Source organism: Ochlerotatus camptorhynchus, unplaced genomic scaffold, assembly GCF_037179485.1.
Source record: "Ochlerotatus camptorhynchus isolate MF236.1 unplaced genomic scaffold, CSIRO-AGI_Acam_v1.1 ptg000334l, whole genome shotgun sequence".
In the NCBI taxonomy this organism is placed as follows: domain Eukaryota; kingdom Metazoa; phylum Arthropoda; class Insecta; order Diptera; family Culicidae; genus Ochlerotatus; species Ochlerotatus camptorhynchus.
In genome coordinates this window covers 297,560-368,321 of record NW_027040822.1, presented here as the reverse complement: position 1 = coordinate 368,321, position 70,762 = coordinate 297,560, and the positions used below count along the sequence as shown (strand labels likewise).

At 39.4% G+C, this 70,762-nt stretch overlaps 1 protein-coding gene across 4 annotated transcripts; it reads right to left on the bottom strand.

Moving 5' to 3' along the window:
• Positions 1-10,027: 10,027 nt before the first annotated feature.
• On the bottom strand, positions 10,028-54,193 carry LOC135708745 (echinoderm microtubule-associated protein-like 2). 4 transcript variants are annotated; one of them, XM_065230877.1, is made up of 8 exons: positions 53,531-54,193; positions 29,859-30,499; positions 14,564-14,803; positions 14,171-14,495; positions 10,940-12,512; positions 10,790-10,877; positions 10,502-10,728; positions 10,028-10,442 (listed from the first exon to the last, which is right to left on the bottom strand). In XM_065230877.1, the coding sequence occupies exons 2-8, from the start codon at positions 30,112-30,114 to the stop codon at positions 10,317-10,319; spliced, it is 2,835 nt and encodes a 944-aa protein (XP_065086949.1). In that variant the 5' UTR covers positions 30,115-30,499; positions 53,531-54,193; the 3' UTR covers positions 10,028-10,316. The 4 variants fall into 4 exon arrangements, with proteins under 4 accessions (XP_065086949.1, XP_065086947.1, XP_065086948.1 ...); XM_065230875.1 differs by lacking the exon at positions 53,531-54,193 and adding an exon at positions 40,282-41,281; XM_065230876.1 differs by lacking the exon at positions 53,531-54,193 and adding an exon at positions 41,118-41,281.
• Positions 54,194-70,762: the final 16,569 nt, after the last annotated feature.

Genomic DNA, 70,762 nt, shown 5'->3' with positions numbered 1-70,762 from the left:
GTATTTGATGCTTGAACAACTTTGTAGACCAGTACTGCCGTTATACGCATAACTGTCCCATGTTCTTATGCACCGTGGGACTCTTATGCGTATAACGGCAGAGTGGAAGTTTAAAAAAAATTATAAATTAAAAACTTTCATAAAGAGGTTCCACATTTCAATGAGATGAAAAAATAGACACCCAGTATCTTCAGCAAAGTTTTTTGTACCTCACCTCTGGGTTATTAATCATTGATTTGTCAATGTCAAAAGAAGGTGCTTTTCATATCCATAAACTATCCCCAAGACACCACTGGTCTAAAATGCAAGATTCACGACATAATGACTTTTGACTGACTGTTAAGAGTTCTGGACCACTATGCATCCAAACGGCCATGTCAAGACATTTCCAGCTATTTTCAACGAATATTAAAAAAAAAAAGCTTAATCTAGCATCTAATACGACAAACACCACAAAAAACAGGTATGTTGCCAAGTTATTAACGAAAGAGAATTGATCAATGTTACTTGACCTTTAAACAAAACAAAACAACTTATTTCATTCATAGCTCACCGTTCGAGGCCGTTGATATTATAATTAAGTAGCTGATTTCACTAATTTTGAATATGATTCAATCTCGTTTGGCAAACGAATTTCAATTACTTCAAATTTCTGTTCATACCCCGTGATTTCGACAATACGCAATCAGCAGAATATTTTTATCAACCCACTTCGGTCGGATGTCTCCTACTGTGTCGCGGTTGCGATGAAATGGTGATAACAAGATAGATAAACACGTATGCAATCTGTACATACCTACAACAACGGCAAAAGACCGGCTATCGGTATGATATGAGGACTAAAAAGAGATTGATGACGACATCCGAGAGGAAGACAACGACGGCGATAGGCGGAACGGGAATTAAAAGGCGCCACTTTCGGTATGCAGTTGCATAATCAGAGTCTGACACACACTTGGTTTTTCCATTTGGAAATTTCCTGTTTTATTGAGAAGATTTTGAACTTCAATAACGATCACTATACTTACCGAAATTTGAAAAAAAAAATAAAGGTTCAACGGCTTTCAATTTCAAACGAAGGTGATACGCCTTTAGCTAGATTTGAAAATCCCGCCATTTGCCTTGACACGTGTTTCCTCTATGATGTAGTGCTATCTCTTTTCAACCACCGGCGCGGTTTTAGTTCGGGGATTTGTCTGATGTTTCTTGCTTCATTCATCGAGCGCTCCATCATCCTATGTGCGTTCTTGACATGTGTGAGTGCTTGTGCTCATTCCGTTCGTTCATCGTTTCGGCTGTGGTACTACATGCGGGAAGAATGCAAAGGGGAAAAAGAGGGAAAGCGTTATAAAACTGCTAACCTATTTTGATGCGTCGCGGCGCGGTTACTGTACTCTCTAGTCGACGGGATTTTGATGTGTTTGGTAGGGTTCAATGTGCTTTGAAGCATTTTCAGCGCACTTGAGCCGCAGCCCTAGACATCACAATCCGTCAAATAGAATTGTCAGTCAAAAGCACGGATGCGAAGGGGTTCATTTCACGCCGCACGAAGCGGTCAATGGATTGGCTCTTAATGTTTTATCATCATTAAAAGGAGAATTTTAGTGCGATAAAAATTCACCCAGAGTGATGCTTACCTCGAACAACTTCCGGAAGTGACACATCCAACCGACGATCTGTGTGGAATAGAAGAAAAATGGCTGGGTAAACATCCAATTCTAGGTTAGAATGTCTTTCGAAGGTCTTACCTGTTGTCAGGGATTTCCCCGGCTATCCAATCGATTCCCGGTAGGTTCGGTTTCCGCGATCTCTCACAGTATACTCCTGTGATTTGACATTTTTCAAATGCATCAAGCCACAAGAATATACCGCGAAACAGCACACCATTTTGGTTCTCGTACCATACGGGGCGAGACAGCTTTCGTGAAAAAAGCACGTTTTTCTCCCCTCATTTCTTCCATATACAGGCACCAGCACAGCACAGCAAAGGCAAGCGGAAGGCGTTTCTAGGCGAGCTCACTCTAATGACGACGATGAGCAATCATCCGATCGAAGCATGCTTCCATTTAATCCAAGTAACCTACGATTTTCACGATTTCAGAAACCATTTCACCCGGCTAACTAGATATGCGAACGAATTTCACCTATTTTTACACTAGCTTACTGCGACTGAATGAGCAGCGATTATTCAAGAGCGAGAGCCGAAAACCACGCCAAGCTATCCGCCGCACTCACAACTTCTGCAACTTGGCGCGCGAGAAAAGTCACTTTTTCACGTAGAATCTCAATCGATTCCCACTCGATTCCAATCACTGGGACCAGGTGCGTATGGAACCAACCAAAACAATGCAAATTTGCGACATTTTATTGCCGAAAAAAGCCACTAAACTTGAGATAAAAAAAAAACGACAAAACTCACGCACTACACCACCACACCGCGAACAACAGTCGAGAGAAGAGTGGTTTAGTTTAGACGAATCCGACGACCGAAAAACTCTATGCGAACCGAACATCTATCAAGCCGAAGTGAGAATGAAGAGAGCATTGCAGCCGAAGTAGTTGAAAAAAGAATGAAAACTTTACCGAGCGCAATGACGTCACATCCGGATGGGTGGCAAGAAATTTCAAGACAGCTCGAATCGGCTGGCGGTCACGGACTCTGGTGGTGAGCACTTGGAGCAGGCGAGTGTGCTCAAAATATGGCTGATGGGAGGCGGGGTTTTGAAATAGCTGTTGATGAAGCTTCTGTAGAGTCTGTGTTCATACTACAGAGTAATAAAATATTTATTACAATCGTGCATACACACATCACCCCAATGCATTGTTCAAATTACAGTATGATAGCAGGTCAGGGGAAAATAGTGTCAAGTCTGACAAGAACAGCCTGGTCCCAATATCCTGGCTTTTTTAGTTCGTAATCTTTACATGTTTTTCGGAGGCTAATATTTCGAAAAATGGTCTAGGAAAATTTTAAAACTTTAGACATTTTTGCAAAGTCCAAATATTTCAGGAAGCCCGGTATGTGTTCAAACATTGAGAAAAAATCATGTCGCAGAATCTTGAGTTCAGGGTGTCCATCCAACCGGGATTTCGGATTTGCCGGGAAAATACGGAAAACCCCAAATCGCACAGGGAAAGCGCATATATATTCATAACAAGTAACAAGTTTGGTTTTATCATAGTCTTGTAGGCCATAATTTGGTCCTGAATAATCCTTTAAACCTTTATAAAACTTGCAATGTTACTTGGAATGAATATTTTTTTGTGGATAATTTGGATAATTCAACATTAATGTTATTTTGAAACACAATTAATAATTTCAATTGATGATATGGGACTTCGTGAAGCACAAAATGCTCAAAAATATTTTGGTAACAATTGTATCCCTCAAAATGTTGTTTGGCTTAAAGAACTTTAGCATCTAAAATCCAGGAAGATTTGAAGAACTTTTAATACTGCTTAGGTGGTCAATATACTTTTTCCCTCGCTTTTTCCTACATATCAAAACATCATTCAGGCTAATTTTTGCAGGAGAATCTTTGATTTAATACGAATTCATGATTTCATTAGCTTTTGGAGTACTAGATCAATGCAAATCTCATTATATATATTTTTTACAAAATAGACATATTGTAGAGCATTTCTACTGAAAAAATATAATTAACCACTTCATTCGAGCAGTTAAAATGACATTTACTACCACTCGAACTTTGAAATAAAACATTATTTTGAGATTTTTTCTTCTAGAACCTCGAGAAAAGTAGCCAACATTTGTGCGTTTCATTAAAAAATAGAAATTAGTTGGTCCAGTTTTGTGAAATCGCTGGTAGAAAGTCAAGCCAAAACTGCTTGACAAAGTGGTCAATTATCTATAAACGGTTATTTTTAAACGCTTTTTTTTTTGTTAAATGCAGGGGTGATGACGATATATTTTTTTTAATAACGGGGATTGAAAAATTGGGATTGAATGGATACCCTGTGAGTTCTTTTCTAAGTCCATTTAATTGCATTGTATTTTTACTGGACTTGTAATGGATCACATTATTCGAGCAGTTTAAAATGACGTTTCCTACCACTCGAACTTTAACGTGGAACAATATTTTAATATAATGAGAGAGAGAAGGATTAGTATTTTCCATTTAATTCCACTACTTTATTTGCTTATCCTTGACAGATACGCGTATTTCGTCTACAATGTGCAGACTTCTTCAGTGTCTTGTACTAATACTCGACTATTAGTCGAGTATTAGTACAAGACACTGAAGAAGTCTGCACATTGTAGACGAAATACGCGTATCTGTCAAGGATAAGCAAATAAAGTAGTGGAATTAAATGGAAAATACTAATCCTTCTCTCTCTCATTATACAGGTATTCCACTAAGACGCCCACATTCATCAATATTTTAATACTTTTTCTTCTACAACCTCGAGAAAATAGGGTCTTATTTGTAATATGCTTGAAAAATCTGGAATTTATTGTTTCATTTGCGTAAAATCGCTGGTAGAAGGTCGTCTCAAAACTGCTCGACAATATGATTAATTCGGAATCAAAAAAATTCCATGTCTAAATTAAAAAAAAAAATTATGTCCAAGATTGTGAAATGTTTTCTATGTTTTAAAAGCATTTAAATGTGTCTAGGACTGTGAAGTTACAATCATAGCCGTCGTGTGCCGAGGGGGGCGACACATCTAAATCTCAAGTTTAGATGCTCAACAAATCTCACACTAGCGAATCAATCTTCGAAAAATCTTCTTTCATTTGGCGCATCTACTTGCATCGTGCATCATCTTTTTGCAGGAAATCTTCAGAATCGTCATCAATCTTCTTTCTGTCTACTCAGCATGCGCGCAGCTAGCCACAGTAAAACACAATCTTTTCTGCATCGTAGATAGAGTCGTCCCCCTCGTCGTGTGCCTCATTTGTTTACATGTACAGTGTACACCAAACTTTGTTCGTTATTGTTTACCACCACATATTGATTTTTGCTTTTTGTTTTTTTTTTCAATACTCGATGAATTCGAGGGACATATTCTCAATTACTAAATTAATCACTACCTTACGTAAACTTTGAAGGGCCTATCGTCTTGTGTAAACAAAACTTGTATGGTCCTTTTCGCACTAACCGAAGCAGGAGGAATTGCAACACACCGTAATCTGTGAAATTTTACCGAAATCTCAACAGCTGAACGTTCGGTAAACAGTCCGGTGATTTTTCACAGATATTCGGTGAAAAATTACAGGAAATCTGTGAAAAATTACCGAACTGTTTACCGAACGTTCGGCTGCTGAGATTTCGGTAAAATTTCACAGATTTCGGTTAAATAATCTTAGTGTGAAAACTTAACTAATTCTCGTTTTTATCACAAGGCCAAGGACTTTCGACTGAAGTGTAATAAAGAATACAAAACAGTGTCAAAATTTAGAGAAAATTCATGAAGTCCTCTGGGTAGCAAACTTGATTATTGAATTATTAATCAATTCTTTTTTCATCAGAACAATACTATCAGAATGAAACAGGGGAAACTCATAAGTTTTGACAGGCGCAACTATTGGTAATTGAGAGATTTGTCTGATCTGACAAGAGAGTGCGTGCGAGCTTTTGCGCTCTCTACATTACTCTCTTTGCCTGCAGTGCAATCAGATATCCAAGTGCATGACGAGAAATGCACGCTTTAGGCACCCATACATCACAAATGTTCTTCTAATTTAAACTCACACATTCATACCGGTCTGCAAGTATGATACACGTCCAAAGCGTACAGGACTGCTGTTTCCGTGTTGCTCCAGTTTGACGCGTGAATGCTGAAAGTTTCAATTACAACTAGTGGTGCAAACCGCCATGTATTGTGGAAAATTTGTGGTATGTTTCAAGAGCTGATAGAAGGTCTGCTTGGCTTACATCAGACATTTGACCAAATCAAACATGCCACCCACCACCCACAAAAAACTCGCTTTAGGTGCACTATTTAACGAGTTTTGTCATGGTAGTGATATCGACATGCTTAGTAATCAATGGATTGGGGATTAGGCAGATCATCCGAACTGAATTTAATCCTTTTTGAAGCAAACCAAGGTCGATTTAATTGAGCCACACTATAAAATAGTATATTTATGGTCATTTGTGGTCTGGAGTAAAGAAGTACGGCTATAATGTGGCCATAAAATCTATAAAAATCTAAAAGCATTATTTTTAAATTATTTACACCTGTGTCGTACACAGGTTGCACATGTGGACGCGACGCCACTGTTTATATTACATTATTCTATATCAGGTCTTTAAAATATCAAACATTATTCCAGGCAGCCTATTTTTTAAATTTATTTATCTTAGTTATCTCGAATTTTAATTCACCTAAAGAATTTAAAAAAAAATCTCTAAAATTAATCCCGGAATCTTTCAAGTTTTTTTTTATGGTCGAGACTATAAGTCTTAGGCGCATGTAAAATTATCTATGTACATGATCTTTCCACTTGGAAAATTCAATCCAGAAATCATCATTCATAGTGATTTGTTTTTAACGAACTGCACGCCGCAGCGCTGGCATCGGATCACTTTGACGTTTCTATATATTCGGTTTTTCTTGCATGCAACATTGTTTGTGGATCAGCGAGCAAGCTTGTTTTCCGCGAGAAGCCCGCGAGATGTCGTTACAACAGTCCTTCAAAGAATTACGTCTGTTTGTCTGTGATAATACGCATCACACTTGAAAACAGGCGGCTGCTGTTTTTCAGCAGAGCTTGCCTTCTCTTCACTATTCTTTTCGGCGTCCGGGGACGTCACATCCATCACCACAACCTCTTCTTCCAGGACCTCCACCACTTCCTCGTTTGGCGATGCACATCCAGTCACTACACCAGCGTACGTACTAGTCTCTTCCTCATTCCGTTGCTGGTTTTCTTCTTCCGTTCGTTGTTGTACTGGCTGCTTCCGATCCTTCCGCTTGGGGCAGGAATTCATCCAATGCCGCTCCGTCTTACAAAGGAAACACACATTTTTGTTCCCTTGATAGAATATGTTCCCCTTTCGATTGAGGAAATTCAGCGACTTGGGTATCTTGTTTTTGTAACTCCATCCTGTGTGCATATTGAGGCCCAAGGCAGCTGGAAATTGCTCCCGAACTATACGCTTCACATCAGCGTATTTCCCTAGCACCGATGCTAGATCGCTATCCGGGACTTCTGGTGAGAGGTCGAACACTCTCACATATTGAACGGTGCCCCCGCAGGTGACATGCGTACCTCGATTGGCTTCCCATCGCCATAATGAAAAGTTAATTGTTCATGGTTGTTCAACAAGCAATGAAGCATGGAATCTTCTGATTTGAACTTGATAAACATAGATTTTTCCTCCGCATGTGCGAAGCTGAACCCAATTGTCTGCTTTATTTCAACGGACATCTCCAGTTCTTTGCTTCCAACGGGACAACGGCAAAAGCGAACGAACTTCAAACAATGAGTTGCTATCAAAAACCGGCTACCGCAAGACACGCACTGAAAAAAAAAACATAGAGCTGCTTGTGTCGACCTAAGAGGAAATTGTGTGGCAAGTACAATCATACCATAGAGGTAACTCTAAGACTAATAGGTCCCGAAATAATGTGCTCAACTTTTTGGCTCAGCTCTGGTACTATCTTCGGTCCCAAGCTAATCGATTCACCCCTCGAAACATAGGAAAATCCACTAACCCTTCATTTTATCTGTCAAACTTTCATAGGGAATCAAAACAAACATTGTGTAGTACTAGAATTTTGACTAGAATGGTGTACGTTAATCGATTTGCTTGGGACCAAGAGGCTAGTCAAGTAGTGAGCCAATTTAAAAACGTTAGTTTCCATCCATACTCTATGCCCAGGAAGTTGAGAAATTTTCCAACCCGAAGAATTCCTAGACCGGACCGGGAATCCTAGCCATCTACAGCATGGTCTTGCTTTGTAGTTGCGCCTTTGCGACTGAGCTAAGGGAGGTCCCGCGCAACTAATAATATTTAAATTGCCCGTTAAATGTGTACGACGACTGAGGAGAAAAAGCTACGTCTGTTTGTCTGTGATTTAAAGTTCAATTTAAATACATATTATTAGTTGCGCGAATCTCCCACCACAACGCTGGAATCGGATCAATTTGACGTTTCTATACATTCTATCGAATTTGTATGCAACGTTGTTCGAGACTTGACAATCCTAATTTTTTTCGCGAATAGGTCGTGAGATGTCGTTAGTAACTTCCGTGATAATAATTTACATATAGACTTACGTCTGTTTGTCCGTGATGAACCTTAAACTTAACTTTTGCTCGAAAATCTATAACGGCCGATTCAAACGATCTGCGAAACCCATAGGACTTTTTTTTTATCTAGATAAAAATCAAATGTCCAGAATAGATCAGACACGAACCAACTGATAAGTATGATTGTGCTACATTACCCCGAATGTCACTTCCCCGAATTCCATGTGAAAAGAACGAGCTGCAATCAAAAGAAGACAGAACTTCATTCGGGGTGATGACGTTCGGGGAAATGACATTCAAGGTAATGTAGCACAACCTACAGATAGCCTTAACGGTAAAGGCACAGTATTACCAAGCCGGAGGCGGCGGGTTCGATTCCCGGTCCGGTCAAACAAATCTTTCGGGATGGAAATTTTCTTGATTTCCCTGGGCATATATGAGTATCATTGTCCTTGCCACACAATGTACAAATGCATACATTGGTTGGCATGGAAAGCACTCAATTAATAATTGTGGAAGTGCATCTAGAACACTATATTGAGAGCCGGCAACACACTCGTAAAAAAAGCGTTAAAAGTCTAGAAAAACCAGCAGTTTCGTCGTTTAAGAAGAATATTCAAACGAATAGCAGATGCCTCTACCAGTTTTCTTATCAGCGGCATCATATAGTATATCTCAACCTGTTCGTTGGCCTTCGGAATCGCGGTAGTTACTTTGATATGTCGTATGCCACGAACTTATCAGAGGCATTTGAGGTGAAAGCTGTCCCTCTATCGCATCGATTCTCAACCTGGGGTACGCGTACTCCCACTCAAAAAAAAGGACATAGAATGAAGCGATGAAGAGTGAGCTTTATCTTACGGAGGGGCATCCTTGAGAATCGATACTGTATCGAATGTCAAGACCTTTGGTGTCTAATAAGCGTGGCAATAACTCATTTCATCACTTTCAGCCGGTTTGATAGTCTTTGTGTCTTAGCTCAGTCGGTAAAGCCGCAGCTACAAAGCAAGACCATGCTGGAGGTGGCTGGGTTCGCTTCCCGGTCCGGTCTAGGAATTCTTCGGGTTGGAAAATTGTTCGCCTTTCCTGGGCATAGAGTATGATTGTACAATTAATACTTATGCAAAAATAGTACATGCATCGAAAGCTCTCAATTAATAACTGTGAAAGTGCATCTAGAACCCTATGTTGAGAGCACGCAAACGTAATATGTGATAAGCAATAAACTTGAAATGCGAAGAAAAAGAATAATGGTAATACCTAGTGCACTTCACTGCAAGTATGTGCTCATTCTTTTCTTTGCCTCGTTCAAATGGTCCAAGATGATTTACCTGCAGATCTTCGAATGGGATTGTTAGGTATCCGTCTTGAACATAGTTACTTAATCAACAATTGAAGAATTGATTTTCATGTCATGATTTTTGGAATAGCTATCCATAATTGATTCTGGCCAAATAGTCAAAGAATCGACTCAATGTTATAAACTAAAATTATATGTTACAGGGAAAAAGATACATGAATTTTAAAACTAAGTGCGTACTCTTGCCCTACTTTACTCTACAGCATTGCATAATTCTTCATTGATCCCAGCTCAACAGCTTGTTTATGTAGCCGCAAACACTTCGTATACCCATCATAGTAAACAAATTTGAAGGAGAGGTGTTAATGACTGTCCAGGGATGTAGGAATGGCTCTCCAACTGAAAAAAAAACAGTTCAAACAGGGGGCGGGGGTTCTTAAACTTACAACTTTTCTTCAATTGCAAAGGAAATGTTCTTTCCAATAAATTGTCCCAGACAACTGTTTATTACCGTCGAATAAAAAAGTTCAATAATTTATTTCCTGCTCTAAAATGCGCATTGTTAGAATAATTTGAAACAACTGTTGTTTGTATCACTTAGTAATGGGGAGGGTGTATTTTTACTTGTATTTTGTTCATTCGCTGAATCGGAAAGAGTATAGAGCTAATAAATAAAGAGGCGTGTGTAATTTAAATACTAATGTAACAATTAGTACTGCATTATTTGTGTTCGTGTTGTTGTCATCGTTTTTTGTTTTGTGGTTCACTCGAACCTGCACTACATTACATGGCTTAAACCACGCGCCACTGAAGTACACTTGTGTCCAATCCACCAGACGACAGAAGCCGGACGCCATCATGCATGAATTTTACGGCCGTTACGTGACTACTGTGACCTCGGTAGGCATGCGACAGTGACTGGGAAATTAGATCATTCAATTAGATTTATCACAAATTGAAACACTCATTCACGTTACCTTTGGTTGCGAGGCCGGATAGCTGAACAGCCGGACCTTGCCCGTATCGTCGGCTGTGACCAGAAATTGCTCTTCCCCGTCTTTGCAAACGCTGTTGATGTCTGTTCCATCAAAGTTCTCCGGCCAGATACCGACCGTTTCAAAGCACACCGTACAGGACTGGGTAGCCCATTCGAGGTTCTTGACTGTGCTGTGGGATGTTATTTGGCGGCAGAGAGTTGGATTCCCTGTAGGAACGATTGTAAATTGTATTTGTTTATGAATTTTATTCCAAGAACCTAAACTTACAGTAGAGTAGTTCGTAGTCCCCGGAATTTGTTCTCAGCACTGTACTATCCTTGGACCAATCCATGTGGGATACATAACTCGAGTGACCCTAGTAAGAAGCGAACATATGGTTAGATAACGTTGAGAAAGTTTGAAGCTGCTATTACTTACAGAACATTTTCCGATCTTGGAGAATCGATGAGGTACCTTGGTGCATTGATAGATGTAGATACCACCATCCTTCGAACCGAGAGCTAGCAGATTGCTGTCTGGAGAGAACTTCATCGTTTGGATAACGTCCTGTCCATCCTGATAAACAGCCAACAGTTCCCTGGTGACGGTATCGAAAACCATCCATCGACCACCAACACCTCCAACGATGATGGTGTCTCCCGTGTTGGAAAACTGTACCGTTTGGATCGGTTCACCAATGTCCTTACTCCAGACGACGGAATGCGAAAGAGAATCCCACAACTGAAGTAACCGATCGCGTCCACCGGTTACAAACTGTGCCACCTGAGGATGCGACGACAGTGACCACAGCAGATCCGTATGACCCATCACGATCGGCACCAATCCGAGTGTAAAGTCACCCGATAGAATGCAGTTCTTTGTCGTTCCTATGAGCAGTTGCGATCCCTTGCCCTGCGTTGCTACCCGAACCGCACCGAAATGGGCTTCGACCAGTTGTTCCGACTTCAGTCGCATTGAATCATCCATCAGAACCAGTCGACCATCTTTGCCACCGGAAACGAACCCGCCGTTCCGTAAGGCACATATTGAAAAGATCGATCCTTCGTGGACCTTCTTCAAGAATCGACTGATCACGTTTGTTCCCCGAGGCCAGATTGATATATTTCCATTCGAGTCTCCCGTGACCACATCTCCCGCCGGAGTAAACGTTATCGCTGTCACGTATTTAGGCTTCTCTCGGTTCTCAAACACTCCCATTCGCTTGTAAAGCATTCCATTTTGATCCAACGACCAAAATGCGATATGATTCTTCCCAATCGTAATGATCTGACCTTTGTCCAGTGGATGGAATTCCACTGCGACGATCGTATCCACTGAGCACTTGGTCTCGGTGATCTTCCTTCCATTTTCCTTCTTCTGCCAGTCCCAGATTGATATGATCTTGTCCGGAGAGTCGTCGATTGCTGCTAGAATCGTTCCGCTATCGGCTCGACTAAAGGACAGACAGTTGATCGCCCCCGTAAAGTCTCCCAATCCGATGACGTTCAACGTTGCCAGCGATACCGAGTTCCACACTCTCACATGTGGAAGTGTGTCCCTTCCGTCATGGCCACCGCACTGCCCCGTCGCCACCAGTAGCTTATTGGGATGCACGGCTAAACTTTTGACATCGTCTGTATGGCCAACGTAGTGCCGCTGCGATTGTTCGTCCATGTTGTACAGGATGACCACGGCAGCGACAAAATATACCATCTCCCCAGTCGGAAGTTGGTGCAGGTTCGACCGACAGTCCTTACCCCGATACCCGTAGACCCAGTCCAGACGGAGGCGTTTGTTCGGGGCCGGTTGGACCTTGGTCGTTTCGTACGTACTAATTTGAGCTTCTGGAATGTGTAGCACTATTGGACGGCCACTGATATATAGCTTAAGGTAGTCATCGTCGTCCCTCCGTTGGACGTACGCATGGGAACCGGTCTGCTTGGAACCGTTGCCGCTGAGGCCACTGTTCAGATTCAGGAGGGATTTGGTGGAGAAGCGTGACATACTGTTGCTGGAAATGGAATGAAAAATTGAGTTTTACTAGTTTGATCATGAGCTCTTATTTGCGAGTAATTTGTGCGGTCAAAGTCATTGTTTACAACAGCAGTTTCGCCCCAATGAAATGTTGGCACTGATTGTTTTGTTATCTTAGGCTTAGCAATAAAGCGATAAATCGACCTTAGTAAAACAAATGTTTGACTCCAAGAACTATAGATATAACTTCGTTTGAAACATTGCCAGTTCATTCATGATTTTGCAGTTCCCTCCTTGGTTACACATGTTTGTTACTAACATAATATGTTGCCATAGCAAATCTGTGATACCAAAGTGAAAAGTTCCATAGAAATCGAAGGGAATTGAGCTAGTTTATTTGCTTATTTGCTATAGAATTGATCGAAATTCTTGAATTAAATTAATATTTCCTAGAAATCAATTCACTAAAATGCATATATCTCGGTCCAGTAAGCAAAAAGTTAAAATCTTCCTCCGGCAAAATTAATGTATATAAAATTGCTAAATTTGCTCAAATAGTCTACTTTCAAAACAAAAAATAGCGTGTCCCCTTTTGTAGACAAGTTAAGCAATTTTAATTAAAAACATTGATTTTCGGCCAAGAAACTATTTCTTAAATAAAGAAATCAGGTTTCTCGTTATAAATCAACACCGAACTTTGTCTTTGCATCCTCAAACTACAATCCTATGATCATATGGTATTGAGTAACTTTATTTCAAATGTTGTCCTCCCATTTGAACACATTTTTTTTAGAAATTGTCCTGAATTTTTTTTTTTCAGAAAAAATGAAGCATGCAACCTTTTAACATTTATTAATTAATTGTTTTTAAAATTATGATTCCTAAGAGCCTATTCTATAATTCTAGCAGGGAGCAAGTAAAATTTTCGATTAAATTTGTTTTGGGACACCCTAATATTTACCAAATGGCTATCGACGCTCGTCGGTGATTGGCACTCGATTGCAATACAGAGACCGACGTTAAATAAAGGGAAAAGGAAACTGAACGATATGGAATGAAAATGCTTTTGGTCTATTTATGGTGGTGAGCTCAAGCCGGATTAAATTTGGATCGTGATTATTGGACTGCTTTGATGTCGTCATCTAAATTTATCAATCATATTCTTGACAATGTAATCTGTACCAAAAGTTAATCCATGTTAGAACCAATCACAAAGAATTTATGCCGTTTTTTAAAGTTTCTTAAATTTCTCCTACAATCGTTATCTTTCTGCTACACAGTCGTTATCTGACTGCGATACAATGTTGCTCGCAAATTTTTAACAAAAACGAAAATAACATCCTTGTGGTCGATGTTTAGTATATTACCATGGACATGGTCAATTTTCGATAAATTTGCCCAAGTTAATAACGTTGATTATGAATAAAATAATTTAGTTGGTAGTTCCACGAAAACTAAATCGCATGAGACGCATGATGCTGTCATGCAAAAATAATGCCTTTAAAACAGAATCTCTCCTACTGGTGAAACAGATTTTACGGGGAAGCAAATGTATATGAATAAAAATATGCAGACACAAACGTCAGCTTATTCAAACAACCTGCGAGAATTGCGCAAGAGACTGACTTCATCCCCAAGCTCATCAATTACCACCTCATTTGCACCGCCATGATTTATATTATATTCCGTACTCACCCGGTACTGCTGACCGACGGACCCGGTGATCCGCTCACAAAGTCCCCGGTTGAACTCCACCGTTTTCCCATGCCACCACTACCCACCCCGCCGATCCCGACGGCCGAGGCGGTCAAATTTTGCATATTTGGCTGTTTGGGTGATGGCGACGGGGCCGGAGATATCGAATGGCTGCTCATCGAATCGGAATGCAGAGAACCGTTGGAGTGGTGAATCGCCTTCTGCGCTAGACTGCTGGCCTTTGCGGTGGACATGTTCCGCGACGGGGAACTCGTCACCCGGGACGGAACTCGACCGAAGCGTTTCTCGTCCACGCTGGAGTTTACTGAAATGGAATGACATGGTTTAGTAGGTGAGTGGTTGAGATACTAAAACCTTCCGGTGTTGCCATACGTCTAGTTATGGTATTCCGCGAAAACCGAAAACTCTTGCTGGACATCACGGAACCGCTGTGTGAGCTTCCTTCGGTATTTTTAGCGTTATCATAGCTGTTGTCGATTGTACTCAACCGTCGCAGCACGTCGGCCAGGGTGGATTTAAGACAGACGATTTCATCCTTCTGTTCCAGCACTATCCGCTCCAGATCGTTGACGCGTTCCACCAGACTGGCTTTTTCCGTTTCCAGCATTTCCTCTGCAACGGAACAAACACAAACAAGATAACATCAGACGCAGGTTATTGATGAGTTTGCAGCTTTTCGTGTATCGATTGATGGAGTGATATCAAATAGATTTAATAGATATAGCAATTATCATTACGCCATCCTTTTTGAACACCACCAACGTCCTTGGAGGGGGAGGTTTTGGGCGCTGCAGCAGTCTCAGACGCCTTTGATTCACCTTCGGCCGCCATTCTAAATATTCTCATACGTGACTAGATTGGAATCTTTTCGCACTCACACAAATCATCGGTAACTTTGATCTACACAACACAACATGTTTACTTTGGCTAGATAATTCAACATCAGAAAGACTGAAAATAACAGATTACATATTGCTTGAAAAAAAAAAACTAGCCGATAACCAAAAAAACGGAAAACTATTATAGATAACACATCACTCCCAGAGAGGAAGGGCCGACTGGCGAATGTTGTTCGCACTGTGTAGAAGACTAAAATACGAACGACTATGTAGGCACAACTATCAGCTGCCTGCTGTTGATCGGTCGGTGGCTGGGTGACAGGAGTCTGCCGGAACAACCATTAGTATCGGTACGGTGCGCGCAAGCGTTGGAATTTGGAGGAAAAAAAAATGCCACAACGACATAGTCATAGCACAATCACATGGTTCTGGAAATTTGCGTTATGTGAGAATGTGTTGGGATTTGTATAGGTCGGTATCGGCTTTTATTCCCCGAACACGACGCTATCACTGCCGGTATCGATATCAATATTGGTTATCAGTGAGGGGGCGAACGCCCGCTCACCACCGTTATCGAGGGTTCTTCAGATTCCAAATAAAGTGAATATTGACCGCTTGTCTACTTAGATATCAAGTGAGGTTGTTGCCAATATGATTGTTTTCTGTTTTCATCGCTCTTATGAGAAATGCTAGAGCGATAAGTTGGGGTGGGTGGAGATATGTGAAGCATTGCTTTGAAATGCTTTGAATTGTGGTCAATTATGATTAAAGTAGGGACAATCATAACCCTTACATCATGACGTTTCTGTTCCTCCTGGGATAAGAGCTTCGTGGCGACGTTCCTTGTGCTTTTGAATACTACTTCTGTTTTCACATAATTTGTGAAGAATGAGAAGGAAGTCAAATTCCTAATGTTGCGATGAATTTCAGTTTATGAGCCAATGATGTTGGGGTAAGGACATTATCCGTTCTTGAGCTAAAATGCAGTGTATTAAAATAGAAATTCCGGAGAATCCCAGAAGAGTTTAGTGCTAAACTTTTCCTTTAAGTTTAGTTCCGGGCAATTTCATTTTCGTCAGCTGAAGATCCTTATTGGTGGATTCAATTCCTCATGCTACTCATGGGAATTTAGCAAAGTGAAAATGTTCCTCCCACCACTGCTTGATACACAGAAAAGCAGATACAAACGGCGCCACAAGCCACAATCTTAAAACAGTAGGTGATGGTATCCGTTGACACAGACCTGGTGGTTATCTTGAATCATCGTAACCATCCATACATTCTGTAACACCGATATCATGTATAGAATTATACAATTCAGTAAATTCCTCAACAGCACCACAAGTCCACATTTTCTTGCTGTGTAAGAAGAAATCAATCAGTTTAACTTTACTTACTATATTGGCTCATTTAGCGGCTCTTCAAAACAAAACAATTAATTAACCATTGTCGCCCATCACTATGCAACATATTCAGTTCAGCCATAAGAAAGGAATACTAATACCATGCCCAATAAGATAAAATCAATATTAATTATCGCCCAATCTCTGTGAGTAACGCATCCAAACAAACAAGACGCAGAAGCGAAAACCGCAGATCACACACCTTGAGATGATTGAAGTGGAAAACTCTAAATCTAAATGGTATAACACCAGTATAGTAAAAAATTGGCTCGAACATGTACAGGGTGTCGACTATATGGGAAAATCTGGAACATCAGGGAATTCATTTTTAGACCTGGAAAATCATGGAATCTCTGCAAATTACATTCTAATTCAGGAAAATGTTTATTAATAAGTATGACTGACTTCACTAATTCAAAACAACTTAATTACTCGGTGTAGTTTAAGGATCGTTGTTCATTTCAAATTTTAAATAGAGTTGCGAACTTGTGGTTGTTCAATGCTTGATGTTGCATTTCTGCAAGTTGACCATAAATAACTCAAATAAAAGGATATTTCAATGATTTTCGGCCCAGCATTAATTCAGCGTGTGTGGGGGCGACCCCGGCGTTGTGGATCGAATCCATACCTCTCACGCCAAAATCACGAGTTCAAATCTCACCCCAGACAAGTCACGAATAACCCAAGAGCGTTAAAATGACTATAATAAAAAAACCTCCAAATGGGTAAGTACTTCTCTTAATAGAAGTAACAGCTGATTGCGTCTGATAAAATTTAACCTTCGAGTAGATTGGGGCGTCTGCTCGATCCAGCTATGTGCAATAAAAATCATTGAAGTGCATTGAAGCTCCTTTGAGTAAATGCAAAAAAAAGGTAAAGAATTAAGAGAAGAGGATGATTTGTTCCAGAATACTTGTAGTTATTATAAAGAGCTTTGAGTGTGTTGGTTTATTTCCTTTAAATTCCGTTATAATTGCTTATCTGTTGACAGATACGCATATTTCGTCTACTACTTGCAGATTTCATCAGTGCCAAGTACTAGGAAAGGGACAAATGGTACAAAAAGTTTTGTAGATCTTATAATGACAATCATTAGACTAGGTACACAATCGCGCGTAATAAGTATTCACAATCGATAAAGAAAACTCGTTGTGAATATGTTCAAAGGAAGATTGATCAGCATCAAAACAACAGCAAAGAGTTATGGAAAATTTTGAAATCTTTATTAAAACCTAGTAATTGCAAACCGCGGTCCATAACTTTTAATGGCACATTAGAACAGTCAGAACCAGGCATGGAAAATCATTTGCATTCATTTCATACATTCATTTACATTCATTTGCCTCTAACTTTTTCATCAACAGCATTCCGCAAAATGGTGTATAGAGCTTTTGTAGGGTTTGTTATTAACTACAAGTTTTGGTCATAACTCAAATCTGTATCTCTTATGCATCACGAACTAGAGCGGGCAGAACTTGTTACTGTTTTTCAGTGAATGTAAAATACATTCACTGAAAAACAGTAGTGGCTTCTGTTCACTTTGCTTCGTCATGCATAAGAGATACGGATTTGACTTGTTAACAAAAATTGTAGCTAATGAGAAAACCTACAAAAGTTTTATTGATCATTTTGCGGAATGCCTTTGAAGAAAAGAGTTAGAGGCAAATGAATGTAAATGAATGCATGAAATGAATGCAAATGATTTTCCATGCCTGGTCAGAACAAGTAATTGCAGCTAAGTTTAATGATTATTTCGTAGACAGTGTTTCATTGATTAATCAATCTATTGAATTGGTCGATGAACCTGACGAAATAAAACAGCCAGTTAATATTAGTTGCAGATTTGAAGTTTTTCACCCAATTATATTAGATGAACTTAGAGTTATTTGTTTTTCATTAGGAAAATCGGCTGGAGTAGACAATGTTAATGCTAGAGTTATTCAAGATTGCTTTCTTGTCATTGGCCACATCTTTCTGGACCTTATTAATAAATTATTGCAGAATGGACATGTACCACAAATTTGGAAGGAATCCTTAGTTATTCCTATTCAAAAAGTTGCTGGAACGATTAAAGCCGAAGAGTTTCGTCCCATCAACTTGTTGCACACATTAGAGAAAATCTTATAACTTGTTGTTAAAGGCCAGCTGTTGGATTATTTGAATAGCAACTCTTTGTTGATACCAGAACAATCGGGATATCGGGAAGGTCATTCTTGTGAAACTGCGTTGAATTTGGTGTTAGCAAAGTGGAAAGACAACTTGGAGCGTAAAGATACGATTGTTGCTGTTTTCTTGGATCTGAAACGCGCTTTTGAAACAATTTCTAGACCCTTACTGTTAAGTACAATCAAGCGCTTTGGAATTACGAGTACTTTATATAGATGGTTTGAAAGCTATTTGTCTGACAGAACTCAACGGACTGTTTTTAATGATTCTGTTTCCAGTCCCGTGGGGAACAACCTTGGAGTGCCCCAGGGAAGTGTATTAGGGCCCCTTTTATTTATTATGTATATTAATGACTTTCGACGTGTTTTACGGTTTTGCGACATTAACCTTTTTGCAGATGATACTGTGTTATTCATTGCAGCTAAAGATTTAGAAGTTGCCGTCTCACACTTGAATGAAGATTTGCAGTATCTAAGTAGATGGTTGAAGTGTAAGCAGTTAAAATTGAATACAAGTAAAACTAAATTTATGGTAATTTCGCGGAATCGATTAAATGAGAACGTCTCTGTTGTAATTGATGATGAGACTATTGATCGCGTTCAGGAGATTAAATATCTTGGCGTGATTATTGATGACAAACTTAAGTTCAACTCTCACAATGACAATGTCATCAAGAAAATTGCCAAGAAGTATGGAATTCTATGTCGATTGAAAAACGATTTAACTATTGCCAGTAAAATACAGCTATACAAATCAATCATCTCTCCTCATCTTGACTTTTGCCCTTCCATTTTATTTCTGGCCAATGCAACACAAATATCGAGATTACAGCGCTTGCAGATAAAATAATGCGTTTGATTTTGAGATGTAATAGATTCACTTCCTCAACTTTGATGTTAGACGCCTTACAATGGTTGTCGGTGAAGCAAAGAATTGTATATTTGACTATGGTGTTCATTTTTAAAGTAGTTTACGATTTGCTGCCTCGATATTTGTGTGATCGAATTGAAAGAGGAAGTGACTATCATAGATATAATATTAGAAACGCGGATGAAATAAGAACACCACATTTCTTGACTTGTGCTTCACAGAATTCATTATATTATAAAGGAATAAATGTTTTCAATTCGATGCCCAGACATATCAAACGTTTAGCAACACTTACAGAATTTAAGAGACACTGCATTTCACACGTTAAAACTGTCTTTTGAACAGTTATCCAGTGATTTTTTTATGAATTGACAAATTATGTATTTTGACGAAGTTATCTCTAACGGATTATTTTATATGGATAGCTGTCATAACGACTTTTTAATAATTATTGTAGCACTGCAAAAACTATTTTGTTCGCCACGATGGTGATGATGGATTTTTGATATTTGATTTAATAGTAGTAGTAAAAAAAAAAGTAGTAGTCTACAAAGGTTTGAGCCTCGCGCGCGTATTACGGATATAGAGGACTGAATTTAACATTTGATAAAAAAAAAAATGCAATTTTGAAGCTTATTTGGAAGATACCTTGAGTTAGTAGTAAGTTTTCTGGCAAATGTTGGGGGTTCGTGATCATTCCTGACATTGCTGAAAATTATGATAGCATCAGATTGCGGGGTTACTAGTGTAATAGGATGCTTTGTTGATTGTTCATTAACTCTTGATTGCTTGTAATACTTATGAATATTTTAAGTGGACAAAAAAGGCGAACTAAGAGGTGGACGCCTGAGCTTTTCAACATTTATATCGCTGTGAAGCAACTGTAAACTCTAGAGGGAATTTATATCTTTAACTGAAACCAGTTCGATTTTGTTTGCCAACCTGGTTAAAATGTCATATTTAATTATCTTAAAGATAAATCGTCCAGCTCAAACCTTTGAGACTCGCCAAATGTCCTTCTCTTTAAACTGTCCACGTGGCGTATAAATAGCCACTAGTCGAAGCTCATGATTTTTATGAAGACTGAATGCTCAATTTCGGAAAGAGGTAAAATTTAGCAAATCAACTTAATTACGTTAAGGTTACGTTTCTGTATTTAAGAGACAATCAGCTTAACTAATAAAATTAGCTTAAACAATGTATCACTGAATAGCCTTATTCCGACGAGAACCGTACATAATCTGTATGATTATTCAATACTTCCCGCTTAAATGTACACCGCCTATTAATAAGATAACATAAATCCCGTAGAACATTGCTAAAACTCCTTGAAAGCAAATCTAAGTGCAGACAAACAATCTATTGTTGTCCTTCCTCATCATAATGCCATTAATGTGCCAAATGTTTATAAAACATTATTATCTCCTTGTGTACCTTTTTCTTCTTCTTCTAAGAATGCATCAACAAATCCAGACCAGCCAAAACAAATCCCTAAAAATCTTGGTAGGACCGTGAGTGACGTGGGACAAATTGATTCTCGCCTACGTTTATCTTTGCCATTTTCTGTTTCTCTTCGTACCGCCACACAAAACTTGGTCCGACGAAACAGGAAGAACCCCCCGTCCATGTCGTCGACCGCTTCAGCAAAAGTTTCAATAAACAAGCCAAAAAAGTGCTGACTTGGTGACATGTTCGAATCACTGATGCGATGCGTCTCACTTTCGTCATCCAAGCAACCAACGCCAACTAAATACAACCCCAACATGCTTTTGGCAAAGTGAAGAGGGAAAAACGACCAAAAAAGTACCTATAGCCAAGAAAATCGGCGTGACACCTGAAACCGCTTTCTTGCGTAAAGTTATTTTTGTAAATTGCATACTACTTTTTCAACAGTTAGCGATTGCGGAATTGCGCGTCTTTGCTTTGCTTCGCCTTAGTTCCCGCCATTCAATGAAAATTTCGGTTTTATTAGACCATGGCACCCTTTGTCCATACGGTCTTGGGTTTAATTGATGGCAGTTAAAAAGCAGAACGCATTAAAAGTAATCAGCTGTCTATATTTGGCTGACTACCACAAGATTTACATTTGCCATTTCGGAAGTCACAAATATGCGAACCGCACCTCTTTATTTTCCTTGAAAGCTGGTGGTCATCCTTGAGAAACGAAAAATAATACTGAACAACTCAAAGCCTACTGCCATGCCCGCAAGAACCACGAGAGTGTGAGAAATTAGTGTCATAAAATTTCGAGTCAAAATCGTAGGAGTCATCACGATCGTCGTATTGGGATGGGTGTGCGCAAATATTTACTTTCCGATTGTGGAGTTTAGAGTCGGCAAAACGCTCGCATAAGAAGCATCAATAGCTAAGAAAAGGAAGATGATTTTTCAAAAGGACGTATCTGCTCTTGTAAAATAAGATTCAAACGTCAATTATTTGTCGAAACTCTAAGCTCGCCCACGCAAACTAAGAATCGCCCACACCATCAGAAAGGGTAATGTTCCCCCAACAAGATAGTGGTGTCAATTTGTGGGGGAGAGCTAAGAGTTTAGACAAATTGATGTGTTTGGTTTATGTTGATACGTGGCTACTTGAGGTTAGTTGACCGGTTGCAAAAAGCATGACCCTTGCCATCTAGGGGGGATCATCTCCCGAGTAACACAATTATCCCCGATCCAATTTGGAGTTTTGCTTAATTGACTGCACTGGCGGCTCCGGGGAGGGGTCAGGAGGGGCACGTGTCCTCGTATTGTGAACAGTGAATACAATTAATCATTTTGTTCGACCATTTTCCACAGAGATGGCGCTGTTCCGCTGGTAGGAAGTGATAAAAATCCCCATATAGAAATTGAGAGAAGTGGGAATAATTCGCTTTCGGTTCATATTCAGGTCAAAAAAAGTGAACGACAACCTAAAGAAATTAATCAGGGACTTAGTCGTTCAGTTTTTTCCCGAAAATTATTGTTTAACAAGCTACAATTAAATAAAAATGATTTTTCCCCATACAGTTTTACCTGATTTACTACCAGTCCCCAGAGAGCCAAAAAAATTCAAATTTGAGAGAGAAATTCTCTCTCACGAGCTAAATCTCTCAACATGCCATGTATTTTGTTGACACCCGATTTGTGATTTCCCTTTCACAGATTACAAAATAAAGTACCTGGCACTACAAAACATGTCTGGTACCTCTATATATGCATTTGCTTTAACATTTGAAGTCCCTCCTTTTTTACATATTCTGCGCAAAAGATACTTTATGCCCCGCCCCATACATAAAATTCGGCGGGAAATTATGTGAGGGGTGAGCTATTTTGTGTGCAGGATGTGTAAAAAAGGAGGGACTTCGAATAATAATCTAAATGCATATATAGAGGTACCAGACATGTTTTGCACTGCAGTGTCCTCTGTGAACAATTATAGGAAAACAGATTGTGTCTAGTTTCCGATAGATGTCACCGCAAACGACAGCTGTGACATCTGATGGAACATGAATGCAGAAGCTTGACAAAATGATTAATTCTCACTCACCTTTTGTCTATTATATTATACTGTTCACTTTGTGCCAAGCAGTTTTTACTAGACTTTTATTAAGTCATGGAATTTTTATTTGTTGATGTCCAATATGGTTAATATGTTAAATTAAAAAAAAAAACGATTGGATTTGGAAACTGTTCTAGAAAATTTTAACTTGAATTAAGTGCAACCAAGTGAATTAACTGACTGTGGGACTACAGTAAAATTGTCTAGAATTTTGGATAGAAATTCCACTTAAAAAAATCAAAAATCCTCACGGATATCCCGAAACATCACAAAATTTCTTAGGAGTTCTCAGTAGAATTCCATTCTAGTTCTGAGGACTTAAAAGGTGATTGTGAGAAAAACTTCAAGCAAAATCTAAGAATAACTTCCAAGGAAACCGTTGTCAATCAAATGTAGACCAGTTTAAGTTAACATTTAACATCTATTTTAATTTTTAATTTCTGAATAACCTAAAAAAGAAACGTTTTTTGGAGCATTTTTGTTCATTGTCAAATAATAACAAGTCATTATTATATTTAAAGGCACGTTCCCGGCATAGCTTGTTCTTTGGTTGTTAATATAAAACATATTTCTGTTTCTTAGGACCGAGTGGGAGCATAAAAGTTTAGATTTTCTAAAATGTCTGTGGCATTCACTCTTTGTGCTATAACATCGTTTATAAAAGCTATCATTGCAAACTGCCTTCGCTTTTAAAGTTCATCCAAATTGATCAACATACATCGAGACTCATAAGATGATAAGGGTAAACTCTTCCAGCTTAGCTTTCTTAGAGCAAATAATAGAAACTGATTTTGAACTAATTCAATGCGGTTTATATGAGTATCTTGATATGGAGCCCAGACTATACTACAGAACTCAAAGAGGGGCCTCACATATGCTACGGATAATGTTTTGATTGTGTATGAAATGAAAATAAAAACTTTTTAATAAACCCTAGCATGTGTTACTTCTGCCCCAGGTCCCTGGTCTAGAGTCACGGGGACCAACGGGGTGGGCTTTCCACAAGCCTCTTTTGTTGGCTTAGCTCACGACTCTTCCCCAGGTCGACTCTCGACAAAGAGTGGTATGGTGAGGCTGATCAGGGTGCAAATAACACTCTATTCTCATCGCTCAATGCTGGTGATATAGGGTAAACTACCCAAACGGTAACACATGTTACTTGCCTTATAGATAATGTTATTATGATGTTCAGCAAAGCTTAATTTAGAATCTGGTATAACACCTAAACCTCTAACTTGATTGCACCTTTCAACTCTTTTTTGTCCTATTTAGCATGCACATCATATTTTTCCAATAATAGATGTCATTGGACACATAAGATTCATGTGATTTTTCAATTATGAGGTCACATGAAAGGTATGTGAAATTCACATGGATATTTATGTTATGAGTATATCACGATGACCAGTGAACCGGGAAATCGTGAAAGCTAGAAAAAAGCCGGGAATTTGAAGTTACCGGAAAAATCCCATGTATTTCGGATCGCAGTAGGCCGCGCTTGAAAGCTGACATGTTTTTCTTTTGCTGCGTATTTTTCGTAAGCGAATTAAACACTTTTTGGCTTAAAAAATGTAGTTTCAAGTGTTCATAAACTTATCATTTAGTGATATATCGTCTTTTGCTTGTGTTTGCCTTGAGTGTCTCGGTTGACATTGAATCTAACCCCCAAAATATATGACGCAGCTTCAGTGCCAGCAGTTGTTCGGTGTCGATTTTCATTGTCTCGGAGCCCGGTTTTCCGAGTTCGGATGCTACACTTTCGGCGTGTAGTTCTATTGAGAGATCGCTCCGGTTGGTGAACTAGCCCGGAAACGTGTTGATAATGTGTCCGTCGCGAGTTTTGGTGATGATTCGGTGGCCGACGTTGCCGTGAATCAGCAAGTTTTCCGCTTGCAAAAGTGCTCGACTGCTGGTCTCTCGCCGGTGTCGGAGATTGCGAAAGATGCCTCGCTGGATACGCCCAAGACTGGACGGGTGGCAGTTGGTGGCCGCGAACTGTTCCTGAGGAAAGCACTAGACGCGAACCTCCTCCCAGATGACCATGGCAATGCAAGAAAATTTGTGTTCGTTAAAGGAAGTATTACGACAAAGGTGCATCACGAAATGCAAAGCTTAGAGAAAATCAAAATTACGGAACCCATGGATTGGAGGATCAAATTAACATGGTGAGACCAGTCCAAATACATTTTATAATTAAAAAAAAACATAAAGTAAATACGTGCCAGGTTTTTAAAGAATATTTTCGAACCTGGAAGCGTGTGTGTAATACCAATATCCATTTGATAACGGTGATGCATACATGCGGGGCTTCTTGTAAGTGAAAGTAACCTCGGAATGGACGTTACTCTCCAGACATTCTGAAATGGGTTGCTAGATCTGCAATAGAGCTATCACTTTCTAACTCCCGGACTAAAGCTGTCTACAATGACCATAAATGCGACATTGCAGAGATAGTTCGACAGTGAGCATGCATAAGGGCCTATACGCGATGATCGATTCTCTTCGTCGATTTTCTCTTTCGTTAATAACTCGCTAGATTTAACGTTTATCGGTGCGTTTGCTGTTGCTTTCGATATGCAATACAACCTGTAACTACTCTGCATTGAACAAATTCTAGAAAATAGTATCGCTTAGCTGTAGCAATGCAAAGAGAAAATCGATGAAGAGAATCGATCATCGCGTATTCGCCCTTATGCATGCTCACTGACGAGTTCTTCTATAATAACACTGCCGGTCAGTGGGGGTTAGAAAGAATACACACACACACACACACACACACACACACACACACACACACACACACACACACACACACACACACACACACACACACACACACACACACACACACACACACACACACACACACACACACACACACACACACACACACACACACACACACACACACACACACACACACACACACAGTGATGATCGATGACCGGCTAAACTTCAACAGCCACGTCGAATATGCCTGTGAGAAGGCTTCGAAGGCCATCAACGCGATAGCTAGAATCATGCCGAACAACGCTGGTCCCAGCAGTAGCAAGAGGCGTCTTCTGGCCAGCGTGTCATCATCGATACTGAGATATGGAGGTCCAGCCTGGGTTCCAGCGCTGGAAACGAAGCAGAACCAAAGGAAACTGAGCAGTACGTTCCGGCTCATGGCCATGCGAGTCGTGAGTGCGTACAGAACCATCTCGTCGGAAGCAGTATGCGTTATCGCCGGTATGATCCCTATCGGCATCACCCTGGCGGAGGACAGTGAGTGCTACAGGCAGAGAGAAGCCGGAAGAGTACGGAAAGTTGTGAGAGTGGAGTCATTGGCTAAGTGGCAACAGGAGTGGAACACGACGGAGAACGGTAGATGGACACATCGACTAATACCGATTCTTTCGACCTGGGTGAACAGAAAACACGGAGAAGTCAATTTCCACCTAACGCAGTTCCTGTCTGGCCACGGCTGCTTCAGGAAATACCTGCATCGGTTCGGACATGCAGCGTCACCCCTCTGTCCGGAGTGTGGCAACGTCGATGAAACGCCGGAGCATGTGGTCTTTGACTGTCCAAGGTTCGAGGCAGTGCGAACGGAGATGCCCGTCCTTAACGTGGAGAATGTCGTTGATGAAATGTGTCGAGAGGAGGACTCTTGGAATGCCGTCAGCAGGGCAGTCACACAGATTATGTCAGAGCTGCAGCGTAAATGGAGAGAAGAGCAGCGATCTAGCAACGCCAGCTAGCGCTGAGAGTACGACAAGTGCATGAGCACAGCCACCCCCCGAAGTAGTCGCTTCACAGTGGTCCCGGGGGGATCCAGGCAGAGGAGAGAGTAAGGAATGGGTTTTAGTGGAGCTGCACTAGGCAACTAGTGGATACCACACCGTGCCACCTTCACTACAGGCCAGGCTTCTTGAAGCTTTCCTAAACCTTACTATAAAAAAAAAAAAAAAAAAAAAAAAAAAAAAAACACACACACACACACACACACACACACACACACACACACACACACACACACACACACACACACACATACCGGAAAAATCCCGTGAATTTCGATGACAAACCGGAAAAAATAGATTTCAAGACCCTCAGACTGGACTAGATTTTCAGGATACAGTCACTAATAAGAGAATGTTAGAAGTTTTTTCCAAAGAAAATTTGAGCAGATTTTAGAATGGATTCTAGAGATAACACCAAGGAGTTTCAGTGAATATTTTCGAGTTTTAGGAAAACCAGAGATCTCTGAAAAATTACGACCATGACGATTGTGAAGAGGACGCCAAAATTCGTGACGATACCAAGGGATTGGAATTTTGATGGTTCAATTGCATAGGCATTCTCAGAAGATCTTTAAAGAAGTTCCAATGATAACTCCAAGCGCATTTCGCATATAATTTTTAATGATAATGCCATGCAATTTCCAGAAGAATTCAGAGAAGAACTCCAAGATAGTTCTAAGCAAAATTTTAAGACAATTCTCGACTGGAGAATTTCCCCTGCCCGATGGTGTTGGCAGGAAAAGGGGATTACAAGTATTGCTCACAAACGCTGATAGGCCCTTTTTAATTTTTGATCGAGAACTCGGGAACTTTTTGGAGAATGCCGAGAATTCAGGCGAATTAAAAAAAAATAAAGCTTCAGTTAATTCTTCGAAAGAGTTCAAAATTCAAAGAGAATCTATGGCCGAATTTCAAGAATTTTTGGAGTGTTCTACAGAGAATTTCTGAACTGTTATAAAGATATTTTCAAGGGACTTCCAAAGAGAATTTCAAATGAGTACAATCAAATAAAATTCAGTAAGGTTTTGATCCAATTTTCATAGACAAATTGTGAAGACTTCTAGCGTGTTTCGAAACAAAGTTGAAGAACCAGGAATTATGATGCTGTCTAAGAAATTACCCATTTAACCTACACAGACAAAAATGCAGGATTTTAACTGTTGTGTAAAATTTCCCTAAGAGCTAAAGAGACATAAACAACAAAATTATTTGCAATATAAGGCGCTTAAATTTTACATTTTTTCTTTAATACTTTATTATTGTGATTTTAGCCACTTCTGGGCTAGTACATCAACAATCGCTGAAATTTAAACGATTTTTTTTTTCAGACGTTGTAGTGATCTCTAAGGCTCAATCGCATTCAGTGTTATGCTTAATTCAAATGTATATCGCTTAACCGGTAAAATTTTCAAAATTCTGGGAAATTACTGCTCGAGATTTGTTGGTCACCCTGGAATTTCTGGACTGTTATAAATAAATTTTCAAGTGACTCCCAGAGAGAATTTAGAAGAAATGTGAAAAGAAGTCTGTCAAAGAAAATGCTAGACAACAATCGAGCAAATTTTCATAGACTAATTGTGAAGACTTCAAACGTGTCGCAGAACGAAATTCAAGCTCCAGGAAGGATGCTGCTGTCTTAGAAATTTCCCAATTAATCTAGTGATCTCTTCAGCTCAATCGCATTTTTCGGTTTTCACAGAGTGTACCCCCATATAGAAATCATAGACGTAGTCCTACGTCAAAAAATCAAGATTTGAAAAACGCATAAGATTCCGAGTCTGCAGATTATTCTTCATCCCAGAATGAGATTTTTTTAAATTCTATGACATGAAAATCATCGTTGCTAATTTAATATAAATCAAATATCTGAGATATTGAAATATTTCATGATTATTGCACAAAAGTTTTTTTTTAACATTGAAATGTTTAAAGATCTGAGATTTAAAACAGGTTACGATATTCCGAACCAAGTGAAAATCAATCATATATTATAATCAACCGGATCACTGCCATTGGGATTGTGCCCCCCTTCCTTTGTATGACGCCTGAAGCCGCCTATGAGCAGAGCGTTTGAAAATGATTCGCTTTGTCATTTTATGGTTTGCCCCGAGTTGAAATAATGTTCGTCTATTTCGAGTGGCTTAAGTGGCGGATTCTAGCAATTGGCGGGCAGTTGCTAACATGGTTTTATATCGAGCCAATATTGAGCTGCTAAATAAATAGAGAAAAATGCGGGGGATGGATGGGACGAAAATATTTGAACTATTCGAGATAGTGGTGACTATTTATCGATATCGTTGAGTACGTCGTAAATTGCGATGTGGTTGTGTCCCTATGGTGAAGTAATTCAACTGAAGGTCGTGACACGCCAGTACCGCGATCAATCAACAGTCAATCGATAATAGTTTAAATCCATGTTGGTCCGTCTTACTTGTTACCACTGTGGTTGACCTATGAATTTGTGCACACGAAAAGTAAAGGACACCCTCTTGGAGATTCCCTTATAACTTTTATAATAAGATCACTTTTATAAAATTATTTAGCACAAAAAATACTCGCAAAAAATAGCTATTTTTGCAACAAGTCATTATTTGATCTGATGTTCAGGGTGTCCACTTTTTTTCGTGAACAGATCTACAGATTTTTAACAACACTGCTTGTTACTGAAAGATATCATTTAACTCGCGGCCTTTCCATCCTGGCTTAAAATGTTAGTAGTATGTACTTCACCAAGAGTCATTTGTTATATTTCCATCTAGTTCGATGCTGAAAGCGTTCAGAGATATTCGGACGGCTTTGAACATTCCTGCTTCAAAAAATCAAAAGAACACCGGGACTCTCAAGTTGAAATAATGCTGTTAGATAAAATCGAAAAAGCATCTGATGTATGACATCAGAACATGGGTTGATTCAAAATCACAATCTCTACGGCTAAACTCTACTCATTGTCAATATGGGAACCACTTCTGCGGTAATCCACGAGAGTGGTGATGAACAAAACACTCGAAAAGGCGAAATCCCATATTCTTAAGAATAATCCAAAATACACACACACAAAACTTACCCGATGCTCCGTAGGCGCTCTTGAGATGTTGCAAATGGTACGACGACGACCGGCTTACATTGCTGGCGGTGGTGGCCATTGAGCTCTTGAAGATGGAACTGCTGCTGGCCGACGTCGTGGTACATTCCGAAATTGTCTCAAATGCGTGGGTTCCATTATTCCGCGGTTCGCGATCGCCATTGTTATTGTTATTGCTAATGTGTCTCTCGATGCCGTCGCCGATCATGGTTTGCTCGGCGCTGACGGCGGCGCTCATATTTCCTTTCCCTACAGTCTACTGCGGAGGTGAGACTCTATGCGAAAATCTATCAGTCTATCGTAGTAGGCAATGCCGCGCTGAAGTCGATCGACACGACGGTGGGGTGCCTACTGTGGTTATTTACTGCTTTTCACTTTACCGACTATACTGACTGGCTGTTGTAATGATGTCATCCGAATTGAATATTCGATAAAAATAAAAAAAAGCGATCCGGCAAATAGCTATCATACGCGCGCGTTCTGTCACACATACGCCCCCTCACGGCGTCCGACACGCCCCACCCTACACAGGTAGCCTGATGGTTTATAATGTCACTCTTTCACGATTCGTCTGGCAATGCTATGCGGAGGGCGAATATCAATTTCCGCTCCTAGAAGTACGCCTGGAATGGAACGGGAGAGATAAAATATTAGCAAAATGAGGAAGGAAGTAACAATGAATAGAGAATGACAATAATTAAAAATAATAGCATTATGAGGGAAGCAATGATCCAGAAAAAAAATAATCCAGTTTGGGTGTGTGCGTGCCTGTCGTTCTCAATTAGGTGATGCTAATTAGATAACAAATGTTTTTATGCGCCGAGATTTATCTAAAAAGCCCCAGTCTAATCTGCGGTGGTTATGGCTTTATTGCCGGCGTCGGACCGCAGCAGTGGGTGATCTATTACAACTACTATATGTAGCAGCGTGCCATCTCATCAACGACAGCGACGACGTCGACGTCGGCGGTTCGTTATTATTTTGTTTTGCTTGCAGCATGTTATGAGGGCTTTTAGCTATCTTTCTCGATATTTGTGTTCCACTTCGTTTTAATGTTATGAAATCTATTATTCCAAAGCTCAGCGATAATTTGCATAAAGGAGCTTTTAAGTCGTAAACGAGGAGGCGATGGGAACAATTTAAAATTGTAGCACATTTGTCACTTTCCCATGGCTGTCTACGAATACACTATAATTCCCTTTAATCGAAGTAGGCCACTGCATTGTTTACTGTCAGCAGTAGTCCATAATTCACCCGCTCATTGAACTTCTTCATCGCCAAAACCACAGTCACCATTGCTAATGCCACGGTCATCAACAGTAGTGTGTGTGTGCATGTGTGCAGGCATTCGTTGCGGTTCCATTCCCTCCACGTACGAAGCGATTTTCGACTTTTTATCAACAAATCAAGTTTCCAAAAACCGGCCAAATCAGCTTCACGTCTCGGCCTCCTATGCCATTCGTTTCTGGCAAATTCTGCTACAATGGCGCGTAAATTTACACCTTAATGACATCATTTTCCCTCAGCAGAAAACACCGCGAAACAACATTGCAATCATCATCATCATCATCATCATGACGGAATAGACAGGGTATATTTATAGGCCAACTCGGGACCGTGTAATCGAATATAGTTTATCAATGCACAGACACAAAACGACTCAACATCCGAATGTTTCTTCTTTGATAAATGTTGGCCACTGTCAGCAACAGACCGAACTTGAGGCAGGTAATCATAACGGGGGAAATGAAAATGTGATTGGTATTTTTTTTCGGTAGCTCCTCTACGCTTTCCTTTTCACACACCGGGTGCGCGATTTTTTTTTTTCATCACGTGTTGTTTTCTGTTTTGTACTGTGGCTGACACACTTCGGCCGGTAAAGATTTTCGGCATAGTTGTTGTGGCCGGCTGTTTTCCCATGTTTTTCTATGTTTTGGTTTTTGGCATCTCCTACCTAGTAGTCCTACAACAAATGCTTCGGTCGAGCTGCACGTGGTGCCAATTTTTGGGGCAGGGTTTACTCAACCGCTTGCTTTTCTAAACTTTCAACACGAGGACCCACTTAAGTAAATGCCACAATATCGTTACCAATTATATTATCGACATGGGAGTGACTCCTTGACTCACTCCTTAGGGGCGGTTCATAAACTACGTAGACACTTAAGGAAGGGGAGGGGGAGCAAATATTTCAAAAAAAAAATGGCTGTGGCTCCACCATCATGCCCCTGGGTTTGCCTCTGCTGCGAAGTTCTGCCAGCTTTCAATCCATACGATTGGTGTGAACTTATTATAAAAGATTATTAATAGCATTAAATAAATGTAACAGTTTCAGTTACAAGAAGAAGCTGGAAAGTATGTGTTTGATACATTAAATCTGTCAAACCGCTTTCAGAGAGTCACAGTCTCACTATGAGTGAACGCTCCCGAATCATAAAATCGCTGATTGTTACTCTCTTAAAGCGAAACTGACAGATTTCTTGATCTCTTAACTTACAAGTACAAACTATCATTATAGCATCAAATAAAACCGACAATATTTTTTTTCTAACAAAGTGAGTGGAAGTAACTCACTTGACCAAATACGGTTATATTGACAATACAGCTTTTGTCACTTACTATCTAACTAGAAATGATTTTCAATACAGTCAGTCAGAGAAAAAAGAATTAGATTTTAACGAAGGTTTACTGCCCATAAAAGCATAATTGTCCCATCTTTGCTTGATTTCCTATTCATATGAGACAGTTATGCTTTTATGGGCAGTTTATGTGAGAGTCAATTCTTCCAGTGACAATGTCAAAAATAATTTTATCAATCCTTCAATTACACTCCTCAGATAGCTTTGTCAGTAAAGGCAAGGTACTATCACAGAAAAACAGACATAGCACATTGAATATTTCTCACTGTAAAACATCGTCGCTAAAACATTGTCGCCATCTGTTGAGTACACTGTGGTGGGCACTACACTGAACAGATGGCGGTAGTGTGTAAACGTCAAACGCAAGGGAATTGACTGTGCGCGCCACAGGTGGCGGTACTACCAACTGCGATACTTTTGAATTGTCCGTTAAATGCTTGTTCGATGAACAGCTTACACGTGTTATGTCTGTTTGTATGTGGTACTATTAAGCCGATCGATATTTTTTGTGTTTCCCGGCATACAGTACCAATATACAACTTCATGCATTGGTTGCCATAGAAAGCTCTCAATTAAGAACTGTGGACGTGCATCTAGAATACTAAACTAAAGATGGGTCCACTTAGAATCCGGACACTTTATTTATTCTATAGCAGCGCCTCTAGTAGTCGGATTCGGAATATTTTGACAGCGATTTGTTTTGAAAGTGAAGACGAGGTTGACGTGGTCAAAATATCGCGAAAAAAATTGTCGTTTCTAGCGTGGGAGATGTTGTCAAGAGGTTCCTTGGTCGCAAGAGTGTGACCAGGAAGGTTCAAAGCAAACGTCGTGCTGGAACATTGGATCGGCAGCTGAACTGGAAGGTGTTGAGGTCAATCAAGAGAAACCCAGGACTCTCGGATCGGGATGTCGGTAAAAAATACTGTGCCAGCCGTAGTGCCGTCCGGAGGATGCGTCTAAGAACAGGTTACCATTCATTCCGTGCAAGCAACAGAACAGGACAATGAAGCAGAATCTAGTGGCCAGATCACGCACCCGGAAGTTGTACGACCGGGTTCTGAAAAAGTACAGAAGATGCCTTCTCATGGACGACGAAAGCTATGTCAAGATGGATTTCAGGCAGGTTCCCGGACAAAAGTGTTATCTGGCCATAGCACGGGGTGATGTCCCCAGCAACTCTATGTTTGTTTTTTGGCCTTGGCCTTTGGGAAACTCATTGCGGGAATTCCAAAGAAAGTCTGCGATTTCATTCGAACGCCGTGGGAGTAATTTTGCAATTGTATTTATGAAAGTACTATAAAATACCTTCATTTTGACTAAATTACATTTTTCTTGCATCAAATCAATAGCGAGCAACACCTGGTTTTATGTGTCTGGATTCTAAGTGGACCAAAATTTAAGGCCATTTGTGGATTCTATAAATTTTCACCTTAAGAGACTTCTTTTGGAAGCTCAGACGCTTACCCGTCAATCCGCTCCTCTTACTAAAAAAACACAAGCAGAACAATAAATCCGAATAGCTTCGCAGTAAAGGTCCGTTTCCCAAGGAACAGGCAGTTTAAGGAACATTTCAATCAATTTTTATCTGAATATATTAGATATTTTCTCTAGGGTTCCTTAAGATCATTCCAAAATGTGTTCAGAGTAAGTTTCAGGATTCAATAATCTTATCATTCCTCACTAGAAGTTAGGATTTCCGCCAGCAAACTTTTGAAATTAACTCTCGTAAGAATTTGCTTCAATTTCCTTTTTTTTTATTATAGTCACTTTAACGCTCTTGGGTCATTCGTGACTTGTCCGGGGGTGAGATTTGAACTCGTGACTTTGGCGTGAGAGGTTTTGATTCTAACCACTACGCCGGGGTCGCCCCTTTAATTTCTCTTTATAATTATCTTTACAATTCATTTGAATTATTCTTCAGAAATCTCTTGGTTTGCCCTTTTTCAATTTAGAAGGTATTCTCCGAGTATTTATTTGGAATTTACTTCAGAATTTCTTGTGGATTCCTTTGATTTGAAATTCTTTTCAAAATTACATTGAAAGAATCACTCTTGGAAACTTCTTCAAAATATCCTGGTACGTGACTCCGAATATCTATGGAAATGTGCTCAAAATGCACTGTGAATTCAACTATTTGAAACCTCTCGGAAACTCGCTTTAAACTTGTATGAATTATCTTAGGAATTACCATGAAACTAGCTTGAAATTCTGCAAATATGTAGCTATATTCAGAATAAAGTTCCTTTAGAATTGTTATCTATGTTAGAGCTCTCCTCAACATTCTTCTCTTTGGAATCTTTGATTGATCGATTGATTGATTAAAATTTATAATATTGTCAACCACTGGTGATCATTTAAGGCTTGGTGTCAAGATTTTAGTCATAACATCATTAAGTTTGTCATAGATTTAATTCACTTAGAATTCTCCTGTGAATTCCCTTCCAATGCTGAAATTCCTTCTCACTTGCTTTAGAATTCCCTGAAAATTCCGAGGTCTGAAATGTATTTTTTTTTCTTCTTTGATTTGATTCCGTACTGAGCTACCGACGCCAGAAAGGCAGCTTCCACACCTGGACCCTACCTATCAACCCATCAACTCATGAACCCGGGACCAACGGCTTTACTTCCCTTGCGAAGGAAGGCGTGATCAGAGATTTTATGCCTCAGAAAATCGCCGACTGGGATTGAACCCAGGCCTTTTGGGGTGAGAGGCATTGCGTTGATCCAATTGTTTTCTAAAATAATTCTTATTCCAATAAATTCTAGATTGAAAAATCTATCACTTGAACATTGAACTCCTTTCTATTCGGTACAATGACCTATTCGGCTCTGTAGCGTTCGGTCATTTAAACACATTTAGCCGTTTATCCGGGAAACCGAAAACGGAAAAAAACCGGGAATTCTTAAATTCAGTGTCTACCCTGAAAAATTTTCAATTTTTGATATTCGCAATTAATTTTATAGGTTTTAGCACACATAATTTTATATCACACTCTAGTATAAAGAGAGAGAGAGAGAGAGAGAGAAGAATTAGTAATTTCCATTTAATTCCACTACCTTATTTGCTTATCCTTGACAGATACACGTATTTCGTCTATAATGTGCAGACTTCTTCAGTGTCTTGTACTAATACTCGACTAGTTTGTCAAGGATAAGCAAATAAGGTAGTGGGATTAAATTTAAATTACCAGTGGCGTCTCGTAATCTCACTTTTTACCTGTGCACCAACTTTTAAAACCAGATTTAATGCCATATTCATACTCGAATCGGTTGAAAAATACACTTAATCTTCTAGTTTACTCGATATCTATCCAATGCAAGCAATAAATTGGTTAAGTAAACGCCACTGGAAATTATTAATCCTTCTCTCTCTCTCTCTCTCTCTCTCTCTCTCTTTTTATACAGGGATTCCACTAAGACGCCCACATTTCTCAGGATCACACTCTAGGTTTTCAGATCGATTCACCAAGTACTCTTCATATACCTACAGGCGTATCAGCGAACTTGTGAGTCAGTGGTGCAGCATGGTCTAAAAATTCCCAGATGTGGCCAATGCGCTTGAATCGGCCGTTAATGATTATAAATTAGAATGTTGATGTGATTTGATGTGAGTTTAATTCACGTCAGATTCTGGCCATTTCCCCAGTGGTACCCGGAACATGTGTGGCCAGTCTTACCCTGGGTACTCAATATTCTTGTTATTGAACTTCCATGCGGTACGATGCGTCACAAGATAAGCTTTGAATCATTTCAATTTGAGAGCCTTTTGAGGCATGGCCGATTTTTATGTGATTGCATGTGTCATATGAAGGGTTTTTGTGATGTCAGGTTTTGGTTTCCACGAAGATACCCGGAACATATCCAGGTGTGAATGTGGGCCTGTTAACGTAATTTGACCCTCACTGATCATGCTTTAGTTCTCATTTACTGTAAAATGATTTGGTCCATATCAGAGACTGGAAACTACCCAGGGTGATCCTAGAACATGTCCGGATGGGGCCAATGTAGTCCTGAATATTCAGTGACTATCATTGAACTTTTTTTTCTTGTGATGGTTTTGGTCCAAGTCAGACACTGACCATTTTCCCGGGGCAACCATAACATGTCCGGATGTAACCAATGTGGTTCTGGGAACTCGATATAACTACTATTGTACTAAGTGTTGAATTCTCATGTGATTTGAGGCGTCGCATGATAGAGTTTGATCCATGTCAGAAACTGATCACTTCACGAAGGAACCCGGAACATGTCTGGTTATGGCCAATGACACTATATATGACCACCTTTGATCTTGATTTAAATTATCATGTATTTTGATATGTAATCTGATATGCTTCAGGTCACTTCTAATCTCGGGAATATGTACCGGAGATTTCTCGAAACAAGTTGACCGATTACAATCGCGTCAAACTAAGTCGAATAGTATACCAAACGGGTCTCGGAGCGAACGTCAGTTCTCCTAGTGATATATATGTAGATCAATATATAGATGATCAAACACACCCCGCTGATCGAATTTACCCCGTTTTACGGTAATGGATCACCACTCCTCTTGTCTTTTTAACCGGGTGACCAGTGAACCGGGATATTGGAGATACCTGGAAAAGCCGTGAATTTATATTTTATATCACCATGAAAAAGTCGGGAATTAAAAAAAAAAACTTCTAGGAAAATAATCTTGATTCTATTATTTAAATAGCTTCTGATTTTTACATAGGTGCACACTAATCCAGTCGGTAAGGTTTTACTGGGCTTTTGAATTCCGGAACTGCTCGGTAAAAGCTTAAAAATCTGTGAAAAATTCAATAATATGAAAATTTATTCCGAACTTGTACAGACTTAGTTCCGTTAACCCCATTTAATGGCAGAAAATAAAATTTGTCGATTTCATTGATTCCGACTTCAAAAACCCAGTAAAAAATACTGACCCATGTAAAATAATCTAAGTGTGTGTTATAACAAAACGGATCGTTTATCATCGACTTGATTCAAAACTAATCATTTCGTTCAAGCTAAAACTTCGACTCAACTAAAAATTGACTGCAAGATGCAAGAATCAATGCTAAACAGTCAAGTAATCAATTTGATTCGGTGACGATATCTAGGTGCTTCGTTGTTCGCAGAATCGATGCGATAATTAACAGTTAAGCATACCGTAGTTAATTGCTGAGTCGTTTTCAAGTATATTTATATGTTACATGTAAGCGGTTGCTTCCTAGCTTCAAACTATTTTAGCTATGTTTTAGCAGATAGAATTAATCCAAATCGGTAGAATCCTAGTTAAAAAATGATTTCTCGCTAATTTTATACCTTCTGTCAGACCATCCGTTCAGTTCAATCCATTATCTGTAATTTTCGACTTTGTAATCGGTGCAAACGTTTTTCATATTCTTTCAGTTTCTCACCTGATTCGTTCTACTGTCAATTCTGAGTATATGTGCAATAAACTGAAGCAAAATTTAGAATTTTGGTTCCACAATGCTCAAACGGTTCCAAATTTGGTCGCAATTAGTCTCCCAACATTTTAACAAATTCAGACATGGCACAAACCATTTGAAGTTTACATGGAAATTACCATTTTTTTTTGTTCATAGCTATCAAACAATCAACTATATTTCTCTTTTAATTTTCTCTAACGGAATCCCTTTATGAAGAGCTTTTTGAGGGTGTTGATTTATTTCCTTTTAATTCCGTTATATTTTTTGACAGATACGCGTCTTTCGTCTACTACTTTTCAAAAGATAAGCAATTATAACGAACTTAAAGGAAATAAATCAACACACTCAGAAAGCTCTTCATATATTTCTCTGCTTTATAAAATAATAGCTACGCTTACAGGAAATTTTCGCAGCTACCACTTTGTTGAATTCCACGTTTCGATAAAATGTAAGGGTCAAAAGTTATTAATGACTCAAGTCACTGATGTCTTATGATTATGTTTAATAAACTGTTCAGCTGGAAACATAGGTGTTTCTGGCGCGTAGAATAGAGTTAAAAAATCATGGCGTTTTACGATAATAGTGAAAAAATATTTAAAGGCTATTGTGAGAAGAGCTTGAGTCCCCTTTGAAGAGTGTGCTGAGTAGTAGTTTAATGTGCTTCTGAGGAGGATTCCTGACGAAGAATCTAGGTCCGATTCTAATAAACATTCCAAAAAGTTCTGCAAAATTTTTAAGAAACTTATGATGAGGGCTCTGATAATTTACTAAATAGAAATAAAATATAATTTAGCTAACTTAAGTACTTGATTGATGATATTTTCAAATACTTTAAAACAATGTCATAAGGAATATTAACATAATACCGTTAAAGATAATATTATCTTTATTGATTTACTTTTACGGAAAGGAGGTGACGCATGGTAGTTTGCCTCCTACTATTCTGTTTCACTTAGCCACACCGATGAAGCATTTTCGAACCATTTTTATGGGTTCCCATTTGCACACAAATCGTCACGAAATCATACCTCTTGTGATTTGCATACATGGAATGGAAGCAAGACACACCATACCTAACTACAGATTGCATTTCACTTTTCTGAGTGAAGGTGAAAGTGAAAACTTAAAATGCATAATCCAACCTTGCTGAGGTCATTCAAAGTGAAAGCATACGTGAGACCAGAATGTTGCATCGCAAGTAGATAGTCACGCAAGTCACACGAGTAGTGTTCTAGTCTGTTTAAAAAATAACTGTATTTTATTGAGGTCACGTAATCGAATTGCAACTTAACGTTTGCGTTAAAAAAAACTAGAAATTGTTTGCTGATTTTTATGTGTAACCTGCTACCTAGCGATAAACCCTGAAATGTAGTTTCAAGCGGTCATATGTTTACTGTTTAGATAGCGATAAATTTGAAAGCGATACGTATTGTTTTTTGAAGTTATGGTCCAAATCCATACCTCTCACGCCAAAGTCACGAGTTCAAATCTCACCCCCGGAAAAATCACGAATGACCCAAGAGCGTTAAAGTGATAATAATAATAAAAAAAAATGTAGTAAGCTTATAAAAATAACTTAGGTACCTACCACTTTTTCTTTGAACTTTTTTTGATTTGTTGATACCAATTGTAACAAGAGAAGCAGCCACAAGTGTCGCGGATTATATAGAAGTAGCATGCGGAAAATATGCATTATTTTGAGCTGACATTGTTCTACAACGCAAGAAGGACGATCCATGAAATCGAGCACTTATCGAGAACGGTAATACCGAACGTTTCACCGCTCTCAATTTTTCTTAACTGCATCCAATTGCAAATTTCTGCTCAAATCCCAACAAGACGTGGAAAGATTGATCGGAAAGACAGAGAAAATCCTAACATTTAAAATTCTACCACTTTGGCTAAGGTCCCAGCTAGTTGCCAAAAATAGCTTGAACTACAAGCAACAGTAATCGTTTGGTTCAATTTTACGTAGTTTTTTTTTTAAATGCAAACGCTATTCAAACCCAGCGTGATTCCCTACAGTATTCGATATTCGTTTTGTTTCCCACTAGCTCTAATTGGCAGAAGTGATTAATTTCCTCCAATTTCGAAAAACCCCTCGGAGGAATGTAATCCCTGCACCCAAAAAAACCAGCACTGACTCTCGCACAGCCCCATGGCTCAATCCATTAAAATTGGAGTCGCTGAATAAAGAAAAACACAGATATAATAGTGAAAGAGGTGAGATTGGACACACCGAACATGTTCGCCGTTTGCTATTGCCTGATGCCTGGTGAGGGAACGAGAAGAAAAAAAAAGAAAATTTACCAATCCGAAAGTGATCTTTACCGTTAATAACAGAGAGCAGTGGCAGTTTGACGGGAAGCAGTGCACTTTTTTGTTTGTCAATTCCAATTTATTCAACGATTTACTCGCCACGACGGCTACCGTGCCAACTTTAATTGCCGGATGTTTTATTTTGGCACCCGAAACTTAGACGCGCGGTACTTTTTGTGTCACCAACCAAACGTCACGTCACCCGATTAGGGTGAAATTTTTATCGTACTTGCAACGTCTTTTCCGTTCAGCATTATTATCACGTCTAATCGAGTAAGCCTTGGCCGTTCACTTTAAAACTCACAAAGCCGCCTGATTATCGCACGCTCTCACTTTGTGTGCATATCAAGCCTACTGCGACGATGATGACGACCGGTCGATTGTTTAAGCTATTTGTTAGCACATCAAAAAGCTGCACATTTTCGTATGGTAGTGTTCACATCCATCGCTTCCGAACCTTGCAACTGTAGTTACTGGTAGTTGTTCGCTATGATGATGATCTCCCAAGCGGGCATCCGAGATTCCCTTGCACACCGTTGCAGCTGACGTGACAACTTTCCCGCATCAGCGCACATTCAATGCATATTAGGCTGTATTCCCCTTTCTACCACTGTTGTTCGCCGCACCTTCACCTTCACCTTTCACCAGTGCCACAAACCAAATCACGTTTTACCAGAACACACCATCAGCCACTGACTCTTAATGCAGAGATATCACATCATGATACACCCGCTCCTCTCATGCGCGTGGAGCAGCCGACTATAGAGAGTACGGTTAGGTCACAATCTCGATTCGCGCATGCACTTCCACTAGAACAACAAAAACAACAACCTTGACAGGAACCGTACCAGAGGGCTCAGGGCATAAAAACCGGGAACACCGATGACCCGCTATATGTAATTCATTAAAGGAAGGAATGCCACCACCATCCGTTGGAAACTCTCGGTCATCAACTAGGGTACACTACACTAAACGCGACTCGCTAATCCGGTCTGGTCGAGAGCCACCTCGAAACTCGTGTCGCTACCCAAAAGCTCGCAGAGATCACCTCGGAGAGACTCGCTCAACCTGCAAAAAAAAAAGATATGTACAACAGACAAACAGACACAGCAGGCCATCGCAGGTCGTCGTTGTCGTCGTTGTTGTGCTCGACCCATACCAAAGCGCTAGCGCAGCTGTTTCGAGTGACGATCGAGTAAAATTGTGTCCCAATATGGACTACTGACGGCTTGGAGCTGTGTGCGAGGAACAACACATCAAAGTAGTCCAAGTTGTTTGTGAAAGAGCCTCTCAACGGCTACTGAGCACGTGAGAAGAGGTGACGCGCGTGCATGAGAAGAGCGTGAAACAAAATTGAGCAAGGTACCTTTGTTTTTGTATTTTCTCGCAGTTTGCTTCGATGTGCACCAGAGATGTTCAGGTTACAACTTCCGATAACCGAGAACTGCGGCGTTGTCCTGCTCATCAGATGTTGTTTTAGGTCGTCTACACGCGATCTACCGGCTTTTCGGCATTTTAGAACGATGATTAATTCCGACATATGGTCAACGGGGGTTGAAGATGGTTTCGCTAAGATATCATTGTTGCTGAAATGCTATCGTTTTGCGACAGCATCCCCTTTTCAGTAAATGTTTCTGACTTCCGTTGCAGTAAGTAGTTGTGGCTTAAGTTTCCAAAATCTTACACAATATACACAGTCTGGTGCCAGTGAGGCAAACATTTAGTAGCGTAGGGTGTAATCGTCTCGAATTATCTTCAATTTTCGTGCATGCCCCAGTCGTGTATCCATTACAACGTATTTGAATACCGTGACTTTGTATGTACTATACGCAACTGACGCAACAGAGAGCCGTGGTATGTGGACCAATTTAACCGTTATGATGTGATGAAACAGCCTCCTCAGTGAACCGTTAGTAGATCTACTTTCTGGTTTTGTCTCGTTGCGTCACTCGATGGTTTATTCATATTTTTTTACCATTGGCATTAACAGTTTTGTGACAGTTCTTAAGTTCATGTAACTTTGGACATAGAATAACAAAAGTGTTTAATGATTGTATATAATTCATGAAACCATCTTGGTAGTTCAAGGTACTCATTTCGATTCTAAATCAGGTCCCGATCGCGATTTTAAAATTTGGCCTCATTTGGTTACACCCTGAACACATATTTTAGGTTATTACAGCTATCCTAGAAGACGGATTTGAAAACTTTTGACATGCTTACGTGTCTACAATAACTGTGTACTTTTTTTTCGGTACACAAATCTACACTTGATCCAGAAAAAATAACATTCAAGAGGAGACATGAACAATAATTGTGCACAATCACAGGGCTGGTAGCAGGTCACTTTTTAGTGACTTGGTCGCTATTTTGAAGTCAGTCACTAAAAAGTCACTTTTTACACCTAAAAGTCACTAAAGTCACTATTTCCCTAAAAATAGTCACTAAAGTCACTTTTTCACAAAATGTTTAAATTGAGTACTTGGCACTAAGAAAGTCTACAGAAGTTTTAGCAAAATAAACATAAAAACTGTTTAAAAATTGAAAATTTTAACCAGAGTGACCAGTGAACCGCAAAACGTTAGAACACCAGGAAAACTATAGGGAAATGCCTTCAATTTCGATTTAAAAGAGAATTTTAAAGGATTCTAGGGCAGACACTAAGATATATCAGAGAAGAATACCAAAGTACAGACTACGAAAGTCTCATGTAAAATTAACTGTTCTGAGGACCGATTTCTACATATCCGCTTAAATCTTAAGCCAGGTTTACCTATATAGTAAAACTTGGCTTAACACATACGGGCGTCGCGTTTGATTACTTTTTTAAATTAATAGAGACTCAAAATTCAGCTCCGAAATAATTTTGGAAATAATTCTAATGTAATTGAGAGTGCATTTTAACGAGAGTTCTGAGAAGAGTTCTATGATGATTGGATGAGGATTCTAGGTCTAATTATAATAAGAATTCAAAATTAGTTCTGAAATGGCTCTGATGAAAATTCCATGAAAATCCCGTGAACTCCAAAGATGGTCTCTGCGGATAGTTATAAAGGATTTCTGGGGTGATTTCTGATGATACTTTCAAGAGAATTCTAAAGAAGAATTCAAATGGAATCGAATTTTGAGGAAGGAATTCTGAGAAGAGTTTCAAAGTTTGTGATGGATTTTTGTTTTGAGAATTCTGAGGAAATACTATGGGGATTCTAAGGAGAATACGAATTAAAGGCAAGGGAGAAGTCCAAGATTATTCTAAGCATAAATTTATGAAACTTCTGAGGTTAATTGTATGGAAATTCTAAGGTTGGATTTATGGAACGACCCTTCAGGGAGTTTCTAAAATAATCAATAAAAAATCGAAAATAATCTACTTTAACTAATCATGCGTTATTAATTCATGCGTGAATTTAACGATTTACATAGTCGGAGATGCTTAACGTCAAATATCAGACTTCAAATGGAGATTTTATACGACCGAGGAGGAGATTCAATTATAGAGTTGATAGCTCCGTTATAGTACGGCAGTGTGAAAATTGTTTATCAAAGTAGAAAGCGATCAAAGGACAATTTTGAGGAAGGTACGAATCGGGTAGTTGTTTACGTCAGATGGCGACTTGAGTGTGAAACAATCAATAGAACTGTTTCCGCACATCAGAGGTACATGAGCAAATCGGTGATCATCTCTTTTGCCAGTGGTGGCAGGTGGAAAAACCCCTCACCATCCCTCATTGGTAAAGGAGATGCTCTACCCTATTCGTACCTTCCTAAAAATTATCCTTTGTTCGCTTTCTACTTTCTATATACAAATTTTAAACTGCCACACTATAACGGAACTATCAACTCTTTACTTTCATCTCCTCATCTATCGTATAACATGTCCACTTTAGTACTGATATTTGATGTTAAGCGTTTCCAACTACGAAAATGATGTATTTCTAAGAATTTTGTTGATTGTTCTGCAAAGAATTTCAAGAATGCAATATTATGTTTGTAAAAGCTTATTTGGTTCTAAGTTTAAGAGAAGGAGAATTATTCTAAAAAAGTTCTTGAGATCATTCTGAAGAAATTCTGTGAAAATTTCATAGCAAATTATCAAAGTTATCTACCTAGGTATATCAAATATTTAGAGATTTTGAACGCAGAATCAAATTCAAGATCATAAAAATGGGAATTACTATTTGCTAGTCATCATGTATAACGTAAGCAAAAGTAAATTATTCAAATCACTTCAAAAGCTCTTCACAGGAGTTTCCGTTGTGAGATTCGATCAAAGTAGAGGTAGAGGAATTTATGAAACTTGATATTGAGTTCCATGACATAAATTTACAAGTCACTATTTGGTCACTCTTTCCGTAATTTAAAGCCACTACTATTATATCGCATCAGCGCTACCAGCCATCACCTGCAAAACATGATCCGTACTTAAGCTTGCGAAAGTGCTGGATTTCTGGAGTAGTACTACTACAGTACTGTCTACCAGAGTTGCTTCCACTCACTTGCTAAAAAAAAAATGAACAAAAAATCAACTCAAATGTTTGGACGACAGCCGACAAATGTTGGTGGGTGGACTGGGTGGTTCGGAGGATCTTCTATAGAACAAGAGGCAAGACAGCTTAGATATATTTGAAAATTCCATTAAATCAATGTCTAAATATCATCGAAAATATTCGAGTATTTTCAAAACCTAATACATGTAAAAGACAGAGCTTTTTGTATTGAAAATTTTTTGTTCTACGGATACTTATGTGTTAAGTCTAAGTCAAGAAAATTAAAAAAAAACTACAAGGGGTTCTACGCAATGGTGACGTAGGACTACGTGGTCTTATACAATAAATGTTATTTGTTAACTGCAGCAGGAGCTTGCGTTTAGGAGTTTGAGCGGGGTTCTCTCTGTTTATACTCTTTAGTATAGCGCGCTTGGCATAGAGAGTTCAGCTTCAAACCTCTTCGGATACGGTTGTGTTTGTTTCTGTTTTGTGCGTGCGTTCGCTGATTTTGCCAGATAAGCGCTGGCACTCTGCCTCCCGGACGGTTATACGTGTGTGATTGGTGGTTTTCTCGCTTTCCGAGAAGTTTTGGAATCGAAAAAGAAAACGTGATGCATCATGTTTGCAGGCATCAGAAGAGATATCGCTATCTGCGTTGTTTGTTTTTTTCTTCGCTTGTGCTCCCGGTACAGAAATGTTTGGCGTCGCGAGTCATAGTTTTTGATTTCAGTTTGTTTACGCGTTGTATGATTTTGTGAGCGGTCGCTTCTTGTTCGCGTCATGGAGCAATCGACTACATTCGACCAGAGGATTGATCCCCGTAGGGCGGGTCTATGATCGGAGCACTACACCAAGCGTGACATAGCTGCTTGCAAGGGATTCAGTTGGACTGATTTGATGAGATTGTTCCTGTTTTCTACTTTTGTCTATTTAAACTTAATTTCTATGAATGCGTATCGTTTGGAATCATTTGATTCGGATGAGACTCTTAACTTTTATTTGTTTACATTGTGTTTCAATCGGTATTCTTAAGAACTTCACAAAATAAGGTCCCAATATTTAAATTGAGCAGCCCGACTAGCCTGGTGCCTGCCGCTTTTGCTTACTGAGTAGAAGACCGTGGGGGATCCACATTGTAAAGATTCCCTATTTTCAGCTTTTCTACAAGCTGAAGTTGTTGTTTGAACCATTTAGTTTATCAATTTAATTTATCTGTATAACAATTATTCACAAGCATTCTTTCAGGTTAATTCAAGAATAAATTGATGATGATAAATCTTCCTAATATTCACATTACAGTTATGACCCTATCATGTCAACCTCTCCGCGCTTCAGACTGTTATTTTTCAATAATTCCACATAATTGTAATTTCATGCCTTCCTCCTTCAAGATGAATGTTTAAGGTACACATACTTTGCTAGCTGACAAAATGGGGTAATTGCTGTATAATTATTCTCTTTTTGCAGCCTTCATTCAGACTGGATCTATTGATTTAAATTATTTGAGTTTTCTTCCAGCTCTTTGATGACAGAACATCATTAGATTTATACTGTAATGATTCACTCTTACAGCTTTCACCCTGGTTTTGTCTGTTGATTTGATTTGTTTGAATTGGTTTTCAGCTCTTTGGTGTTAGCAGTCGAGGGTGATCAATTTTGCTCATGCTCATGCTCTAAGTTTATTTCCAGCATTTCGATGATGGAACGTCTTCAGATTTATATTATAATGGGGTTTATTACGGGTGTCACATCACGGTGAAAAGTTGTCACTTGTCGTCACGGTGAAGTGATTCCCATTTGATTTGTACGGTAATCACGGCTCTTTTTTCTGAGTATCACTGTAGTGACACCCGAAATAAGGCCCAAGGATATACCATTTGGTTTTGGCTTCGGGCAAATCCAAGTATAATGCATGATAACACTGATTCATTCAAAACCATGGTCGCATCACTTATCAAGGTGAATCCTGATCCAACGAACGCAACTTACTAACAAAATCTCCTTTCCTGTGTCTTTTGTTGGGGTGCAGAGGTAAACACGGCCCACAAACAACAAAGGTCACTCTAATATTCCTTCCCTACTCCCACCTGATTGCAAGGACGTGGCCGGCGCCGTTATTGATCTACAAAATATAGAGTCACTGAAACTTGTACAATGAGAATGGACGGTCACTCCCAGCCCCATTCAATTGATTCATTGTACAATTTCACTGATTCTGATCAATCACGGAGTAGCAACCATTGATATGTGCAGTCAATCTAAGCTAAGCTAAGTATGGCGCGCTTGGCATAGATGGCCCACAGCAACTCACGAAGAGCTACTGATTCCGATCAATAGCGGTGGCGCTTCCTCCTCCATTTATGGATGCTCATGTGACCTGCAGTTCGCTGCTTGCAGGCAGCCCTTAGTTGTGTACTGGAGAACACCACCACTCACCACGGTGGTGAGACCAGATGGAATTCAATTTTGAAATCTGTGTTAGTAAAATCGCTTTTTGCAGCCAATTGGTGATAATTTTAATTATTATAGCAACAGTTGCACAGTCGTGCAGTTATCACAAGTGAAATTTTGAAAAATGATTAAGTCTTAAATTAATTAGATGCGTAGAAATATTTTTGATCGATTGGTGATAAAATTATTGAAATTGGTCCCGGGGCAGCTGAGTTATTAACGTTCAAAATCTTTCGTAATTTTGTTACATGTTCCATTTTCGGTTTTCACAAAGTGTACCCCCATATAGAAATCACAGACGTAGTCCCACGACAAAAATCAGCCAAGGTGCGTCGTTAAAATTTGGCAGGATTTCCATTTCACTGTAAAATTGCTCTAAAAGATTGAATCCTCGGCGAATCATTACAGTACATAGAATAGAGTTTTGAGTTTTGATCAGAACGTGAAATTATTGACTGCTTCGGATGAATGTGAAATCACTACACTATTCAATTAATTGCTCTAACCAGACGATAGAGAACGAAGCAACGAAAGAGCCAACAACATTCAGTCACGAACAGGCAGCTCACACCACTTGTCTTCGCTCACACAGCATGTAATTGAGGCATTTTTACATAGAAAATGTACGCTCAGTCATTCAAAATAAGTACCATCACGGAATAATAATCGTGCTGACTGAGCTACTGACTGAGTTTTTTGTTGTCAGTGACTTGTTTACTTCCCTATCATTCAGACTCTCACGAGGCAGTTAACATTCATATGAAAATCACTCATTGAATCTGAGTGTTTTGCCTACTGGTGTTGATGATGTCCTTAAGTTATTTACGTCTAAATTTGCATAGATTGCCAAATCCAATTGGGTCGACAACCATCACTTATCAATCGTTTTCTGCACAACAAATTGCATTTTATCGGGAATCTATTCAAGTTTTTGAATCCGTCAGTTTATCAATTTCCGTCAATTGCAAAACTTGGTCGGTAATCGCCTTATTGAGAGTCCACGGTCACAATAGCCCACCCGAGCATGTTTCGGTGCCCCCGTGGAAGTGACAAATTCTCAACAAGAACCTAAACCCGTTATGCGACATTTCAAACATCATGATTTTTCAAAACTTGGCCATTACCGTCTTATTGACAGTCTACGGTCGCACTAGCCCTCCCGGGCATGTTCCGGTGCCCTCGGGGCCAATTTTCGACAAGAATCATAACCCGTCGTGTGCGACATATCAAACTTCATGGTTTTTCAAAGCTCGACTCGTAATGGCCTTATTGAGAGACCACGGTCACATTGGACCGGAAATGTTCCGGTGCCCTCGCGGAATCCTCAACAAGAATTTCAACTCGTCGTGCGACACATCAAGCTACATGATTTTGCAAAACTCGGCCGGTAATAGCCTTATTGATAGTTCACATTTCTCGTCACTTAAAATGGTGATTATCTAGAATACTATCTCTATTTAACGTTATGCGGGGCTACATAAACTAAGCATAGTCGTAAACGAACAGGAGGAGCTTTCAAATTAGCATCAGAGCTTCAACAAAAAGTAATCAAGATAAAATCAGATCAGTTATGCCGAAGAAGGTGAACTTACACCATCATTGACTGCTTCATCCTCGGCGTGCTTAACGATAGCGACCTTCTTTGACGTACACGCGGCTTCTTTGTCGTCATTGCTGTTTCGCCGCTTCATCGATCCCGATGACGGCATTTGACGACAAGCTCGTGCCACATGTCCCATCCGTTGACAATTATGAAAAGTCTGCTGAATGGACCAACATTCCGTTGCGTTGTGCCGGTTACTCAAACACCTCCAGCATCTGTTTTGCTATGAGGTTGCCTCTTTGACATAGCCACGACGAACAAATCCTCTTCGCCCTAGCACCTCTCCAGTTACCACCAAATCGTGGTTGGTCATTAAGTGGGTATCTCTGGTTGCCAAACCGATTATTGTTGTAATGCTCGTTTCTTGGTTTACCACCTGTACCTGCTGTGGAACTTACTGATGATTCTTTGCATACATCTCTTCGTTCATTCGATCCATCTCCAAAACTCGAACTTTATCCAGTAACTCTCCCCCTTTTCGCAGAAATTTCCTGGCCACTTCGCGAACCTTGCGATTTGCAACATGAGCTTGAATTGAGTCCGATACCTGCTCTACCAAGATAGTTTCGTCGAAGTCACATAGCTTTGCTACCGCAATCATCCGTTTCACATATTTGGAATCTGTCTCGCCTGTTTTCTGTGCCAGTGATCGAAGCTTTTGTCGTTGCATGAACAAGTAATCTCAAGATCCAAAAAATGAGCCAAGTTGATGGATTGCGTTTGAATACGGTGCTGTACGAACATCTGGTGAATTTGGATCTGACACCGTTCCTTCGAGAATGTCCAATAGTTTCAATCCTGCCTTTATTTTGAAAATGTTCATCCTCGTAATTTCATCGGATACTCCTGCTAGCTGCATTGATGCCTCCAGGAGATCGTTCCATTGTTCATACGTTTTGCGATCTATGTCTTCTTCACCATCGCTTGCCCACAAAAGCTGACCTCCCTTTTGCCGTCCTCTTTTCTGCTTTCTCCGTGAGAATGAAAGAGTTAAGAACGAATAGAGACCAAGACAAACCCGGCATAACTGCCAATATTTGCGGGTGGGGAAAGGAGATGGAGATATTTTGGTTAAATTTTCACGGAATGATCTATATGAAATTTGACTTTATTTGAGTTGTTTGCAGATGGACGACGTTTCAGTCCTGTGTGCCGAATGTATTCCGTTGCCATTTTTATCATGAATCATGTTCTGAATATGAGAGTATCACCGTATATGGTTCTTGTTGGAAAATAGCCATTTCCCTGGGAGCATCGGAACATGCCCAAGAGACCCAATATGACCGTGGACTGTCAATAAGACCATTACTAGCTTAGTTCTAAGGTGGCCGTGGATATTTAATAAGTCCATTACCAACCGAGTTTTGTAAAACCATGAAGTTTGATATTTCGCACGATGGGGTTTGGTTCTTGTTGAGAATTGGCCACTTTCCCGAGGGCACTGGAACTTTTCTGGGATGCCCAATGTGTTTATAGACCATCGGTATAGCCGTAATTGGTTTAATTACATAATTTGAGTGAGAAAATATTTTGTTCACATTGTGTATAATTATTATAGAGCAGTAAAGCAGAATGCCGATCCAGAGTGACCCCACCGAAAACCAGAATAACTGAAGGATTCAACCATTTGAATAGATTTCCGAAAAAATGCAGCTCGATGTGCAGGAAAAGATTGAGAAATGATGTTTTAGGAGCTAATTGAATTTAGAAATCTATGCAAATTTAGACGTTAGGCGTATAGTCTCTATATTCATTGTCTGGTGGATAGGATTTCGATCTATCAAAAAGCGGAACCACATCACATCACAGGAAAAAAATTGCCGTAATTCGCTTAAAATCTCCCCTCATTCAACTTTGACATTTTAAAGTTCTCTCGCAGTTCCAGATCGTAACCACTATTTTTCAAAATTGGCACAGTTGTTGGTGACCTCAATACACATCGAAAAAACAGTAACGTTGTGATCCGCCATATAAACTTGATCCAGCCCCTAGGGTACATAAAAGAATAATATGATTGTTTAAATCAAATATATTGTTTGATTCAAATCCAAATTTCCCAAATTCATCTTAATATACCTCTGACATATTTTAAAGAATGATTGTCTATTTGATGTTCATTTGAAAAACTGATAATATTTTGCGCTCACTTGCACTTTTTGAGACAAATCGTTAAGAAAATCATGATATATTTTAGTACTTTAAAAATAAAAGTATTGTTCAAGAAAAGATTGACTGCTCCGAAACCAATTGACGGAAAATGGTAAAAGTATTCATTTTAACGAATTCATAAATCTTAATACTAAAAACGTGCATTTCAGTCAAATTTTACAAAACATCGTTTATCTCTGTTGTTTTAAGATATGCAGCTTTGTCCAAGACAGCAAACCTCTAGCGTGCCAAATAAATAAGTTGGCATCGCTGCGCCATCTTTGTGACAAAAAACATGAACTATTTTTATCCACGAAATAATAGTCCTAACTAAGTCAAGAAACTTTACTCAAGACGTCATCTCAATTTGATGTAATCCCAGAGCGTTATTATTTTTTTCCTGCTAGATTTTATGCATGGTCCATTGTGCATTAAGATCCCTTCAATATGATGGGAAGAAACTACTCTGAAAATCACAAAAATCCAAGCAATCCTTGGACTGAGGATGGAAACGATAGTTGTGGATGATCCCAGTAAAGAATTTAATTTGATCATTGTGACTGCTGGATAAATTCTTATATTATTAATTTATTTGATAAGGCTTAACCGAATTAACTTTACAGAGCCGATGATTCTTGTTCATTATACAATACATCTTAAAACTATAGTCAAAAGTTACAACACAATAAACATTTTATCTTCCGCTATCCAATAAGCCTCCTCCACCAGAACGGGAGCCGCTTCCAGTGGTTGCATTGTATGGCAGACTCGCCAACGGGGGTCAGAGCGCTTCCATTGCAGCAATGGACGCAAAATGTGGTCAGCACTCACACATTCATCACGAAACGGTTGCTTTCCAAAGTCGACGACGCATCGACTGAAAGAACTGCTGACGAAGAACAATGAGGAGGACCACACAATGGTTGCTGCCGAGTAAACAGACGATCGCGTGACACACATTGAGAGTGGTCTGCTTCTGTCGACAGCCGAGAGAGCACTGGATAAATTCTCAAATAATTCAAAAAATAATCAAGAGAAGCAAGGGTAATAAATGTTAAGCAAATTTGAGCCTTGTATTTAGCTCTGAAACTAATCAGGTTTATTCCCCTGTCCGTATTTTTTGAGTAGCGGAGCGCAGCGGTGGACAAGCGAATAAAGTTAACTGCTCGTAAGCTTCTTTTAGAAGATTTTAAAACCTTTTCTCGTAAACTTGAGTAGCTTCACCACACAGGGCTCGACTATCTTAATGTTTTAAAAATTCTTAGGGAGCATTTCCTGAAAAAAAAATTATTATGCAAACAACCTTTAATTTTTCAAAGCTAATTATGAAGTAATTAAATTGGGTTGTTAGCGGAACGCTTGAATAAAACAACAACAAAAAGGTTATCTTCCATTTAATTCCACTTAATTAATTTTGATATTCATGACATATACGTATTTCGACTACTTACTTATCAAAATCTAACTCTCTTAAGTACTCATCTCCTAGGTTAAAATGTTTAAGATCACATGTATAAAAATGAAACTACAATGTGTAGAATCGGAAACTACCTATCTAAAAAAATCCAAAGATTTAAGAAAAGCGAAGGAGAAAATCTATATCATTCTCTCATCACAGACAAACAGACATAACCCTCGCAAGGTGTTCATCGAACAAGCATTTAACGAACAATTTAAACGTTGCGTTTGACGTTTACACACTACCGCCATCTGTTCAGTGTAGTGCCCACCACAGTGTACTCAACAGATGGCGGTAATGTTTAAGCGACGATGTTTTACAGTGAGAAATATTCAATGTGTTATGTCTGTTTGTCTGTGGCTTGGTAGTCATCATAATGAAGTAATTAAATTTAGTTGTTAGCGGAATGCTTAAATAAAACAGCAAAAAAGGTTATCTTCCATTTAATTCCAGTTAATTAATTTTGGTTTCTTTCAGCTTCAATCTGACTGTTATTACGACTGAACCAACTTATTTTACCAGGTTTTTAATTAAATTCAACATACAAACCACAAAATGCTACTAATTTCAAGTTGTTGATAATAAACACAGCTGTCTAACACGCAGTTCAAATGGGATGGGTGCCGAATTGAAACAGGTAACTGAAAATATAGTCAAACTCACCTGAGAAGTTTGGAGCGTTGTAAAAATGCTTTACAAAAATTTTGAGCAGTTTACTAACTTGATTATTTTTAATTTTAGAAATGTATTGCACAGCACCATAATCTACAACTTCGCAATCACTGTCCACTATACACTGTTCCATCACCAGAAAATGTTAAAATGAACTTATTAATATCTAACCAAAACACACCGATTGTTTGATATTTGAAATTCAAACAAAATGAAACGTTTAAAATCAAAGCAGACTTAGTGGTCATAATAAGAAGTGGTATTCTCTGAATCACATTATTCTTTGATGAATCAAACAATTGTAAGTTGATGTTAACTGACTGTCTGATTTCATAGACTAAGATCAATCTCACTGCGCAGTGGTACTGTAAATGGCATGAATTTTATGTACCTTAAATTAACACACAAAAAAACCTTGTAAGTATGTAAACAAATACTCACCAATCAGCTTATATATCATTGGTCGTTTATCATCCATACGCACTGCGATTTGTATAAATGGTCTTGAAAATTTCAAACCCAAAAAAGGAACTTCAAGGACCGCTGGTCATGGTCCACAGATGGTCACTCAAAAAGAATTGCAAAATCTCACAACACTTCAATAATAAACACATTCGGTAATATCCACTACCAACGGCAACAACACATGACTACAGACCCATAAATAATGTGCCCAAAGGGCAACATCCATCGATCGAAAGGCTGAAGCTGCGTTCTCTCGGGGAACACCGCGAGTGTGAGCAAGTAAAACATACAAACTTGCATCCACAACACAACACTTCACCACTACATGAAAAAAAAACAAAACTATACAAAACTGCCCGTCGTTGCCACTAACAAAAAAGCAATATAGCCGAAGCCAATCGAATCCCCTTTTGCATAAACACTATATTTACAGCACAAACACCGGAGCGGAGCAATACGGTTTAACGAGTCGCGCTTATTCAACTCAAACGAGTCGGCGCAAAAATAAACCGCTAAATTTGCTTAATTGTTTAACCAATCAGCACGACGCGACGACGCACAGCTCTCCACTCTAAACGCTTTTTGAAACTTGATAAGAAGCTGTTTATTGATTATTATTATTATTATTATTCGATCGTCTCCAAACCGGATGTAACATCCTCCTATTCTTGCTAAACGTTCCTGGTTTGGGTTTTCACGTCCGACGACAATTCCTGTTGGTTGGCTGCGTTTGCAGCATAACAACGTACGAAATGCACCCGACTGACTTTATGCTCCTCTCTTTTCACTGCGGGGAAGTCGAAAAGCACTAGCAGACTGAGCCATTCGGCCCGAGAAGAGCCAAAAAGTTTTTCATTCATTCTTTCCTCGCAGTAGGCTAGGTGTAGGTATATGCTCAGGTAGCGGAGGTGTGTAGGTACTTGATCGCGTTCACAATATACGCACCCACTGGCGCATATTATAAGCCCATTTGCGACGTACCTTTCATGAGAGGGTGAGAGAGAGAGTGACGGTCAAGTGTGCTTGTGTGCCGAAGGGATAGGGGTGTCGAAGAATTTTGTTTGGGATGTGCTGCTTTCGTATGATTATGCTACTCTTGGACAATCCTAGTAGGCCCTTAATGTAACTTACACATGGATACAGGTAAAAACCATAGGCGTGCATTAAGTGTTGTTTGATTATTTTTCCAAACTGGAAAAGATTATTTTCAATATGAACCATTTCCGGAATAGTCATTATAGATTTCAAGTCTGTTCAAATAATGCATTTCAAACATTTAGTGAAATTTCGGTGTTCAACCAACCATCATCATCTCGAAATGATCCGCCAAGGTTACGGCGCATCACTCGCGTCTGTTCCGAGGCTCCCATTGCAGCATATAGATATAGCTATCCGCTAAAAAAAAAAATCGAAGCACATCTGGCAAGCAGCATCTCGAATATTTCTCTTATGGTGGTAAGCACCAACCGGTATTAAATCCCGATCAAGAATGTCAGGCTGCTTTGATGTCGACATCAGAGTTAATTAACACAACTCTAAGCAAACACTTTGCAGATCATCCAAACAGGGACGGTATTAAAAGATAATCCGAGTTCGAGCTTACCGTCATTAGAGTAATAAATATTTGTTCAAGCATGAAATTCCGGAATTGCTTGATGTCAGAATCTTCTGAAACGCCACTCTTAATGTTCTGAAAATTATATAAACACTTCCCTGTGAAACCCTCCCGTAAATCTCTTTCAAAATATTTATGAATTCTCTCTGAAATTTCCTTAAAACTATTTTCAGCATTAGATTCTCTTGAAATTAGTATCGGCATTACCTTAGAATTATCTCATTGTCCTATGTAATGGGATCTTGAAAATTATTCTTTTATTTAAAATTTGAAAATGTTTAAAGTTGCAATGAATTTGACGCACTCTTCTAAAACAAACCATCCCGTGGAAAACTTAACATGTATTGCGAATTTCGTTATTCATTTTGTTGGATCATATTGTTGGAAGGAGATTTTCTTATTCCCGCGGTTTTCACGTAAGTGCCTTTGCTTACGGGCCCGTCCAACCCTTTTTGGCCCTTCATACAGCAGCATGTTGAATTCAGAATGATGACGGAATTTGATCTTGCTGTTGAGTGGAGCGGCATGCAGGGCAAGACGCAAGCTAGGATGGTGGCTGATACCTCGAAAAGTTCTTTAATGTGAAAAACTGACCTAGCCTCACAACTATGCCGACCACGTACATCGGTACACCGACGGCTCCCGATCGATAAACGGAGTAGGTGTCGGGATTTTTGGAGACGGTATTGCTGAAAGCAGCAGTCTTCCTCCACAATGCTCGGTTTTTTCGGCCGAGGCTGCAGCGATCTTCCGTGCCGCTACGACGCCAGCCAACAAACCGATACTTATATTAACCGACTCACACAGCGTCGTTCAAGCGATCACCTCGGAAGCTCCAAAACACCCATGGATCCAGGCGACTATCAAGTACGCCCCACCGAACACCGTGTACACATGGATTCCCGGACACTGCGGAGTTCCAGGTAACGAGTCTGCTGATCACCTTGCCGGAGCCGGGACATCGGGTCCCAGACTCACCAACAAGGTACCCCTACAGGACGTCAGACGGTGGATCATGCGGACCATTCGAGCGGCATGGGAAGCTGAGTGGTTCCGCAACAGAACTGCCTTCATCCGCAAAGTAAAAGGGTCAACTGAACCATGGAGAGAACTGGACAACCTGAGGGATCAACGCGTGATTTCGCGGCTTCGAACCGGGCACACTAAACTCTACTATAACTATGGTGGCCTGCCGTTTCGCAGAAGCTGCATCATCTGTGGGGTACCCTACACCGTCGAACACATCCTGTGCAACTGCCCGGAATTCCAAAATCTTCGGGAGTCACTCTGCCTAACTTCCAGCATCAGCGATCTGCTCGGGAATGATACTTCGGCCTCGGCAGCACTGGTTACCTTCTTAAAAGAAGCCAAAATCTACCACTCGGTATAGCAGGAATTTCTTTCGCCCGTCGGGACATCTCAACTGGATGGATTTCCCCTATTGGACCCATGCCAGCTGAGCTCTGTTTTGTTTGGATTAATCGTTTGTAGCTTGTCTTAAATCATTTTGTTTTATGTTGTTCTTCTGTTTCATTATTTTATATATTGTTATTTTTTCATAGAAGTTGAAGAGCCAGCAACCAAAATTATTAACTAAATTTTAATATAGCATGTATCTACAGGTTACTCACTCTGAGCCCTTTCCTTTCTTCGGAGATGAACTAGCCATAGGCTAAAAATCTCCTTAATAAAGAACTAAAAAAAAAAATGACCTAGCCTCAAACTAGTCAGATCTCTTTTAATTTGGACCATTCATAAATGATGTAGCATTATACAGGGTAGCCACTGAAAATCGCGAAAAATTAGAATTTGATGGGACCATATATTATATATTTGTTTATATCTATGTTAATTAGTTTCCGTTATCAAAAGTCTAAGTCCGGTGTCTCGAATATTTTAATTAATCTTGAATATGTTTTAATTAAACATGAATATATCTTAAAGCTTATAATTCAGAACTTTTCCTTAGTATGGCATACCAAAAACCAAGTCTGAGATCTATAATAAAAAACCTTCGAATGTTCCTCAGAAATCTCTGGGTAGGTTCTTTAGAATTCAGAAAGTATTTTTCTCAGAATTCCTATGAAATTCTTCTTAAAATTCCGTTGAGAGAATTTCGTTAAAATTTTCTTGGAATAAGCATGATGCTTTCCTTAGAATCTCCTGGAACGCTACTTATATTTTTTGTGGAAATAATGCTCACAATTCCCTAGAATTCTCCTCCTCATTTTCGGAAATTCCCTCGAAATTATTGTGAATTTTTTGAGATATTTCTTGGAAAATATCTTCAAACTAGCTTCGCAAGATTTTTTTTTCTAGCTATATTCAGAATTATATTCTATTAGAATTATTATCGATATTAAATTTAAGCTCACCTAAGAATTCTATGATTGACAGATTGAAATTTAAGAGATTTTCAGCTGTAGATGATCATAAGGGGTAGGTCTAAAATGTATTTTAATAAAACAGCAGAAAAGGTTATCTTCCATTTAATTTCACTTAATTAATGTTGGTATCCGTGCCAGATACGTATTTCGACTACAATGTGCAGTCTTCATCAGTGTCATTCAGTGATGAAGACTGCACATTGTAGTCGAAATACGTATCTGTCATGTATACCAAAATTAATTAAGTGGAATTAAATGGAAGATAACCTTTTTTGCTGTTTTATTTAAGAATTCCGTTAACAATCCAATTTCATTACTTCATTGTATTTTAAGTTTGTCATGGGGTCAATTCATTTTGAATCCGGCTCCGATTTCCTTCAGAATTCTCCCTGAAATTCCTTCAGGGTTCCAATAGAACTCGCTAGAATTCTGCTCATAGTCCCGATAATAGTTTATTCAGATCTACCCTGGAATTCACCTTTAGTTATCATTAAAAATTTCTTGAAGTATTCCCCAAAATTACCTTTAATTTCGAGTTAAACTCCTTTGGAATTGTCCTTAGAATTCTTTAGAATTGTAGGGCTGTTACAACACAACGAATTTCTCGGATCTCGCGATTTTTGCGGATTGGTCGCGGATTTGAACTTTCAGTCGCGAAAAACGCGGAAACATTAAATGATGTTGCGAAGATCGCGAAGGGACTGATGTGCTGTCACTAAAATTGTGGAATTCATTGTAACCTTTCCGTCCCAAATTATTTTACTGTCATCAATTTTGTTGTTCATTTGGCTCTCAATTTTTTACCAGTTCAAACCAAACATCCTGCAAATAATCGAGAAATGTTCTCAATTCCATAAGTCACACCGGATTTACACGGATATTCTCTGAGGTCTGTCCAATGTGAAACATTTTGTTTTTTTTTTTTCCAATACGAACATAGCATTTTTCGTTGTCAAAACGATTATAGGGTTTTGATCTAATTTCCGTCCTACTAAGCACAACCTGCGCTTAACCTCTATTTTTTGAACGAGTTTAAACAAAAAATGAAATAAAGATGAGCATGAAACAAAGATGCCTTCTAAATTTAATCACCTTTCCATACGTACCGTTAGATTTGATAAAGAGTCACAAATTGTTGAGATATTGTTAAAAATCTAATACTGCTTCTTGATTGTAAATTCGTTCTACGAGTTTCAATTCCGTCCTAACGCATTGAAACGCCATTAGATTTCCTTCGTCGTACGGATAAACGTAGAAAAAGGGGATTCGCTATGAGCGCTTCTTTTGTTTTGAGAGCAATGAGTGTAAATATTCGCACAATGCGCTCTAACAGGATTTATGTTGTAGCTAATGAACTAACGCATCGGAACAAACCTATTATTGATTTGTGTACAGTGAAATCATTGATGTTGTTGATCTTTTCTGATCGATAGAACGGAAATGGGCGATTACGACGAAGTAGTACTCTACCCTATGTGAGCAATTGCCATATATACCGGATATTCTAGGTTCTCCCAAATCGTCCTTGAGTTCAGTTGATTTGTTCTACTGTATCAACTAAGACTGCAATAATGTCTGTAGTATCAAAATATGTCCAAACAGATTCAAAATGTCTATGTGAATTGTACCCGACCGATTGCTACGTATACAATATGTTATAGGTTCTGAAATCATTATGGAAATCAGATTATTTTTCTACTAGATCACTCAAGACTAATTCAATATCTGTAGTATCGAAATATGCCCAAACAAATTTGAAGTGTCTATGTGGAACATGTCAACCTATTTCCGTGTATGCCAAATGTTCTAGGATTTCCAAATCGATATTTCAATACTACAGATATTATCCTAGTCTTTGTTGATCTAGTAAAACAAATCAGCTGAACTGTAGGATTATTTGGAGAACCTAGATCATCTGGTATACGTGGAAATAATTTAACATTATCCATATAGACACTATGAATCTGTTTGGACATATTTCGATACTACAGACTTTATCCCAGTCATGGTTAATCTAGCAGAATAAATCATCTGAACTCCAGAACGATTTCTTCTTCTTATTATTCACATTTCAAGCTTATTGCTTAGTGCATATTAGCTTATTGCGTGCTCTCAACTTAGTGTTCTAAATGCACTTCCAACACTTCGGTGGTTGTTGGAATCTTTTCTTTTTGCCTCTCGGTGTTTTGATTCTTCTTTCCAAACATATCGACAGTGAGCATGCATAGGGGCGTAGGCGCGATGATCGATTCGCTGCGTCGGCATCGAAATGATTCATTATTCTCCACAATTATTATTTTATTTATTATCATATATTGCATTTCACTATATATTTCATAAACATTAAATTTTTAACTTTTATATTCAAATGTATTCTTTAAATTAATGCTGTTTTTAACACCGGCTGAAAGATGTAGCGGCAGCATATCTATTGGAGCTCTTCGAAATCATCGTGATGTCATGGATTCCTTTGCAACATATCGGATGAGATCTTTCCTTTATTTTTCTCGTAATCCTATTTTTTTTGTTAGTCATGTTAATTATACATCACACTTTACACTTTACATTTACATCCTTACATTATTAGTAATTAGAGATAAAAATATATATTTGCTTAATATAACCTTAAAATTTTAGTGTTACATCCACTTGATATTGTGAGCTGAGGAAACATAGAGCTGCATCTTATTATATGTAAAATAATTATTATTTTCATTGCAGAATATCAACTATTTAATCTATATAAATTTATATTCATTTTATTTCATATTTAATGGTTTGATATATTTCATTTTTCCACAACATATATTTTCATTGTATAAATAAATACTGGGTTGGGAGGGAGCATCAGGGTATCATTTGACCTGGGACTGGACGATGGAGTGGTATGACAACCGGAGTCTAGGAGGGAATAAACACTATCATTTTCTTTATCCTACCGATTCGATTGTGGTGGTGTGAATTCTACTTCAACAGTTTCAGTGAGATTGACGCGCCCTTCTTTACAAACCATCCTGTAGGAAGCTTAATAAGTATTGCGAATTGTGTTATTCGATTTGTTGGATCGTATCGTTGGAAGGAGATTTTTAAATTCCCGTGGATTTCGTGTAAGTGTCTCTGCTTACGGGTCCGCACCTCCGTTTTTGGCCCTTCATACAGCGATATTGTGAATTCAGATCGGTAGCTCAAATTGATCTTGCTATTAAGTGGAGCTGCATACAAGACAAGATCTTTGAAGGGATGGTGGCTACCTTACATACATACAATCAGTAATAGAATTTTGCCAAAAGGTATAAGGAGATTTCTATCCGTGTAGAAAGCTCTCAATTAAAATGTGTAAGTACTTCAAAGAACACTATGTTAAGAGCAGGCAAAAATATAATATGTTTACTTATTATATAAGCAATAAGCTTGAAATGCCATGTAGTAGTATACAAATTCTATTTTTAGGAAAAGAAAACAGTTTTTTGTTGTCGCGGATTAGTATTTAAAGTCGCGGATTTCTTTTGAGAAATCGCGGATTTCGCGGATCAAATTTAGAAAATTTTGTAACAGCCCTGGAATTGTCCTCAAAGAAAATGAATGGTCAAGGGCTACTGTAACAATTCTCATAAAATCCTAATTGGCATTCTCATTAAAATTCTCTAGAAAATTCTTTTCCGCGTTAGAATTCTAAAATGCTATCGAAGCACCAGATTCATCATTTTTGTTTTTTATCTGACATCTTGAAAATTACGAATCTCAAGAAAGTGAAAACTGCCCTAGCATCGAAATCTTGAAAATGTTCACATGTAATCATTGTTTCAAAATTTCTCCAAGTTTGAAAATAAAGGCCAGCCGGCGCCGGTGTGTAGTGGTAAGCGTGACTGCTTTCTCACCCCAATGCGTCTGGGTTCAATCCCAGCCGAGGTTTGTGGGATTTTTCTGAGGCATGAAAACTCTGGTCACGTCTTCCTTCGGAAGGGAAATAAAGCCGTTGGTCCCGATCCTACGCAGGTGTGGAAGCTGCCTTCCTGCACATTCGATTGCCGTCAATGGATGGCAATCGATGTCCGTCGGTGATTGGCACTAGATTGCGGAACAGAGACCGATGTTAAATAAAGGAATGAATGAAAATCCAGGCTTCCAATAAAAATGTAGTATTTAATCTTTTTAAAATTTCATGTTCCAGAATTAAGAATTTCGATTACATTTTCACATTCCAGAATCTTGAAAATTAAATTCTTAGTTCAATATCATAAAAAATTGTCTGGAGTTGAGCACGTCCGTTCATTCGAGCCACGACGGTATTGCATCCAATATAAACAAATTTCAACAAGAACTAAGACTGTGCCCCAATTGCCAGATTAAAATTAGCTCGTAAATCTTAGTTGATTGAAAGCCATTCAATAACCCCGTGATTTTTGTTGACAGACAATTTGACAGATTTTTACAACTGGTGAAGGTGCAAAAAAACCCACGAAGATTTTGTAAGATTTTTTAATAGGTATTTTCACAGGTACATGTTGAATAAAATAGTAGAACATAAAAACAACTCCCAAGAGCCCCCCACGCACTCCTCTGGCAATTACTCTGCGATCATGGGAAGCCAACAAGTCGTCAACGGCAACAGCAGCAGCAGCACAATCACCTCTTGGTGTGGGTAACTTGATCTTCAATATTCAATTTGGAGTGCTTCTAGTCTGTTTTCCTTTTGATGACCCCCCACTGGTTCACCCCCTTCCTCGTTGTCATCGTCGTTGTCGTCGTCGTCTTCTGTTGATGGGGCTTACCTTTTCTGGAAAGAAAACATCGACCTTAAACTCTTGCTGTTGTGTGAGAGACCTTCTTCGTTCCCAAAATGGTTCAAGCATGATTAAGTTCGGAGCCGCTCTGTGAATGACTTTGCTCTAAAGCGAGTCAATGGAAGCGAGATGAGTGCGGCATAATGAAAAAAGAGTAAAACAACACTTCTCGCAGCAGCATGATGTTGAGAGGGGTGAAGGAAAAATAAAAAAATAATAATAAAAAAGCTGGTGCGAATGTCGGACGGAAAACAATGCTCCAGCATCCAACAACAGCAATGCTCTCTAGTGTGTGCGGGCTGTTGGATTTTCCACTTTTTTCTTTGAATTTTTCTCCCCTTTGTCGTCGCACTTTAGTCTCGAGTTTTCCATTTGTAAAATCTGATATCACCCGGCTCATTGCTAACCCGATCATCTCCGGTTAAAGTGCAATTTTGCACTTTAGAGTTCTGCACTTGGTGGCGTGTGTTTAACGTTCATGCTACAAAGCGGACCGGGATTTCTTTTACAGATGGACTCGATTGGTTGATTCCTACATTTTGAAGGAACAGAACTAGCAAAAATATTAGAGTTCATCTAACATTCAAATAATGATTACAATAATCATGCTATCATTATGAATTTATTTGGGATGCAGTAGATGAAGGAGCAGCTTAGTTGAAAATTAAAATATGAGTGCATATTAGTTCACATTTAAGGACTGTATCGAAAATAAGTTGCAACAAACTTTTGTTTCCAAATCTAAATTTTAAAATGAAAAATGGTTCTTCTGTTATGCATGTCATGTCCTTTTAAAGAAGTTAACTGCACAAAAACAAATAAAAAACTATTCCTTCAGGTACTTTTATGATCTTAGATGTTGGTCTTCTTATAAATTTTGTATGACAAAAACAATTTATGCAATAAGTTGCAAAAAGAAGACTGTTTGAGCACGAGTCGTAGTTTATCCAACGAGGCACTCAGTGCTGAAACACAGGTTTTTCGCACTTTTGGTACACATCGTACAATTTTTTTTTAAGTTGAGATCGAAGAGTGCTGTGCTTGTAAATGGAAGTGAAAAAAATTCCTCCCGTCAAATTTTTGGACTTTGCGTTGTTCCGGATTTTTTTTTGTTTAACGGTAAAGTGATATTGGTGACGAACAGATACTTGAATTTCCTGAATCGAGTTCCACAGTATGCGGATTGTTTCGGACCATGGGGTTGAATAAGATTGTGTCATGAGTAAAATCGGAGTTAATTTTGAGTAACTCTGAGTAACTCGCGTTGCTCAACATAACAACCGATACTGTCAAGCAAAGCAAAGCAACAACATTTTAAACGGTGCGCTTGCAATGCTTTACTGGGAACATCTTTCAGCAATGAAAAGGCAATTGCACGTGTATGAAAGGAACTACAAGCTGTCCCCTAAAAATCGATGAAAGATTTCTATGGTGACCTTACGGAACAGTCAGAGCTGTCTTGCTTTACTGCCATGATGATGACGTTTTATTAGGGGGATTTTGTACAATCTCTAGGAGGGTTTCAGTCAATCGCAAAGAGGATTTATGACAGTCTCAGTAGAGATTCTGAACAAGCCTAGGGGAAATTTCAGACAATCCCAGTTCGGTTTCTCAACAATATCAAAGGTAACTTTGGAAAATCCAAAGAAGGAATATGATCTATCCAAGGGAGGATTCCGGACAATCACAGGAAGAATTGCACTCAATATTGAGGGGGATTCATGACTGTCCAGGGGGGATTCCATATAATCCAGTCAATCCAAAGGTAGATTCTGGACAGTCCCAATATTAAAAAATGGTATGTGATGGTTCCTACATCCTTTCGACGATCGCTCATTGACAAACTTCATATAAGTTTCAGAATAGAATCAACTATGAAGTTGGCCAAAACTAACCTATTTGGACCTAGGATGAACAATTAAATAAAAGACTATATTCAACAATGCTCCTTTTGTGTTAAATATCGATAAACACAACAACACCAGACGATGAAAATTCAACCTGTTCCTGTTCAACCTTTTTAACTCGTGTCTATTGATGTCTTTTTGCAGGAGTATCAGGGAAAACAACGAACGCTTCTGGAGAGAGTTGACTCTAACTCAGACATTTTCCAGCTAAATATTCTCAGAGATTTAAGCCCCTCTTCCTTAATGAATGCTGGTAAATTAAATGTTACTTATCACGAAAGACCGTAATTATTAATAATAATTATTAATCATGAGTTTCCTCATTTCAGGCATGTAGTGCAACAAAATATGAAACCTCTGACCGATTTTGTGAGATTGAGTATTAATTTTCATGAGCTAAATTAATCTTTTGAAAACATTTAGCCAAATTCTTACTTCCTTAGTCTTGAAATCACACCAGCTAGTGTTTTCTTCCCGGGAAATTTATCAGAATTATCATTTCCCGATTCCCAGAAAACTAGTTTGGCTTCCCGAGAAGCAGTTTTTTTGTACGAAAACCATGTTAAACATATGTTATATTTAAAATGACCACACAACTTTTGGGAAAAATTGATACAAATTTCCGGAGAAAGTTTGACGAATCTTTAGTGCGAAGTCAGGAAAGCTTCCTGGCGAAAAATCTTTCAAACGAAACCGGTAGACGCTTCTGACACAATCTGTGGGAAACTGCGAAGTTAGAAGAGACTTCAATGCAAATTTAGGCAGCCGGATGAAACTTTCAGAATAATTTTGAAAAGTTTTCCGTGGGAAGTCCGGATGAAATGGGAAATAGTTTCCACTTCCAGCGGTAGGACTTCTAATTGTAATTTGATACTGTTGGAATGAAAAGAAAATATGATGAAACTTTCGTTGTACAATGGACGAAATTTGCGGGAGAAGGTGGAAGATTCTTCCAGGGCAAGTTTTAATAAAAACTACCAGGAGATATTGGAAGAAACTTTCGTGCAAAGTCAGACGAAACCTCCCAGAGAAATCATAAGAATCCTTCCGAAGAAGCTGGTCGAAATCTTCAAGGGGAAGTTGGAAGAAACTTCCAGAAATTGTCGGAAAAATCTTCCGGGAGAAATCCTGACGAAGTTCAAGTTTAAATAAATAACTACCGAAAATATTTCCCGATTTCCGGGAAGAGTCTTCAGCTATTTCAGGATTCCCAGGTAATTATAAATGGCTGGGATATGGAAACACTAACACCACCACATCACCAAAAATTTCAAAGACATTACACTTTAGCCATCCATCCTAGAAAGCAAAAGAGACCTAAACATCCCTTGGCTTGGGCAAGAGCCATCTAAGTTGGATCTTTTAATGAATGAAAACTAACTCTTAAAATCAAAACATTCTGCCAGACGGGGATTGTTTGAACATTATTTGATGAAAAATATTAGACTACTTTATTTGTTTTTGAGTAAATATGAGTAACTCAAATGTACTCACTTCAAATATATTAACTCTGAGTACAGTTGTCTTACCCCTAGTGTCGGACGGCCAAGAGGTGTTTCAAGACTACATTTGAGACATTCCATGCAAGCTCTATCACAAACCGGATTACCCCGTCAAGTGAACTGTCTACAATTGCGACTTCCCTTCTAACACATCAGGCCAGCTTGTTGGGTTCACTTGGTCAGATTTGGTGAGTTCGTTCCATTTTGTCCTTTATAACATTTTCATACTTAATTTTCAAGTACTAGTACTAGTAGTAGTGATACTACAAACATTTCCAACTACCACTATTTATACCCTTCGAAGGGTGAATGCACGTTCCAAAGGCGTGCCCCTTTGTGAGTCAAAATTCGATTCTTTAGCAATAAAATGAAGCAATGGCACCGATCCATGCATGAGAACCCTAGTCTTAACCACTTCAAACTAGGGAACAACGAATAGATGATTAAGAATCACATAGATGAAGACTAACTAACTAATTTTTCCGTTCTTTCAAGATCATCCTCGGTGGACAAGGATCGAGTTTTGTCACTATCAACAAGGCATAACAAGCAACAAGTACTAAGATGTGTTCCTTTGATTACTGAAAAATCCTGTTCCCTTAGTTTGAAGTTGTCAGGACTAGGAATCGGTGGTAGATCTTACATCCCAAAACGTACCAAGAAAAGGTGATCTACCCACGTTATGGGTAGTCCCATAATCTTGAACACTTATCTCATTACATCTTTGCAAATTTCTCAAGGATTACGGAAAGGTCTTCAGAATTACTTTTAATTTGAGGATTCCCCTTGACAATCGTATGATTCTGTATGGTACTCTCTTGAAATTGTCTCTAGAACAGTCTTGGAATTGTGTGTAGCAAAGGAATTCCCACAGGAAAACTCTTGAAATTTACTCTACATTTATCTCGGTATTCTTAATAATTAAAAAATATGTTTTAATTTCTCTCCAAAATTTGCATTACAATTTGCTTAGAATATTCCTCAGAAACCTTTTGGTATGCCATTTAGAATTTAGAATCTTACTATTCCATGAATATCAAATCAGAATTCCATAATAATTATTCTCACATTTTACTTGAAATTATTCTCAAAATATCCCAGAGAGGATATCTTGGAGTTTTCCTAGAATTTTCTTGAAATACCTTTGGAAATCTCATCCGCATCTCTTGACAGGCCGATTTCATAGTGAGAGCGAAGTGAAGAGGCGAGCGAAGCGTTGAAAACAAAGTAAGGAATAATATCAATGATGGAAATTCCCATTATTCATATTATTCCTTACATTCGTTTCAACGGTTCGCTTCTCTTCGCTCTCACTATGGCATCGGCCAAAGACTACTCCGAGTTTTTTTTAGAATATGCTTAAAGTTTCCTACCAAACCCTTCCGAAAATTCCTTGAAATTCCCTTAAATTTATTATGAATTCTTCTTTCGTCAAACTCTTGAAATTCTGAAAAAAAATCCTTTGAACTTTATTAATAACCGGATTCTCTTGGAACTTTTTTGGAATATTTCTTAGCAGCTCTCCTCAGAATTTCTCTTTGTTAATTGATCATTAGGCGTAGTATCAGGATTGTAGTCAACTGTACTCGTATCATCATTAAGTTTCAGCCATAGGGTTACTTCACATTGAATGCTCCTCCAAACTCCTTTATACTGATCCCTGAAATTCCTTCCGATTCTTTTTAGAGTTCCCCCGAATTCTACTCTCAATCCTCATAATAGTCTTCAAAACTAGTTGGGATCGTTAGTTTTTCTTAAAATTTTCTTGAAAGAATTCTCAAAAGTACCAGAAATTGCATGTCAAATTTCATTGGTTATTCTACCTAGAATCATCATAATTCTAAGCTTGTGAAGTGAAGTGTTAGAATCCTAAAATTTTCCTGAGATCTTTTAAATACGCTATATTTGAAGTCGCTTAGTTCAAGAATGTCGCTCAATTTCTTGGGAAGTACCCGCATTCTTTCCGATTTATTGAGGGTCCGCAAGTTCGACATCGTAGCGCTGCAGGAGGTTTGCTGAAAGGGATCGTCGGTACGTACGTATAGGGATGGTTATCCAGCATTTAACGAGCGCTGATGGCCGTCCCAATCTAGCTGAGTTTCTGGTAGGGAACATTCGATTTGATGTTTGGGTTAGGTCGTTTGACGTATAAACGATCAAATTTGACCGTTGAAAGGTCAAACGACACAAGCCAAACTTCAAATCATATATTCCCTACCAGAAACTCAACCAGATTGTGGCGGCCATGAGCGCTCGTAAAATGCTGGATACCATCTACCAGAGCTGCGGCAATACACATGAGCTTTGTACAGCTTTCATCGTGATGGGCAAAATGCAGAAGCGCGTGATTGGGTGGTGGCCAATCGATAGCAGAATGTGCAAGTTGAGTATCAAAGGCCGTTTCTTCAATGTCAGAATAATCATCGTGCACCGCCCTCACTTAGCAAGTGACGATGACGATAAAGACGCTTTTAACGCGCAGCTGGAACGAGAATACGACAGCTGCCCAAGCCATGACGTCAAAATCGTCATCGGAGATCTTAACGCTCAGGTCGGCCAGGAGGAGGAATTCAGACCGGGTATAGGAAAGTTCAGCGCTCACCAGCTAAAGAACGCCAACGCCCTTAGACTCATCGATTTCGCCGCCTCTAAGAACATGGCCATACGTAGTACCTACTTCCAGCATAGCCTCCCATATCGGTACACCTGGAGATCACCGCAGCAGACAGAATCGCTAATCGACCACGTTTTGATCGACGGAAGGCACTTCTCGGACGTTATCGACGTCAGGACCTATCGCGGCGCAAATATCGATTCGCACCACTACCTTCTAATGGTCAAGGTGCGCCAAAAACTTTCCGTTGCCAACAACATTCGGTACCGACGCCCGCCACGGTACAATCTGGAGCGACTGAAGCTCCCCGAAGTCACAACTGAGTACGTGCAATGCCTCGACGCAGCGTGGCCGATTGAGGGAGAGCTCACCGAAGCCCCTCTTGGGGACTGCTGGAGCAACGTGAAAGCAGCCATTAACAGCGCTGCTGAAGGCGCCGTTGGGTTCGTGGAGCGGAATCGACGGAATGATTGGTTCGACGAAGAGTGTCAGACGGTTTTGGACGAGAAGAACGCAGCGCGGGCGGCGATGCTGCAGCAAGGAACCCGTCATAATGTGGAGTGATATAAACAGAAGCGAAGACAGCAAAGAAGCACCGCCTGAAAGAGCTGGATTGCGAAGAAATGGAGCAGCTGTATCGTTCTCAAGAAACACGCAAGTTCTACAAGAAACTCAACGCATCCCGCCAAGGCTTTGTGTCGCGAGCCGAAATGTGTCGGGATAAGGAGGGGGTATCTTAACGGACGAACGTGAGGTGCTTGAAATGTGGAAGCAGCACCACGATGAACATCTGAACGGTGCAGAGGCGGAGGACCAAGGCGGCAGGAGGAATGGCTTCGTCGGTACAGCGGATGAGGGGGACATTCCAGCTCCCACGATGGGTGAAGTTAAGGATGCTATTCGACAGCTCAAGAACAACAAAGCAGCTGGGAAAGATGGTATCGGAGCGGAACTTATCAAAATGGGCCCGGATAAGTTGGTCACTTGTCTGCACCGACTAATAGTCCGTATCTGCGATACAGAACAGCTACCGGAGGAGTGGAAAGAGGGGTAATATGCCCGGTATATAAAAAGGCGAGCAAGTGCTTTCCCAGATCATCTTTCGCCGTTTATCGCCGCTAGCAAGCAGATTTGTTATCAAGCCGGTTTTGTGGACGGACGATCGACAACGGACCAGATATTTACGTTGCGGCAGATCCTCCAAAAGTGTCGTGAATATCAAGTCCCTACGCACCACCTATTCATCGATTTCAAGGCCGCTTATGATACTATTGACCGTGAAGAGCTATGGAAGATTATGGACCAGAACGGTTTTCTTGGGAAGCTGACCAGACTGACCAGGCTTAGATGGATGGTGTACAGTGCTGCCGGAAGATATCGGGTGCGTTATCGGACTCGTTTGAAACTCGCAAAGGACTTCGACAAGGCGATGGTGTTTCCTGCCTCCTGTTCAACATTGCGCTAGAAGGTGTTATGAAGCGTGCGGGCTTTAACATGCGGGGCACGATCTCACGATCTTCAATAAGTCCAGCCAGTTCATCTGCTTCGCTGACGACGTGGACATTGTCGGAAGAACGTTTCAGGCCGTGGCGGAGCAGTACGCCAGGCTGAAACGTGAAGCAGAGAAGGTTGGATTAAAGGTGAATACGTCGAAGACATAGTATCTGTTAGCTGGAGGAACCGAGCGGGATAGGGCTCGCATAGGCAGAAGCGTGACAATCGACAGATATGAGTTCGAGGTGGTGGATGAATTTGTGTACCTCAGATCATTGGTGACGTCGGATAACAACTGCAGCAGAGAAATTCGTCGGCGTATTATTGCCGGAAGTCGTGTTTATTACGGACTCCACAAGACCCTGAGGTCGGGTAAACTTCACCTCCGTACTAAATGTACCATGTACAAGACGCTGGTAAGACCGGTAGTTCTCTACGGGCACGAGACGTGGACGATGCTCGAGACGAGGACCTGCAAGCACTGGGTGTTTTCGAACGACGAGTAGCTAGAACCATCTTTGGCGGGGTATGTGAGAACGGTGTATGGAGGCGAAGGATGAACCACGAGCTAGCGCAACTCTATGGCGAACCCTGTATCCAAAAAGTTGTGAAAGCTGGACGGGTACGATAGGCGGGATACGTTTTAACAATGTCTGACAACGATCCCACAAAAATTGTGTTTTTTTCGAATCCGGCCGGTACAAGACGAAGAGGAGCACAGCGAGCAAGGTTGTTAGACCAAGTGGAGCAAGATCTTGGAAGTGTGGAACGGTCAAGAAATTGGAGACAAGCAGCCACGGACCGAGTGAATTGGCGTAACATTGTGATGCAGGTGCAATCCTGAGGGATGTCGGACAAAATCTTGAAAATGTTCTCATGTGATCTTTAAAAAATGCTTAATCCGA

Bases quoted from the DNA above. Each gene is read 5' to 3' on its own strand.
- LOC135708745 (XM_065230877.1), bottom strand. From the start codon at position 30,114: ATGAGCGCCGCCGTCAGCGCCGAGCAAACCATGATCGGCGACGGCATC. The intron at 10,878-10,939 runs GTAAGTAATAGC...GCTTCTTACTAG, and splicing joins CCAAGATCGGAAAATGTTCT to GGTCACTCGAGTTATGTATC. The intron at 10,729-10,789 runs GTAAGTTTAGGT...TCGTTCCTACAG, and splicing joins GGACTACGAACTACTCTACT to GGAATCCAACTCTCTGCCGC.